Raw genomic sequence first — 69618 nt, 5'->3', positions numbered from 1 at the left:
TAAAGGTACCTCCAGCAGCTGAATCCAATAGGTTCCGCGAAGAAAAATTCAGTCCTGCATAAAAGGTTTGGATGATCATCCAAGTAGTCAGTCCATGGGTTGGGCAATTTTTAACCAAAGATTTCATTCTTTCCCATGCTTGTGCAACATGCTCATTATCCAATTGTTTAAAATTCATTATGCTACTCCTCAAAGATATAATTTTAGCAGGGGGATAATATCTACCAATAAAAGCATCCTTGCATTTAGTCCATGAATCAATACTATTCTTAGGCAGATATAGCAACCAATCTTTAGCTCTTCCTCTTAATGAGAAAGGGAACAATTTTAATTTTATAATGTCACCATCTACATCTTTATATTTTTGCATTTCACATAGTTCAACAAAATTATTGAGATGGGCAGCAGCATCATCAGAACTAACACCAGAAAATTGCTCTCGCATAACAAGATTCAGTAAAGCAGGTTTAATTTCAAAGAATTCTGCTGTAGTAGCAGGTGGAGCAATAGGTGTGCATAAGAAATCATTATTATTTGTGGTTGTGAAGTCACACAACTTAGTATTTTCAGGAGTACCCATTTTAGCAGTAGTAAATAAAGCAAACTAGATAAAGTAAATGCAAGTAGCTAATTTTTTTGTGTTTTTGATATAGCAAACAAGATAGCAAATAAAGTAAAACTAGTAACTAATTTTTTGTGTTTTGATTTAGTGCAGCAAACAAAGTAGTAAATAAAATAAAGCAAGACAAAAACAAAGTAAAGAGATTGGGATGTGGAGACTCCCCTTGCAGCGTGTCTTGATCTCCCCGGCAACGGCGCCAGAAATTTTTGCTTGATGCGCGTGATTGACGTATTGTCTTTCCGTTCGACACGCGTCCGTTGGGAACCCCAAGAGGAAGGTGTGATGCGCACAGCGGCAAGTTTCCCTCAGTAAGAAACCAAGGTTTATCGAACCAGTAGGAGTCAAGAAGCACGTGAAGGTTGATGGCGGCGAGATGTAGTGCGGCGCAACACCAGGGATTCCGGCGCCAACGTGGAACCTGCACAACACAAACCAAGTACTTTGCCCCAACGAAACAGCGAGGTTGTCAATCTCACCGGCTTGCTGTAACAAAGGATTAGATGTATAGTGTGGAAGATGATTGTTTGCAGAAAACAGTAGAACAGTATTGCAATATATTGTATTTCAGTATAGAGAATTGGACCGGGGTCCACAGTTCACTAGAGGTGTCTCTCCCATAAGATAAACAGCATGTTGGGTGAACAAATTACAGTTGGGCAATTGACAAATAGAGAGGGCGTGACCATGCACATACATATTATGATGAGTATTATGAGATTTAATTGGGCATTACGGCAAAGTACATAGACCGCTATCCAGCATGCATCTATGCCTAAAAAGTCCACCTTCAGGTTATCATCCGAACCCCTTCCAGTATTAAGTTGCTAACAACAGACAATTGCATTAAGTATTGCGCGTAATGTAATCAATAACTACATCCTCGGACATAGCATCAATGTTTTATCCCTAGTGGCAACAGCACATCCATAACCTTAGAGGTTTCTGTCACTCCCCCAGATTCACGGAGACATGAACCCACTATCGAGCATAAATACTCCCTCTTGGAGTTACTAGCATCAACTTGGCCAAAGCCTGTACTAATAACGGAGAGCATGCAAGATCATAAACAACACATAGATATAAATTGATAATCAACATAACATGGTATTCTCTATTCATCGGATCCCAACAAACACAACATATAGAATTACAGATAGATGATCTTGATCATGTTCGGCAGCTCACAAGACCCGACAATTAAGCACAATGGGGAGAAGACAACCATCTAGCTACTGCTATGGACCCATAGTCCAGGGGTAGACTACTCACACATCACTCCGGAGGCGACCATGGCGGTGTAGAGTCCTCCGGGAGATGATTCCCCTCTCCGGCAGGGTGCCGGAGGCGATCTCTTGAATCCCCCGAGATGGGATTGGCAGCGGCGGCGTCTCTGGAAGGTTTTCCGTATCGTGGCTCTCGGTACTGGGGGTTTCGCGACGAAGGCTATTTGTAGGCGGAAGGGCAGGTCAAGGGGCGTCACGAGGGGCCCAGACGCCAGGGCCGCGCGGCCAAGACCTGGGCCGCGCCGCCTTGTTGTCTGGCCACCTCGTGGCCCCACTTCGTTAGCTCTCCGGTCTTCTGGAAGCTTCGTGTGAAAATAGGCCCCTGGGCGTTGATTTCGTCCAATTCCGAGAATATTTCCTTACTAGGATTTCTGAAACCAAAAACAGCAGAAAACAGCAACTGGCTCTTCGGCATCTCGTTAATAGGTTAGTTCCAGAAAATGCATAAATATGACATAAAGTATGCATAAAACATGTAGATATCATCAATAATGTGGCATGGAACATAAGAAATTATCGATACGTCGGAGACGTATCAGGCCGTCGCGGTACATATCAGCCGCAAGGTCGAACGCCGCCTCCATTGCACGCGCCTGTCGGAGATCGTGGGTACCGAGGCCGGACCGGTGAGTCACCGGAGGAGGTCAGCCGCATCGGGCCGCGTAGCTGAGTCATAGGCGGAGGTCATGCGCACTGATACGTCTCCGACGTATCGATAATTTCTTATGTTCCATGCCACATTATTGATGATATCTACATGTTTTATGCATACTTTATGTCATATTTATGCGTTTTCCGGAACTAACCTATTGACGAGATGCCGAAGGGCCAGTTCCTGTTTTCTGCTGTTTTTGGTTTCAGAAATCCTAGTAAGGAAATATTCCCGGAATCGGACGAAATCAACGCCCAGCATCTTAGAATCCCCGGGAGCTTCCAGAACACCCGAGAGTCGTCAGAGAGGACCCACAGGGGGCCCACACATGGGGCTGGCGCGGCCCAGGCCCTGGCCGCACCGCCCTATTGTCTGGTGGCCCCAGACCCCATCTGACGCCGCCTCTTCGCCTATAAGAAGCCCCTCGACCTAAAACCTCGAGACGGAAAAGCCACGGTACGAGAAACCTTCCAGAGCCGCCGCCATCACGAAGCCAAGATCTGGGGGACAGGAGTCTCTGTTCCGGCACGCCGCCGGGACGGGGAAGTGCCCCCGGAAGGCTTCTCCATCGACACCGCTGCCATCACCACCGCCATCTTCATCACCGCTGCTGTCTCCCATGAGGAGGGAGTAGTTCTCCATCAAGGCTAAGGGCTGTACCGGTAGCTATGTGGTTAATCTCTCTCCTATGTACTTCAATACAATGATCTCATGAGCTGCCTTACATGATTGAGATTCATATGAGTTTTGTATCACAATTCATCTATGTGCTACTCTAGTGATGTTATTAAAGTAGTCTATTCCTCCTCCATGATGTAATGTTGGCAGTGTGTGCATCATGAAGTACTTGGTTTATGCTATGATTGTGATCTTTTGTAGATTATGAAGTTAACTATTACTATGATGGTATTGATGTGATCTATTCCTCCTTTCATAGTGTAATGGTCACAGTGTGCATGCTATGTTAGTACTTGGTTTGGTTGTGTTGATATGTCATGCACTCTAAGGTTATTTAAATATGAACATCGAATATTGTGGAGCTTGTTAACTCCGGCATTGAGGGTTCGTGTAATCCTACACAGTGGTGTTCATCATCCAACAAGAGAGTGTAGAGTCTAGCATCTATCTATTTATTCTGTTATGTGATCAATGTTGAGAGTGTCCACTAGTGAAAGTATGATCCCTAGGCCTTGTTCCTAAATACTGTTATCGCTGCTTGTTTACTGTTTTACTGCGTTTCTACTGCCTGCAATATTACCACCATCAACTACACGCCAGCAAGCACTTTTCTGGCGCCGTTGCTACTGCTCATATTTATTCATACCACCTATATTTCACTATCTCTTCGCCGAACTAGTGCACCTATTAGGTGTGTTGGGGACACAAGAGACTTCTTGCTTTGTGGTTGCAGGGTTGCATGAGAGGGATATCTTTGACCTCTTCCTCCCTGAGATCGATAAACCTTGGGTGATCCACTTAAGGGAAACTTGCTGCTGTTCTACAAACCTCTGCTCTTGGAGGCCCAACACTGTCTACAAGAATAGAAGCACCCGTAGACATCAAGCACTTTTCTGGCGCCGTTGCCGGGGAGGAAAGGTAAAAGGCACTCATACTCCGGTCCCAGGTAACTAAGTACTTTTCTGGCGCCATTGTGTGAGTGTTCGAAGCTATTTCCTTTAGATCCTGCAATTGCATCTTTTTGTTTCTTGTTTACACTAGTTAGGCATAATGGACAACAATGAGCTTCTTATTCTATTTTCTGAGTTAAGACATGGATGGTTTGATCCGAAAATTAAAAAACCCATGGAACATATTAGTATGAATACTTTGAACACCATTGTTGCTAATGATATGGAAAATTCTAAGCTTGGGGAAGCTGGTTTTGATGAGCATGACCTTTTTAGTCCCCCAAGCATTGAGGAGAAAATTTACTTTGATGATACTTTGCCTCCTATTTATGATGATTATAATGATAGTAGCCTTTTGGTGCCACCTGTTATGGAGGATAAATTTGATTATGATTACAATATGCCTCCTATATTTGATGATGAGAATAATAATGATAGCTACTTTGTTGAATTTGCTTCCACTACAACTAATAAAATTGATTATGCTTATGTGGAGAGTAATAATTTTATGCATGAGACTCATGATAAGAATGCTTTATGTGATACTTACATTGTTGAGTTTGCTCATGATGCTACTGAAAGTTATTATGAGAGAGGAAAATATGGTTGTAGAAATTTTCATGTTACTAAAACACCTCTCTATGTGCTGAAATTTTTGAAGCTATACTTGTTTTATCTTCCTATGCTATTCACCTTGCTCTTCATGAACTTATTTATTTACAAGATTCCTATGCATAGGAAGCATGTTAGACTTAAATTTGTTTTGAATTTGCCTCTTGATGCTCTCTTTTTTGCTTCAAATACTATTTCTTGCGAGTGCATCATTAAAACTGCTGAGCCCATCTTAATGGCTATAAAGAAAGAACTTCTTGGGAGATAACCCATGTGTTTATTTTGCTACAGTAACTTTGTTTTATATTTGAGTCTTGGAAGTTGTTACTGCTGTAGCAACCTCTCCTTTTGTTGTGCCAAGTAAAGTCTTTGATAGCAAGGTTGATACTAGATTTGGATTACTGCGCAGAAACAGATTTCTTGCTGTCACGAATCTGGGCCTAATTCTTTGTAGGTAACTCAGAAAATTATGCCAATTTACGTGAGTGATCCTCAGATATGTACGCAACTTTCATTCAATTTGAACATTTTCATTTGAGCAAGTCTGGTGCCTCTTTAAAATTCGTCTTTACAGACTGTTCTGTTTTGACAGATTCTGCCTTTTATTTCGCATTGCCTCTTTTGCTATGTGGGATGGATTTCTTTGTTCCATTGACTTCCAGTAGCTTTGAGAAATGTCCAGAAGTGTTAAGAATGATTGTGTCACCTCTGAACATGTGAGTTTTTGATTATGCACTAACCCTCTAATGAGTTTGTTTCGAGTTTGGTGTGGAGGAAGTTTTCAAGGGTCAAGAGAGGAGGATGATATACTACGATCAAGGAGAGTGAAATGGGGATGCCCCGGTGGTTCATCCCTGCATATTTCAAGAATACCCAAGCATCTAAGATTGGGGATGCCTGGGCATCCCCTTCTTCATCGACAAATTATCAGGTTCCTTCTCTTGAAACTACATTTTTATTCGGCCACATCTTATGTACTTTGCTTGGAGCGTCTGTGTGCTTTTGTTTTTGTTTTTGTTTGAATAAAAGCTTGTGTGGGAGAGAGACACGCTCCGCTGGTTCATATGAACACATGTGTTCTTAGCTCTTAATTTTCATGGCGAAGGTTGAAACTGCTTCGTTAATTGTTATATGGTTGGAAACGGAAAATGCTACATGTACTAATTGGTATGATGTCTTGAATAACTTGATACTTGGCAATTGTTGTGCTCATGTTTAAGCTCTTGCATCATATACTTTGCACCTATTAGTGAAGAAATACATAGAGCTTGTTAAAATTTGGTTTGCATGAGTGGTTTCTCTAGAGTCTAGATATTTTCTAGTAAGGGTTTGAACAACAAGGAAGACGGTGTAGAGTCTTATAATGCTTGCAATATGTCTTTTATGTGAGTTTTGCTGTACCGGTTCATACTTGTGTTTGCTCTAAACAACCTTGCTAGCCTAAACCTTGTATCGAGAGGGAATACTTCTCATGCATCCAAAATCCTTGAGCCAACCACTATGCCATTTGTGTCCACCATACCTACCTACTACATGGTATTTCTCCGCCATTCCAAAGTAAATTGCTTGAGTGCTACCTTTAAAATTTCTATCCTCTACCTTTGCAATATATAGCTCATGGGACAAATAGCATAAAAAACTATTGTGGTATTGAATATGTACTTATGCACTTTATCTCTTATTAAGTTGCTTGTTGTGCGATAACCATGTTCCTGGGGACGCCATCAACTACTCTTTGTTGAATATCATGTGAGTTGCTATGCATGTCCGTCTTGTCTGAAGTAAGGGAGATTTACCGCTAGAATGGTTAGAGCATGCATAATGTTAGAGAAGAACATTGGGCCGCTAACTAAAGCCATGATCCATGGTGGAAGTTTCAGTTTTGGACAAATATCCTCAATCTCATATGAGAAAATTAATTGTTGTTGAATGCTTATGCATAAAAGAGGAGTCCATTATCTGTTGTCTATGTTGTCCCGGTATGGATGTCTAAGTTGAGAATAATCAATAGCGAGAAATCCGATGCGAGCTTTCTCCTTAGACCTTTGTACAGGCGGCATAGAGGTACCCCTTTGTGACACTTGGTTAAAACATATGTATTGCGATGATAATCCAGGTAATTCGAGCTAATTAGGACAAGGTGCGGGCACTATTAGTATACTATGCATGAGGCTTGCAACTTGTAGGATATAATTTACATAATACATATGCTTTATTACTACCGTTGACAAAATTGTTTCTTGTTTTCAAAACCAAAGCTCTAGCACAAATATAGCAATCGATGCTTCCCTCTGCGAAGGGCCTTTCTTTTACTTTATGTTGAGTCAGTTCACCTATTTCTCTCCACCTCAAGAAGCAAACACTTGTGTAAACTGTGCATTGATTCCTACATACTTGTATATTGCATTTGTTATATTACTCTATGTTGACAATATCCATGAGATATACATGTTACAAGTTGAAAGCAACCGCTGAAACTTAATTTTCCTTTGTGTTGCTTCGATACCTATACTATGAAATTATTGCTTTGTGAGTTAACTCTTATGCAAGACTTATTGATGCTTGTCTTGAAAGTACTATTCATGAAAAGTCTTTGCTATATGATTCATTTGTTTACTCATGTTATTTACCATTGTTTTGATCGCTTCATTCATTACATATGCTTACAATAGTATGATCAAGGTTATGATGGCATGTCACTCCAGAAATTACCTGCTCGGGACGAGCAGAAACTAAGCTTGGGGATGCTGATACGTCTCCGACGTATCGATAATTTCTTATGTTCCATGCCACATTATTGATGATATCTACATGTTTTATGCATACTTTATGTCATATTTATGCGTTTTCCGGAACTAACCTATTGACGAGATGCCGAAGGGCCAGTTCCTGTTTTCGGCTGTTTTTGGTTTTAGAAATCCTAGTAAGGAAATATTCTTGGAATCGGACGAAATCAACGCCCAGCATCTTAGAATCCCCGGGAGCTTCCAGAACACCCGAGAGTCACCAGAGAGGACCCACAGGGGGCCCACACATGGGGCTGGCGCGCCTGTGCCCCGGCCGCGCCCCTATTGTCCGTGGCCCTGCACCCCTTCTGATGCCGCCTCTTCGCCTATAAGAAGCCCGTCGACCTAAAACCTCGAGACGGAAAAGCCACGGTACGAGAAACCTTCCAGAGCCGCCGCCATCGCGAAGCCAAGATCTGGGGGACAAGAGTCTCTGTTCCGGCACGCCGCCGGGACGGGGAAGTGCCCCCGGAAGGCTTCTCCATCGACACCGCTGCCATCACCACCGCCATCTTCATCACCGCTGCTGTCTCCCATGAGGAGGGAGTAGTTCTCCATCGAGGCTAAGGGCTGTACCGGTAGCTATGTGGTTAATCTCTCTCCTATGTACTTCAATACAATGATCTCATGAGCTGCCTTACATGATTGAGATTCATATGAGTTTTGTATCACAATTCATCTATGTGCTACTCTAGTGATGTTATTAAAGTAGTCTATTCCTCCTCCATGATGTAATGTTGGCAGTGTGTGCATCATGAAGTACTTGGTTTATGCTATGATTGTGATATCTTGTAGATTATGAAGTTAACTATTACTATGATGGTATTGATGTGATCTATTCCTCCTTTCATAGTGTGATGGTCACAGTGTGCATGCTATGTTAGTACTTGGTTTGGTTGTGTTGATCTGTCATGCACTCTAAGGTTATTTAAATATGAACATCGAATATTGTGGAGCTTGTTAACTCCGGCATTGAGGGTTCGTGTAATCCTACACAATGGTGTTCATCATCCAACAAGAGAGTGTAGAGTCTAGCATCTATCTATTTATTCTGTTATGTGATCAATGTTGAGAGTGTCCACTAGTGAAAGTATGATCTCTAGGCCTTGTTCCTAAATACTGCTATCGCTGCTTGTTTACTGTTTTACTACGTTTCTACTGCCTGCAATATTACCACCATCAACTACACGCCAGCAAGCACTTTTCTGGCGCCGTTGCTACTGCTCATATTTATTCATACCACCTGTATTTCACTATCTCTTCGCCGAACTAGTGCACCTATTAGGTGTGTTGGGAACACAAGAGACTTCTTGCTTTGTGGTTGCAGGGTTGCATGAGAGGGATATCTTTGACCTCTTCCTCCCTGAGATCGATAAACCTTGGGTGATCCACTTAAGGGAAACTTGCTGCTGTTCTACAAACCTCTGCTCTTGGTGGCCCAACACTGTCTACAAGAATAGAAGCACCCGTAGACCTCACGCACCGGGGCTAGATGGATGAGTCACCGAAGGAGATCGTGCGCGCTAGGGACGGGCGGCTGGGTCGCCGGCGGATGCGCACCACCACCGCTTCCGGTTCCTGGCGTTGGGGACAGACGGAAATTGCAAACGAAGACCACGTGAGACAAAAGACCAGAGGATTTATTACGTTACAGCTTGGCCACGTGCAGCGCGCAGCAGAGAGCACTATGAACCGATTCAGATGAACCGTTAGATGGAGATCCGACGGGTGCCAGCAGGGAGCACTGTGTAAGACAACATAGTGCCCTGGCAATAGTTAGAATTCGCGTACTATATATACCCTGTTTTGCAAAATGGCCGTCACGGAAAGTAGAACTACCCGACTCATATAAATAAATAATTTAATTGATATGGGTCTAATCTTCTTGTTTTGTGGCATTAGCTTGGATATGTAGGGACTCTTATATATACTTCAGTATCTCATGGTGCTCGTGTGCACACCTATTTGTGGAATTGGACATACTGGTTAGAATTTGTAACTTGCAATTGGTAATGTTTAGTTTTAATGTATTAATCTATAGTTTGAAATTCGTTTTATTTCCATTTCCTCATGCAAGTGTATTTAGCGTGCAACATGTTATCATATCCATTGGTGTCAACTATCTATGATGTGCTATTTTTTATGCATTTGGAAGCATTACTCTCTCATTCGTTTTATTTGAAATGTTTACTGTTTTCTAGTAATATGACATTGTGGGTGGCAAAAATTTAATTTGGCTTCTGGGTGCATATGCTCCCTCTACGAAAAGAGTATGTTTTCAAGTGTTAAAAAATTTTGAGAAAAAATTGTACATGTACATCTCCATAATATATGTGCATTCGTCAAGTTTCGCGCAAAACCTATATTTTTTGTGGTCCATGTAAAAAGGAGAAAAATTTAGCACCATTGTTTTCTTACATATGCCACACGACAAGTCGATTTTTCATGAAACGACTTTGTAAGCGCATGGAATACGAGCGAATTTTTTGTTTCAAATTCTTTATCATTTTAAAATGTGTTGAAGATGTATTTCAGAATAAAAGGAGCATATGCACTAGTAGAAAAAAAGGCTTCCATCCCAAACCATTAGTCCCCAAATATTTTGACCCGGGACTAATTGGGTCTTTAGTCCCGGTTCTGCTGCTGAACCGAGACTAATGCTCCAGCCCGGGACTAAAGGGTACCCTTTAGTCTCGGTTCGTAACACCAACCGGGACTAAAAGGCTATGGTGGGCTGCGGCCGGCGCAGGCCTCTTTAGTCCCGGTTGGTGTTACCCTTTAGTCTCGGTTCGTAACACCAACCGGGACTAAAGGTTATTTTTCTGGTTTTTACTCCCCACACACCCTTCACCCCCCCTGTGGATCGCCTTTTTAACTCTGTAAAATAGAAAAGAAAATGGTAGAAAATTCAAAAAAATAAAATCTTTTGAGATTCTTGTATGTTACGCAACCTACTATTATGGAAAATTAAGAAATTCGAATTTTCACTTATTTTGCAAAAATGCTTTGAAAAACGGTAAAACCGCATTAACTTTTGCATACGATGTCGGGAAAAAAACGTATAATATATTAAAATCATCGTGGGAAAAAGTTACATCCAAATTCACTCGGATTTACCCGGTTAGCCAATTTTTAGATTCTCAAAATTGTAAATGAAAATATGAAAGCAGGAAGATTTTAGTTTTTGCTATAAATTACGGATTTTATATTTTTTTTAAAAAATAAAATTAATAATTGCATCCTGCATAAAGATTACTATTACTTTTACCCAATTTTTAGGTTTTAGGTTCGGGAAAAAAATAAAAAAATTAATTTTTTTAAAAATTTTAAAAAATACAAATTAAAAGTTAATGTTTATTAATTTATTTAAATTCATTATTACATCATTACTTTTGTTTATTAAAAGAATTATTTGAAATTCAAACAATAAATAAATGTGACATCGACCAACATGTTAATAGGATTGATACTATATCACATACATGCGCGGGAAGCACTTGGATGCGGGACGGAATGAAACTCGGAAGTTAAGCGTGCTAGTGTGGGAGGATGGGTGACCGAGTGTGACCACGAGTAAGTAATTTGAGTAGAGATAAGTGTAGTTAGAGATATAGACTAAACTATGCAAATAACGAGAATAATAGAAATTTCGAAAAAATAGAAAAAAATGGAGTGAAAAAAATAAAAATAATTTTTTTTTACAAAATCTGGAGATATATTTTCGCCCGACGCGCGGAACCACGTGGATGGACCTTTAGTCCCGGTTCGTAAGGCCCCTTACGACATGAGACTAAAGGGTCTTTTTCTACTAGTGTATGGTGCAGCTCTTATTACTGCACATATACAGAGAGGGAAAGACAATATGCAACTTGACCTAATTTTTCTTTCTTTCTTTCTTTCTATCTTTTTTTCTTTCTTTCTTTCTTTGTATGTTGTATTTTTCCTTCTTAGCGAAGAACACCATAATTCTTTTGATAGTATTTTGTAGTTTAGAGTGAGATAACAACACGTAAACTTTCCAGTCCTTACTGTATTTTCCAATCATGTTTTTTCCAAGGATGTTAATGGAGCGGGTTTGGATGGATATACCGAAACCAGATACATGCCAAAATACCCACGCCGCACGAGTAGAGGTTGCAAGAGGGTCGAACCGAAATTAACTTTTTAGGGATCAACAACGCCGCTCGATCGATCTGACATGGAAGCGGAAGGAGGCAAGCACGTAGTAATAAGGAAATGAAGAGAGGCAAACATGCTAAAAACGGTAGGCACGCGGTGGTCGGAAAAGGACCGCCCCACACAGGGTTGGTCGCTAGCTAGTGTCCCTCGTCTGTAATAACTCAATAGTATTATCTCCGTTCTGAATATAAACTTTTTAGAAAACTGTATAATATGATTGATTTATATTTTGGAACGGAATAGCATTAACCTTTAAAAAAATCGTATTATGATTTTCTTACCTCCTCTTCAAGCAATATGCTCTGGATCAGAGTAAATGATAAAAAAAACTATCATAATTGTGCCATAGATGTTACGGAACTACCAAATAAAACGCGATTGTCACGTGACTATCAGGTTTGGGGCACGCTCGCGACGCGGAGCACTGATTCTACGAATCAGCCGTCTTAATCCAGTTTCTGGCAGCTAGGACCCACTGTCACGTCCCACATGACAAAAAAACAAATGAATTGTTTCTGTTAATTTTACAGAAGACCCCCTATCCCCTTTCCCAAAAGCTATCATGTCCCAAGTCAACGTCTTCCATCGATTCGATCTCACGCTCCCCATTTGGCTAGCCCGCCGCGCCAGCCTGCCGCCGGCCACGTTGTCTTCGTCCTCGCCCCTGGCGGCGCCCGCATGGCCTCCCTCCTCCGCGGGGGACGACTGGGTCCACCAACTCCCACCCCTCGACATGGCCGGCTGGGGGGAACCGCATGCCGCCACGATGCAGGACCACTGCCAGCCCCCGCCACCGCCCTCGCAGCAGGATAGCTCCTTCCTCCGCTGGATCATTGGCGTCGTGGACAACGATGCTGCGCCAGGGGACGACGAGGGCCACCCGGATCTTGACCTCGACCGTGTCATGCTCCCCCGCCGCCGCCGATGCTGATGGGTCCAGGCCACGACCTCCTGTTCACGCTGGCCGACGAGGACACCGCCACGCCTTTCCGTTCTCACCTGCACCAGCAGCACGCCCACGCACGTTCCATGGCGCCTTCCCCTCTTTCGATGCGCACCCGGCCAAGCGGCAACAGTAGCACCCGATGGCCGGCGCGTCGTCGCCGAAGCTGCCCCCTATCACCGGCCCGGCCAGGGCGCAAGAGGGTTCACCGTGTCCGCCCTCAAGCCCAAGGCGGAGGCGCCGGGCCTAGGCAACGACGGCGGGCACGGTGGCGTGGCTGGCAGCGCGGCATGCGCATTTGAGGAAGTTTATTTTCTTCATTTATCTATTTTTTTATTTTTTATGAGGGGAATTGGATCTATGTGTGACACAAAATATGTTCTGAGGTTATGTTTCTAAATTGGAACTACTAGTTAGGTTTTCATTTGCCACGTAGTCCTGACAGGTGGGCCGAATAGTCAGAAAATGGTTTAACACGGCTAAATAATGAAATCAGTGCTCTTCGTCACGAACATGTCTCAATAGTGGTAGTCAGGTGACAATCGCGTTCCATTTGGTAGTTCCGTGGCATCTATGGTGGTAGTTTTTTTTCATTTACTCTCTGGATCGGGTCATCACTGGGCCGCGTCCCGTCCTCAAGAGCCCGTCGTCTAGAAGCGGGCCTCCAGAGGGCCCACTCGCGACCCAACCTCTCCCTTCTTAATTCTTATACACCCGACCACGCTCCTGTGCTTGCGCTTCGCTTCGCGGAGAGGACTCGCGGCCGGGTGACAGACCACCGCCAACTTCCGCTGCCGCCACCGGCACCGGCACCGGCACCGGCGACGCCAGCGCCCCCTCCCTTCTCGGTTAGTCCCGACCCGCTCCTTCTCCCCCACCACCTCTTCCTCGTCCCTACCCACGGCGGCCAGAGCCGGATAACATTTCACCCCGCTCTCTCCTGCGCGCAGGAAGACGCGGAGACGCCCTCCTCCTACCTCCGCTCCGGCGACCGCTGAAGACGTGCGCCTCCCCCTCGCCCGCTGCTCCTCCGCCCTCCCGCCCGCGTCCGTAAGTGCACCCCTCCCTCCCTCCACGCGAACCACCGCCAAGCGCATCCCACATTTCCGGTATCGTGCGCGACGGATATATCGGTGCCCGAGTTTGGGATTCGGATCGGTTTCGCACGAATTTCTAGTTCAATCGCCTCGATTCACGAACCAGCCGTGCGTGCCGTGCACTGTCGTGGATTATCAGGCACGGATGGATGCTTGCGCGCGTGCGTGCTTTCGTCCATCGCTAAACTCTACTAGTTCATCCATCGTCGATGGTAAACTGTACTACTTCATGCATCGCTGAATGAGTATTCCTCCTGGCTACCTCCTGTTCCTTTGACATTTGCAACTGTCTGTGGCTTAACTTTTAATTTAGCGTGGTGATATTTGGAAACTTCCCATGTCAGTTTGCGTTGCAGCAAGTGTGTGTGGCCATCCATCGGTCGCTCTCGTTCAGCCTCCTCGAGCTACATTCTCGACTTTGACCCAATATTTTGGCCAGATGACATTCTACGGTGTAATGTAATGCACTAATGCTAGCCTGCTTCATGCATGGCCTATTTGATTTGTGCATCTTTTGCTTTCTGAACTAGTGCCTCACAGATTAGCTCAAACGCATTGTAGTAGCAAGGACCTGAATTGGAAACATTACTAGGACCTGAATTTCTCGTGTTAGTTTGCAATGCAGCAACTGTGGGCATGCATCAATAGACCGCTCTCCATCGTTCGCCTCCTCAAGTTACATATCTAGAGACTTTCTCCCAATTTATTTTGTGACATGACATTCTACCGCATATCGCTGGCCATATCACGCTTGGAAATTGGATGCATGTGCGTGTTGCCTCCTACACATAAGATTGTGGGTGCCCTCTGAAATGAATTGTAGTTCATTGTTGAGTAGATTCTTCTTCACCGTACTGAACGCTGAACTAACTACTCTGTCCAGCTCTAGGCTGTGTTGGTGGCTTGGTGCCACCCAAATTCTCTAGCTCAACATATTCCTCTCTTTTTATTTACCTATTTGATTTGTACTAGTTCTGTTTTCTGATCAAGATCCTACTGCTGATCGAATGTATGGACTGATTTATCTCCCCAGTCAGCAACTGGTCTTTTTTTTCTCTGTTAGTTGATTCCATAAGTTTGTTCAGATTCTTAGTTAGATCTTCCACAGTTTGATACTATTTACAACTGCGGATGGAAATTTGAAGTGTGATATCTGGAAACTTCATTCACTTGAACCTGTCTCATCTTGTGCATTGCAGCCATACCTCCTCATCGGTGTTCAGGATGTCAGGGACGCAGGAGGAGTGCTCCTGCCTCAATAACCACTGCCTCGGAGGGTAATATATATGCACAGACACGTGGAATGATCCCCATCCAATCCACTGCTTGTTCATTGGCAGCCTAAATATTCCAGTGGCATCTGACCTTGTTGCTTGTTAATACGTTATGTGCAGCAATTGCTTGTGTTTCAAGGCGAAACAGTTTTGCTCTCTGGGCTGCACGTGCATTGGTTGCCAGAACACCGAGGAAAACAAGGCTTTGGTCGATTCACAATACGAGGTGTACTTGAAGCGGAAGGCTCCCGTCGTTGATGAGAACCTGAGCGTGCCGCCGGTAACATAGGCTTCTTCTTACTTGAAGCGCACACCGCATTCATCAACACCATGCTGTTCTGACTCCAGTGGTTGTTCCACTTGTTGCGCCTAGGGCGGGTTTCCGGCACCTGAGGGTTTCGTTGGGTGCAGATGCAAGAAGACCAAATGCATGCGCCAATGTGGTTGCCTTAGGGTGTGTTTTCTAATTGCATGGTTTTCCCTTTCTTATATATGTACATTATTCTTGCTGCATCTATTGTTTCTAGAAAAAAAAACTAGACATGCTTCTTATTTGATCCTCCTGACCGATGCTGGCTGGTTCTTATTCTGAAGCGCTTTGCCAAGTGCACCTCCAAGTGCTCGTGCCAAGGTTGTGCTAACCGCGCGAGTGAGTGCACCGACCGCATTCTCCTCTTTCCGATTTCCTTGTATGATCGTACTCCTGTGACGCTCTGCGTGCACATAGCAGGCGACAAAAAAACTGAGCGAGAGCAGGTTGATGGTAACAGCAGCATAGCTGAGGAACCGGCGCAGATGCAAGAACAACCCACACAGTCTGGGGACAACAGCGGCTCCGGCCAGAACAAACGACCACGAACAGGGTGAGTTATCTTTACATTCCACAGGCGAAGTTGCTGTGGATTGATCATGTTCAAGAGTGTAATCCTGGAGTTTTGCTCCTCTTGTGCAGTGATTAATGATGACGGCCTTCAGTTCAGTTCAGTTCAGCCACCTTTTGTGCAATGATGATCATAGTCTTCAGTTCAGAGCATGTCACCTTTTGTGCAGTGAGGATGATGACAGTTTTTAGTTCAGAGTATGCCGCCTTACCACACCCTCAACATGACACCCATTCTCCGTTCAAATACGCCACTTCATGTCTGTAGAATATGCAATTGTAACCGCAAATGGGTTCAGGACTCCTTGTAATGATACTTTGGACCTCCACGCACCTCAGTGGTCCTAGATGTTTGATCAAACTGGTGTAGTTTCAGTAGACATTGCTCTCGATCAAACTGATATGGGAGTCCAGAACGTACAAGCTTAAGAATAGCTGACAGCATCGGTTATATAGTCTTGCAAAGGCTTTCTTGTAACGTTTCAGGAGGATTCTGATCATTTTTCAAACCCAGAAATTTCTGCAATTTTGAGAGCTGACTATGTTGCGTGGTAGCATAGTCTGAATATGTATGCATTACAAACATGCATATTTCTGCATCCAGCTGAGTACCATCGATTGACATCCATACTGCCTGTAAAGGTTTTCATCCTGACCAGTATATACTTTTTGCAAAGGTTTCCTCTTATATTTCTGTAGTGATCAGAGCACAGGTAGTAGCAATAGTAGCATGAAAAAGATTTAGACCAGTATCCGTCACGTTATTCCCGCATTACGAAAAAAGCACTACATTACATATTCTTCTCATGTACTCACTCCTTACACCATGTTACACAACACCAATACAACACCAGTGTCACAAGCTACAAAACCTACATTCACCCCCTCTATAGTTTTATACTCTTTGCTATATGCTACTGGGAAAGCCATTGCATGCGCACAGAGGGGCTGTTCAATTTAGCGAGGCCGGTCGACGCCGAGCCTCGAGCTGAGCCACTTACATACATCGTCCATTTCTTCGGGGATAGTGTAGTGCCCTAACCTGCACCATCAGAGAAAACCCTTGTTCAATGTTCATATAATCTGGGGAGAAAGGGGGTAAAGGGGACCTAGTTTGGATGCAAGATGTGTACCCGTTGTAGGCCTTGAAAGTCAGGCACGAGAACCCTGATGACCGCAGAAACTCAGTCGACCGCTCACCGTTCCTGTAGGACACGACCTCATCCGCTGCAAGAGTACATCGCAAGAATTCAGTAACAAGCAGTGTAATTCATCTTTTGAGTTACCCTACTTGATTCAACAGCCTTGTTGGTTTTGCTCTTACCTCTGCCATGGCAGAGCAGGATGGGCAGGGAGAGGGCTCTTCGTGCTGCCATGTGTGAGCTCTCCATCTTGCTCCTCAGGGTCCTGAACGCATCAAATTACCAAGACCATTAGGGTTCGTTACAATATAAGGAGCAAAGGTGCCAGGTGTTCTTAGTAGATGAGATTCTGCAGTGAGTGGGCAGAGTTGGACCACCTTGAGCACGGGAGCCAGCCACTCAGGCTGATGACCGCGCTGAGCGTGATCGGGTAGGGGATGCCGCTGCTGAATTTGCCGTGAGCATAACATGCTGCCGAGTGCAGCGCAGCTGCTGCACCCATACTGAAGCCGCCAATCCCAAGCTTCACTGCATCCACACAACCGTGACCATGAAGGGGGTGAATAATCAGTTAGATGCAACTACTAAACTGTCCATGTAATGGCATGGTTGATTCTGTGGTTAGTACCATCAGACGGCTCGGACGACAGTAGGTTTGCTATGTGTGCAGCCGAAGCATCCAGCCCCTCGGTGTCGTCGTGACCATCCACCGAAGTGTCATCCACATCGAACCCTGTTCCAGTGCAACAAAAGTTGTGTTCAGCCCGTTTTTCAAAATTTACCACTCAGAACTTGTGTAGAGCACATGAACTATTTCACAAAATAAAGTTGGTTCAAATCCATAGCATTGAAGGAAAGTTCCCAGGTTCCAAGGAAGAAGGAACCCACATGCAGTGCAGGGGAATCCGCCGAAAGATGTGACAGGCCGGGTTGCCGCGGTGGGGCATATCCACTTGATCTACATGAACAGTAAGCCTCAAGGTGAATAAACTTGGTTGGAGTAGAAGCGATCTGCACAAGCTACTGAACAATACAGGCTACACTACTGCACTTTGGTTATATTGTAATTAAAAGTGTTGGGAATATTATGTCTAGTGTGGCAATAAGAGTGCTTCAAGTAAGTATCGATGCTTACATTGGGCAAAGGTAGAGAATCCAGGAGCTGGGACCAGCTGAAAATTGCAGAAAAGACAAAAGAAGTTGGAACACTATCAGGAACAGTATTACAACAGCAGCAGCAACTGGTGAAGATATACCATTCCAGCATCTCGTAACAGATTATGTGAACAGCACGTGCTGCCTAAAACTACACTCATCCTATTCGGCTGGGCTCTTGTTAGAAAGACACCTAGATCCAAAAATGAAAAATGTGATCTCAAGTCTTACTTTTTTAGCTGCTTTGTTCCAGAAGCTAATGCTCTCTTCTACTACCTAATCATACGTTATGGCCAGAGAGGGGATAAGAAATTAGGAATCTTGCATGAGCAACCTACACTTGTGCAATATTTATATATCATTAGCCCACATCAAGGAAGTATTTGACATTCCTCTCCATTTACTACATGAAAAGTGAGAGCATATTGACGTCCTTGAGATGATTGTTAGGTGTGGTGCAGAACAAGGAAATCATTTACTTTGAGTAAAGCAATACTAGGAATATATGCATGCGAAAAGGGGGCCACTTCCATCATTTCAAGCAAAAAATGCAAGGGAATAAAGCGTTGTGTCAATATCGCAATGATCTTAACTTCGATCCTCTTTGGTCGACATGTGTTATTTCTTGCATCCCTATCACGTTTACACAACACATAGCATGCATGTTGCATGTAAAATGCCATCATTCATGATTTATTAAATTTTGCTAGGAGTATTCAGTTAAGAGAAGCGAGGTGTGTCAGGTCGATCCAAGGATCAAAACCAGAAGGGGCATCACCTGAGTAGGCGAAATTTAAGAAGTAATACCTTGCACCATTGTCACCTAGGCCATGGAGCCACACAATGGTGGCTAGGTGCCGCCCCTTTGGCCTCACCACATAGCTCCTCCCATACTCCACTCGATGGCTACCCCTGCCACCTGAATGGCCATTTGTGATGATCTCAGCATTGATCTTTCAGCGTCCATGGTGCATTAGAGCTTGATCGTATCTAGGAGAAGATGAAAATTACCAGAAGAGCTGCTTCCATAATAGCTCATGGCTTTTGTTGTCTTTTCTCTGCAACAAGAGTACTATGCACGTTATGCTTATGAGCTCTAGTAATAGTATGATCTCAGATGTAAGGAAGTGTGTGAAGTCCACATCCCCATTTGGCTATATTTATAGTGGAAGCCTGACGCTTTGAAGACAAGAATCTGGAACCTGGAAAGCTCTCGGTATCAGCAAGACAAAAAGATTTTGAAGGCTATTGCTCTAGAAGGAAGAAAATGGCACAATACTTACTGCCTTGACACAGACGGTGATGACCTACCATTTCCTGCAAAGGTTAAAAGGGTGCATCACGCACACAGGTTGATAAGACGCATCTTTGATAGTGGAGAGGGAACCAAAATACACAAATGTTGCTTCCTCTCCCTTTGATCTCATTTTGCATCCAACCAAGCATTTCTCTGCTCGTTGCATGGAGTACTAATGCCCACTGCCTTCGTCTGCACGAATTGGCGTGACTCCCATGCTATAGAGTTAACTAAATGTCAAGGAATATAAAGCATAAGCGAATTTATTTCCTAGACATGAAGCTTTCTTGCAGAACCTCTTACTTCAAGTATCATCAGTCCATGGACTTTCAGAAAATATATTTTGATGGTGGAATTTCAGTGCAGAATGAATTGCATACCGCAACTTGTTTCGCTATACCATCAGGCTATAGTGTCAAGAAAGAATGATTGTATTGCCAGGCGTACCTATCAAGTGCCGATACCAAATCAGCATGGATGAGGGAACCATATCGGGCTGAAATGCAAGTCAACTTGCAGCATAAACGTGGTGCACTGTTGATGAAGGTACATATTCTAAAGACACAAGTACAGCAACAGAACTGCTTAATATGTAATTATAGTGTCATACTTGTTTCTTCTTACTTTCAATAGCACAAATGGATTAAATATCATGCTGGAAGGAATCTAAGCTCAGTATATTTTGTCATAAAATGACAGTCAGTCATGCTTACATTATTTGATAATAGAAATACTCCCTCCGATTCATATTACTTGCCATTGATATGGATGTATTTAGAACTAAAATGTATCTAGATACATCTATATTAGAATCAACTAATATGGGTCGGAGGGAGTAAATTTTACTGAACAAGACAAGACAATCTTTTTCATTTACGTTGATGTGAACTTTCTCATAACTACTACAGTTTGCGGGAGCAAAGGTGGGAACCTTTGCAAGTATGCCAAGTTGATTTCACAGATGGTGCACAGTTGATCCCTTCTCAACGGTGGAAATTCAACTGGTGCTAAAAAAATACAAACATAAATTGACCTCAATGAAATTTTGGTAATATGATACCAGAGTGATGCAAAGGTTTCCATCTGGTTTCTCTGGTGTGCGAACCCACTACATACAGCAAGAATCATATACCATTCTCTGCATTTTTTAATGATTGGGATGGCCAATGTGGGGGGCAACTCAAGCAAAAATATGTGATATATATGCAATTGTTGTCCCTATGACCCTATCTAAGATTAGAGGTTTGAGGCTGCATCAAGCTAGGTGAAGCTATTTCGAGAGACAGATTCATCAGCTACCTGATCTGGCCTTTCTTACATTGTAAATCATAGGCTATGCTTGTGATATGCCTAGTAATAGAAGCTCACATGTTCCTCACTGTTGCATATTTTTCCTCACCTTATGCACATGCTGCTACCAAAGGTGAGGTTTCCATAAAGTCAAAAAAACATTCTCGAAAAGGCGCATGTATAGAATATCAGACTTCTCGTTTTCATAAGTAGTCAGTTAGGGAAGATATGATCACAACATAAAAAATACTCTTCTTAAGAGATTATCTACTTCATGCTTCATTCAGCTTTGCAAATCAACAAGATAACTACAACACTACTCCTGCCAAGAGGGGGATACAAAATAAGGGTGACAAAACATGTAGCCTACTTCCACTGTAACACTGATATTTTGCCAAGAAAGCAAGTTTCTAATTGAACATGCACTTAGATACATTTTTCAATTCAGCTCCCACTAAGGCCAAATCACTTTGTAGAGATTACTCACTGTAATAAGTCCACATCAAAGCTTGAGTCTTGACAAAAGTCAACTTCCAGAATGCGAGAAGGAATGTTGCAAAATGGAAGATTGTGGACACCTTTATCACAGGAATTATGCCTTCTAAAGTAACTGAGGCATTCTGCATTTCTGCATGCTCATTATTGTTTATGTCTCTTGAAATTAAGTACTCCCTACGTCCCAAAAAAAGCTTCTCAACTTTTTCTAGATACGGATGTATCTATAACTAAAATATGTCTATATACATCCGAATCTAGACAAAGTTGAGAGGGAGGGAGTACCATATATTTCCCTCTGTACTATTGGTCTTTGATGAACATTAACTTTATTTTCTGTGTTTTTTTGTGTAATGTTTGATTCTATGTTCAGTTTAGGCCTTTGAAAAGTATACTTGAAGAGAAAATTTAGAGATGCACAATGAAGTCAGCATGCTGCAGAATATATCGTAGGTAATGAAAAACAAAAGAAGACTTTGTTTGTCTCTCCTAAAATTTGGAGCTAGAATGTGCATTTTCTCGAAGGAAAAAACTGGAGCTCTACGGGCCTACAGGCTCAAAGAATTAAAATGTCATACTTGAACAAACTATAGTCCAACTTTATCAGAGCTGAAAGCTAGAGCGCTGCCCATAGATTAAATTGGGAAGTATTTTCATCCATTGATCAGGCCATTCAGTATGTGTATGTTTTGTTTTGGTATCGAACTTTATCAGAGCTCTCAGTTCTCACCAGAAAAGGAGAAGAGCAAACTATGGTGACTAGATCCAGACTCGGAAACAGAAAACTTCTAACCTATGAGTAACAAACTTACCGCATAGCACTGTTCTTACGTGCATCAAACTGACAAAGATCGAGATCAGAATAAAAGATATACTGTTCAGGAATTACGAGCTATTGCCATTATGTTTAAAGGGATGTACATACACATTTCTGGATTTATGCCAACTTCAGCATCCAACCAACAAGCGAAGTTATCATGCTACCGACTTAAATTCTCTTAAATAACATCATGTTTACAGCAAGGGGATGGATAGATCACATCACTCAAATCAATAAAGGAAGTTCGCAAGATGCTAAATGAATAATGTGTTCTAGACACTCAACTTCCCAGGCAGGAAATTCCAGCTATTTGTTATTATTCTGAAATCCTGAACGCAAAAACACGCTCAAGGTTGGTAGAGTGGAAGAATCAAAACATTATCTCCTTTGATGTGGCCTATAGATACAGGTGTGGTAGAGTTATTAGAGTGTGAGAATGTCAAGGGGTAGATGTCAAAGCACAGGGAAAGTCAGGTCTATGAAGGAGGAAGATCAAACAGCTAATATTTGGAAGAAAAAAAACAAATTCTTTCACAGGGAAACCTCAGAATTCACTATATGTGCATCATTGTAATCGTTGCCGGTAATTTGTGATTGCTGATTCACCATGATCTTGCACAGCCTATCTTTCACTTTAAGTTTTAACATGGATCTACACTCTGCTGTTTTACGTTTTCCCTTTTTTTTTATGAGAATCGTTCCTGAGTGGCTATTTCCAAACAAACCCCATGGCAAATATGTTACTTTTGATAAGTAACAGTAACATGACTAACTTTCTACATAACTAGCATTAACAGGATCAAGGTAGCGTGTTTTATGCGGTCTCCATATATAAAAAAATGTTGTCATGTTCAGCTTCTAGTGAAGAGCAGTGCTCAAAACTGAAATAACACGAAGAAGTTGCATGATTTATTAATCATACCCAGATTTAACTTTTATTTGTTTGTTTCTGCTTAACTTTAGCAGTCTAAACTATAAACTATTGAATAGCTACCAGAAAATAATTCAATTTGCACATTTAAGAACTCAATGCATGGTTTAGAATGCTACGTAGTAGCTAAGAAAATTCAGTAAGTTCAAATATGGATAAAAAAAATCTTATGATGCTTCAGAAATGGATTCAGTTGGACAACAACCTGGATTAAAAGTAAGAATATATGAAGGAATAACGGTCTAGTTTAGTCAGGAACTCAAGGCAGAACTATAATGGTCCTGGACAGTTTACTCAGAACAAGGATAAACAACAGACTATGGGGTGTAAGAGCTATGGTGATGAACGGCGAACCTTCATGGCATTACATGACCAGTCTGTACTACAAACATACCAGTGAATGAGTTGTGCTATTCTGTTCTCCTAGAAACAAATAAAATATAATTCTGTCTTGGTCTAGTACATGTTGTTTGACACCATACACGAAGATTTAACTGGAAGAATCACTGCCTATATGTACAACAACTCAGAACAGTTGATCCAAGATTCCAAGGTATTAAATTAGCACAAAAGAGATAACTATTTCAAATAACATATGAGAATACTACTTTCAAGCGTATCAATTCAGGGTGACATCGAAATTTTGCTGTGACGGATAACAAGTTGGACAGTAAAGGTGCCTGCTACATAAATGAATAGAAAGAGGTGAAAATGCCGATAATTTCAAACATATATAATGCCCAGTGTCTCACATAGAGCTAACAAGTGACGACAACAATCAGTGCTTAAAGCAAAGAGATTACCTGACAAGGTTCATTCATATAACTGGCATTACACATGGAAGGGTAGCTTAAAATTTGTTCCAGACTAGCCAGCGGTGTTCAAAGGCATGCCACTGAATATCCTGAATACCAACAGAAAACCAAATTGGGGTAGATTGTAGGACTTATCGAATCCACTGCCCCAAACTAGGATAATCTGGACTGTACCCAACATCTGGTTTTCATAAGCCACTGGAGTCATGCCAACTTAGCAAATGTTAAGCTGCTCGCGAGCATCTGACCGACTTTCCACAAAACAGGAAATGTAAGGCCGGAATCTCCACGGCCAGGATTCTCCAAGAGAACAGATAACTTGCGGTTTGCTGTTATCCATATCGTACGCCATAAGTGTTTCTTCCGGTGTCACCCTGCCTCTAAGGTAAATCAAGTTACATTCTGCATGGATCGCAGTCAACATGTAGAGTTCACCGGTTTTGAGGCGAGGCCATCCTAACAGCTCGAAAATGCTGGCAGTATGCTTCAAGGTCCACTGTCCACTAGCAGAATCCTCAAGAACCCAAACTGAAAGCTGGAAACCATTTTCATGAGGCATGAGCTATAAGCGCAGCACATAGTCGTCCCTGGGACTGCCCAATGAAACCAGAAAAATCAATGTCGGGTGGCATTTGAATTCTCCTCCAAGTTTCCCCCACTGTAACTATGGAGAGAGTACCAGTCTCGCCTCTTGGTCCAGCCTGAATGCAGAGCGGGAATGACGGGTAGCCAAATGCGGAGTGCCATCAAAGAAGATGGCATCTTGAAATCTCGCCAAGCACAACAGTCCCGGGACTCCATTCAACTCTGCATGGTAGAGGCAGCTCTTTTGGGTTGAGATGTGCCCTTCCTCGGACCGAAGGTTAGAAGAAGGAGAGGGGAGGGTAGAAAATCTCACACTTGAAGCGCGACGGGAATGCCGGTGACGCACTGGACGGCGGCGGCGGCGGAGGCGAGCTGCCGGAACCGAGAGGTGCGGGGAACCTGGAGACACGGGCCAGAGTGCGGGGTATCAGCCCATGGAGACACGGCCCAATTGGCGCGAAGGCCCATTCCCGAGCGGGCCCAGTCCCAGACTGCGTCTTCCCAACAGTAATGGCACGAATTCAAAAAAAAAAAAGTAGTGGGCACGCAGCACACAGACGCAGGACAGAGCAGCTATCCAGTCCAATCCACTCGGACGGACAGTTCATCGTCTCCCTCGCCTCAGGGCTCCGGCTGCCGCCTCCGGTGAGCTCCTCGCTCCCTCTCCTCCCCCGACCCAATCTACATCATCCAGCGCTGAACCCCCCACGCCCCCCTCCCCCGGCCCCAGGAAATCGCACATTGGCGCAGGGACCATGGCGGCCGCGGCCGGGCATTGCGCTAGGTTATGCTCCAGACGCTTAACTTTCTCGCTGATTCGATCTATTTCTACACTATTCAAGCTGTTTCATGCATATGCTTAGTTCTTAGTGCTGTCCGATTTCCATGGACACTAGCACAGTAGAACTGTAGATATCTTTGACACTTCAGACAGCAGGCTTGTGGTAGCACTAAACTTTTTTCACTGACAAAAGAGCTGAATGCTTACTGAATCAAAACCGTTCACGCAGGGCGAACATGTGTCCTATGACCTTCGAATGCGGCGCTATCACAGCCTCAAGAGTCAAGCTCGCCTGCCCGTCCGAGCCAACTCCACTACACACAAAAATCCGAGAGCTCGGTCGGTTAATTCGGTATCCTCGAGACTCTGTCCTTTCCCCACGGTCATCCTTCAAGGGAGTCCGAGCTTGCAGACGACTGTCCGATGGCAGGGGTGGACGATGGACCGCCCGCCACTGCTCTCCTGCATTTTCAAGCGCACATCCATCGACTATGGAGCGTGATACGGTGGACCAAGCAGTGGAAGGACATAGGCCTCGGCAGCCGTCGAGTCTAGAAGATGATGCTTATCGTGCTGGTTTGTCAGAGAAGGAAATCGAACGAAGGCGCAAGATTGGCGCTGCAAACAAGGGGAAGGCTCCCTGGACAAAAGGGAGGAAATTAAGCATAGGTATGGCCATACTCTTATTACCGAGAACTTGAAGTTTTACCATTGTACATTACAACGAGGTAGACCAGTAGTATGCCATTACAGTATAATGAGGAGTGGTACATTCTCTTGTAGAGCACAGGCAGCTCATCAAGCAGCGCACCATCGAGGCACTGAGTGATCCCAAGGTGATGACATGTAAGAAACCACTTTTGCATCTGCCGAAGGAGCTACTTGGTTATGGGTTGTGATCTGTCCTCGACAATCCAAGTCACTTTTTCCCCTTTTTGTTTTCTATTCCCAGGTTAAGAAGAAAATGCTAGGGCATCGCCAATTGCATAGGTATATCATAAATGCACATCTATGTTATGGAAGATGGTTGTATAAACAGTAAATAAATTAGGTATGAAACAAGTTGTGGTTGATCATACTCCAGGCAAGCGAGCAAAGACAAAATAAGTGCTGGACTGAGAAAGGTATGGGAGAGGCGAATTGTTTCTGTCAAGTCAAGACAGATGATCCTTCGGATATGGTCAAATAGTATCGCTGAAGCAGCAAAAGAAGGTGGCCACATGCAAGATGAGATGGACTGGGACAGCTATGACAAGATAAAGTCTGAGATGATATCTGTTTTCCTATGGAACAAAGAGAAGGGGCGGATAATCAAGAAGCTCAAGAGGGCAGTGAAAAAAATTGTAGCCAAGAAGCTTCAAGCAGCAGAGAAGATGGAAATGCAGACCAGAAGGGCAAAGAAGGCGAAACCTCCTGAGAAGCTGGTGCTACAAAAGCCAGATGCTCAGCCGAGGCGGGTGTTGGCTTCTACAAGATCAAAGCTCAAAGAGAGGCTAACCAAGGTAATCCACCTCTATTTGGTTGCATTGCATAGTGCTTGATTGAGCCTATATGTATAGAAATTTACATTCTAATACCTAAATGGTCGAGTCTGAAGCATTTAGGCTTATTCCTTTTTGCTTGTAGTACTCCCCGCTGGTTAGTGACATAATCTGAATTTCATTCTCAGAAAAAGGTTCATCAGTGTCATTTAATTCGGTTTCCTTATATGAGAATGTCCCAAAATATAGATCCCATTCACTGTTCAGCCGTGTTCCTTGCACCAATTGAGACATGATGCCACACACTTTAGAGTATTTTGTTTCCTTGTCCACTTCCATTCTGCCTTGACGCTAACTCCGACTTATTCTTATCGTGTCATCATGATTCAAGTGGCATGGTCGCAAAAAGGAACTCGAGATCATGATAAGCTCACGTGTAAGGAAAGGTGGAGGGCCGCGGAAGCCGGCGGCCGTGAGGCGGAGGCCGGTGGAGAGGCGAGCCGAGGTGGACCTGGTGAAAGAGCCTGTGGTTCCCTCAGGCCGGCTGCTGAAGGAGCTCCATTCGCCTTGCAAGGATGGGCTCCCCTGCGCCGACACCTGACCTGGACCGATTGAGCTAGCTCAGGGTAGCATGTGTGCATGGAGTTTTGTATTGAAGTTGACGGTGTCTTGCTTATCGACCTATGTGGACGAAGTGAAACAGATTTTGAACTTCTTCATTGTCATTCGGGATCTTTTGTACATTCTTTGTTAATGTAGGATGCGGCTTGTTGACTGGTGACTCTTGCTTTTTTCTGTACATTTTAATTTTGTTGGAATATTGGTCTCGAGAGGGATTTCTTTTCAGTACGTGCAAGGCTTTTAAACAAGACAAGAAGCAAGCAACACTAGACATTTTCTTTTAAATCCAGGAGGAGAACAATAGGCCGCCAAGATCATCCAAGTTGCTAAACCGCCATGAGTTATGAGACCACTTGCAGACTAGAAGGGCAAAGAAGGCGAAACCTGAGACGCTGGTGCCACAAAAATCAGATGATCAGCCGAGACGGGTGGTAGCATCTATAAGGTCAAAGCTGAAAGAGAGGCTAACCAAGATAATGGGACTTTTACTACATTTCGTTGCACTCACAGCGCATGACTGAGCATGTGTATAAACATTTGCATCCTAATACTTGGATCCTAAAGCATTTAGGTTTTTTTTTTTTTTTGCAATACTCCCTGCTTATGGAGATGGCTAAGTGACATAATCTGAATTCTTGTATCAGAAAAAGGTTCTTCAGTGTCATGATTATTAACTGAATTTTGTTTTATGAGAATGTCTCAAAACGTAGATCACATTGACAGTCGGTGTTGTTTTTTGCACCTATTTGAAACATGATGCTATGCGCTATGCAGTTTTCCACGCATTCTCTATTCCTGGCACTAACCCGGCTTCTTCTTCTTGTGTCTTCGTACCGGAGTGTGAAGCAGAGGAGGCGGGGACCCATCAAATCCCGGTCGTAGATGACGAGGATGAGGAAACCCTAGCCGCCGCCTCTATTTGTTTCGTGCCAAGAAGAAACTTTTAACTATTCACATGTGGTGCTATGATGTGGTTTTCATATACAGTTGAGAAACATTTTTATCAGATCGCTGAGAAACTGCATGAACATTTTTATGCCGTGGCGTGAGGTCGATACGGACCGGTGATCAACTTGGGCGAGAAAAAACAGCGGTAGCGAGGAGAGACTGCTGTCACGTTTCTTCAGACTGGTTCTCTTCTGTTAAAACACTTTCCAACTTAACCGCTCCAGGCGAGATCGCATCTGACCAACGCCTCCTGCCGGCGGTGCCGCCCGATCTGCCCCGCCTCTGTGGCCTTCGGGCCATGGGGGTGCGGTGGATCGCGGCCCTTGTCGGCGGGAGGGCTCCACTCCCTGTTTTGTGGGTTCCGTTCTTCGTTTGTAGGGTCAAAGTTTGTAGGGGCGGCGCTCAGGTGGTGGTGGCGCCGCCTCATGCAATAAAGTCTCCCCGGCTTCAACCCCATCTCGGCGGCAACGTTGAGAGGCTTGTGGGAGTGGTGTCGTCTTCGAGGTTTTCGTCTGGCTGTGGGGATCTTCGGATCGTCAAGGAGCTTCAGCGGCAGTTCATCCTTCTTCTTCGTCTTCGGAATGGATGTGGTCTTCTTGACTCGTTCGACGACTTCCCGTCCGCAATCAATAACGTCAAGCCGTCTCAGGGAGGAGCGGCGGCGGCGGCGCGCCGTCGACACGGTCTGGAGGTTGAAGTTGAAGGGCTTCTCAAGAATCTCGTTGTACTTTTCGTTTTTCTTGGGGTGTTTTGTACTGTTCGTTGTTTCTTTTAATGCCAGTGTCCAATACGCAAAAAAAAAACACTTTCCAACTCGCGGCACCTAATTCACCGCTTTCCACCGCTAGTGGCGCCCAAGCCTGTTTACGTCTTGCCCACCTACTCACGCCCTCGTGTGCCGATATCGACGCCGCCGGCCTCGTCCGCCCCGACCGACTCGCCGCCGTCCTCGACCTCCGCCGCCCGGCTCCCCCTGGACCACCACCTCGGCACGCCGCCCAGCTCCAACCCCACCACCGCCGGATCCCCGTCCCGCGCTGGTCACCTCTGCCGTTACCACCCACCACCGGCGTCGCCCCTCCAGCCCGCCCCAGCAAGAGCAGGGACGCACGGTGAGTACGCCCCGACTCCCTGCACTTCCACAGCTTCCTCTTCACCCCACGTTCCTCCGCGGTTGCCTCTGATCGTTAGCCTCCGCTAATCGAGTTCGAGTCTCCCCACTCGGCACGCTGATTGCTCGCGAATTCCGCAGGGTTCGTCTGGGGCCGCTCCCGCGAGAGAAGGCCAGTTCAGCATCCGCTTCCGCTGACCGGCGATGTCGATGCAGATGGACGTGGACGGGCAGCCGAGCGAATTGCAGGGGGAGGTTGATGAGCCGGTACTGCACCCCTCCTCTTGTGCTGCTGTGCTAAAATCTAACCGAACAAGTACTTGCTAGGGTTACTAAACGGGTTGAATGGAAGGGTTCAAGGAGACGATACCTACTTTTCATATGTAGATTTCTAACTATTATCCGATGCATTGATCGGAGCAATGAACTTGTTGAGTTATGGGAGATGCTCTCCATTTCTGAGCTGGAAATGGTTACTGGGATAGGAGAAAATTGAGGATCCACACTAATTATAACAAAGTATAATCAGTTAGTACTAGTTCTGTGTGTTTCCCATTACAGACAGAGATATCTCCTGCCTGTACATCTAATTCTTGTTTCCTAGCATAATTATGGTTCCTGCCTTAATCGTCTGTCCAAACTGTTCCTTGCAGGAAAATTCTACATCGGAGAACGAAATCTGCGGCATTTGTAGAGATATTGTCATCGATAGAGGACTTTTGGATGGTTGCCAACACTGGTAGGGGCTCATTCACGCTTCTATTGCTATTCCTAATATTTGTGCGTATTTGCATATTTACCATTAAGGTCTTGACTGTCAAAATTGTGCAACTAGGGAGCTTTGTAGGTTACAGTCTATATATTTTTAGTATGTTGGCTATATATTTTTAAGTATGTTGGCTAAACCTGTGAAGTGTCAGTGCATATAGATGTTATGCACCGTCCAAGTCATCCTCATTTGATAACTTTGTACCGTCCATCATTACTTGCTTACTCAAATGCTTTGCCTTACCCATGTCTTTTTGAGTTAAAGTTCTTACTTCCAAATTTTAATTTGGCATTGACATCGTTGACCAAATTTTTGTAGCCCCTCAAATGTGCTGCTCATCCTAATATCTTATGAATTATCTTTTGTATATCAGGAAGTGTAGAAAATATGATTTGTAGCCACATAAGCACTGCTATTGTATTAGTTTTTATTGAGTGGTATGTGTGAATTTTGACGGAGTGCTGCGTTATTTACTTAAACTTTAATATGGTAAATAAATAACCTGATTTCATATGACAGGTTCTGCTATACATGCATAGACAACTGGTCTGCCATCATAAACCGCTGCCCCCTCTGCAAAGTTGAATTTCAGCATATAACATCCACTCCAGTAAGTAAAACATATCCTCAGTGCTGGCAATCTTCCTTGGAAAATATGCTATCACCACTCTGGAAATTCAATGCAAAAAACTTGGCTATTGCCTCGAGAGGTAGAACTGCGTTGGCATATAATAGTTTATTTTATTGAAGGTATATGATAGTACTGGAGCTGGTGTTGAAGACAATCAACCTTTAACAAGGTAAGGTCACAAGGACTTGTACTGTCAGTTTGAACATATCTTAGTTCAAACTTGTTTGGTTAATTTTTGTGTTGTTTACCCTGTCACCTGATAAGAGATATTATATTCCTGCTGCCATTTTGGGGGGCCTTTCATCTTCTGAGTTGTGTATCCATTATTAGCTTTAGTAGAGAAATACTCTTATTCACTAAACCTTAGTGCTACTGAAAGCTCTTCGTTCGCCAGATATGCTAGCCATAAGCTGGCGCTTGAGTCACCTGACCATTTAGGCAGAAAACGTTGCTGGTGTACTTTCATATGCTTGTGTCTGTACTAATTTATTTGCCTCAAATAAATAACATAAAGTTACTTCTGCTATTTGTTTTCCTTATTCTGCAGTGAGGATGATGATTGGTATGTGCAAGGCGAAAGTAGCACACTTTCTTTCCCATCATACTATATTGATGCAACCGTAATAATATTCACATAACCCTCATCATTTCATTTTCAACCACCATATTCACTTTCTTCCAAAGTTGATATGTGGCTTGCTATTTTTCCCCATTTCCAGGCAGTTATTTGTTTGGATGGTGATGATTGCATCATTAGGAGTGGACTTGTGGCAGCTGAGGATGATTCAACTTTAGATACATCAATTGCTTGTGATTCTTGTGATCTGTGGTATATATAACTGTATTACTATCATTATCCTATATATGTCCATTTATTAGTTAACCAGTTCAGTTTTCTAATTACTTTGATCCTTAAGCCAGGTATCATGCGATATGTGTGGGCTTTAATCCAGAAACTACATCTGAAGATTCGTGGTTGTGCCCAAGGTAATTATATACTTTGTTACTTTCTGAGTTTTCTCTTTTATCACTCTTTTTCTGGTAGGAGTATCTGTTTTGCTTTTGGTTGAGTAATATGGTAATAATGAAATTATCAATCGCATTTTGTAGGTGCGTAGTTACTGACGCGAAAAACAAGTCAGATGTTATCCTGAAGCAAACCATCAGTGATGTTTCTGATAGAACATCTACTGATGCATTATTTTCTGGGAAGGTGTCGGTATCTGTTGCCGATGATGGTGAAACTGCTCTTGTTGTCTCAATGGTTGGTGTAAATTCTGGAAGTGAGAGTGCTTTATTAGAAGGTTCACTCAGCTCGAAGACGGTGCAAGAAGCATTTCCTAGCAATTCGTATCCAAGCTATTCCCAAGATCATTTATCACCTGATGCTGTTGTGAATGGCTGTATCCTGAGGAACAAAGATAGTTCATGTAGATCTCAGGATAAATCTTTGGAAATTAATCTTGCTGCCATGGTTTCTTCTGATCCAACAAAAAGATCATCAGAACTTTCGCCAATACATGAGTCAGCATTTAGCTTATCTGGCGCAAAGCATGGTAATCTTTTGAATGAAGGATCAGAAATACCACAACATGTGCCATCTTATTCATTATTATGTGGAAATAAGGAGGCTGAAAGTACAGGAGAGGATATTGCGCTACCTACAAGCAGTAATGAAAAATCTCCTGTCATCAAATCTGCACAACTTTCTTCAGCAGGTATGTTTGGTAATTTGCATGTACCAGCACAATACTTGAGGGCCTCATACTTCAAGCTCATGAGACATTAATATGCTTCAACATGTGCCAACTTGTCATTCAATCACTATATGTGGATATTTCAGTACACCGTCTGTTGCTTAGTTGTATCTTCAGAAGTTGGTTAATTTCTATTGTAGTATAACTTTGTTGATTCTTTTTGGTAGTAGAAATTTGTTGATTTCATAGTGTGAAAGGAAATTATAGCATTACTACAGACCATGTGTACTTGATAACTTAATTTACATGCCTATCAATGATTATTACAATTGTCACACCAATGAAAAGTAATTCTTATAACTTGCGAAATTAGTCCATTCTTCTTCGATTGTACTGCATTGTTTTCTGTTCAAGGGGTCATGTGGCAAACTGTGCATCCAACATAATATCTTCCCCTTTTACCAATGCAGCTAGTAAGGTGGCAATATCGACTGACATTGATATGATCAACACAGACACAGATCAGCAGGTGAAAAGTGACCAGGACACCCAGTTGCAACCCATGTAAGAATCTTTCACTTTGCACTCACTTGCAAGAGCTACTGATTGTCACACTCACGTGAGAGTTTCATAGATCTACACAAATTCATTTTAGCAATTTTTTTTTCTCCAGGCGGGATATACATAATACCAGTGACATGGAATCAGGAAGTGAAATTAGCCATCCTGCGAAGAAGGCAAGATTGGAAGTGCCAGATCAGGAAATGCATCTCATTGCGAACTCCAGCATTTCTTCAACTGACTGTCACACTACTTCTACCGCAGCCAAAGCTGTTACCAGTGATACGTCAAATATTGTCACACAGGATAAATATGTCCCGGTCCCTGATATAATGAGTATAGTTGAAGGAAATAGCTACATGAGAGATCCTGGGAGGGAGCTGGCAAAGCCTGTAGGCAGAAGGGCAGGAGATAAGCCTGGTCTTAGAATGAAGAAGATTTTCCATAAGGAAGGAAAAGAATCATATGTTGCAGTTCAAAAGCTACAACAAGAGATAAGGGAAGTAGTTAGAGATAATGGTATTGGTATACTCGAGAAGGATAATGGTTTTGATGAAAAACTTTTGACTGCATTCCGTGCAGCAATTGGGAAGTCAATGGATGGACCAGACAAAAGACCCAATGCTTCGCTCTTAAGGAAGTCTTTGCTTCAAAAGGGAAAGATACGTGAGAATCTGACCAAAAAGTTATATGCAACATCCACAGGGAGGAGAAGAAGTGCATGGCACCGTGACAGGGAAGTTGACTTCTGGAAACATCGCTGCTCCCCAGGGATAAATCCCGAAAAGATTGAGACACTGCAATCAGTACTTCAGCTACTCAAGAAATCCTCAGAGACTACTGGCCCACGCAAAGAAAGTGCTGAAGAGAAGAAAGCTTTTTTGTCCAGGTTATATCTGGCTGATGCATCAATTGTTCCCAGGAAGAGTGACATAAAACCTCTCTCTGCCCTTGAAGGATGCCCACCATTGGATAAAAATAGCCAAATCAAAGCTATCGATGGTAAATCAACAAATAAACCTTCACCAGTAACTGCAACTACAAAAGTAAATGCACCCAACAACACAGAGAAAGTACCGAGTTCTTTGACCCTGAAAAAAGAAGCATCGAGCAGAAGAGAAAACAAAAATGGTCAGGCAGCACAGATTCAACAAAACCAGTCTGCTGGTGATGTGAAGGATGACAAAAGAAAATGGGCTCTTGAGGTCCTGGCAAGAAAAAATGCCAGCTCTATTGCTAGCAAAGATCAAACAGAAGGCACTGATGATCTCAACAAGAACTACCCTCAACTAGTGCGTGTTAGCTTATACAAATAAAATCAAAATAAGTTCATTGATGACTCCTAGAAGCACTAACCTGTTCGGTTTTTGTAGGCAAAACTTCCGCTGGATATGAGGCCGCAGCTCACAATGGGCCGCCAAAAGAAAGTTCCTACAGCGGTTAGACAGGTAAATCATTCAGGAAGTCCTTTATTGTGCTTACACATAGCTGGCTTTATCATTTTCTCCCACTGCATTCCATTTCAGTTAAATTCCGATTAAATTGCTAGTGCATTTATATTTTTCTTCTCTAGTGATCACACTGTTAACCAAACTTATGTATTTCAGGCACAACTTTACCGCATCGCTGAGCATTATCTGCAGAGAGCGAATTTGGATGTTATTCGAAGATGTGCAGATACTGAATTAGCTATTGCTGATGCTGTCAATATAGAATATGATATTTACGGAAGGTCCAGTAGCAAATCAGTTTATGTGAATCTTTGCTCTCAGGCCACTCGCCAGTCTGCCGAGGCAAAACCCGAGAATGATGCTTTGACTCTAACCGAAAAGACTGAAATTAGCAGCGATCTGTTATCGCCGCAGATTAGAACTGAAAGCACCAGCATTGGTAGCAGTGATGTGGAAGAAGCAATGGGCAGAGCAGGCCTTTTGGATCTTCCTGCTACTGACAGACAAGCTGATGAGAGTGAATTAGGTGGTGTGCCTGAACAAAATGCGCGTGAACATACTGTTAGTTTCAACAGCGTGGAAGAAGCACTAAAAAGAGCAGGCCTCTTTGATTCCCCTCCTAACAGTCCTGAGAGAAAAATGAGCACAGCTGAAGGTAATTCCACTGCAGTTTCTGGTTGTCCAAATATTGCACAACAAAAGGATACAAGTGCAGAGGATACTTCCGTGGTGAATTTGGACTCTGGACTGAGCAAAAGGGTGAGGGATGCACCCCCACATAAAGGTGACGACGATTCGTCAGTGCAGGTTCTGGCTGACGCAAATTGTCAAAGCCTCGATGCAGTGATGTCCTGTCAGCAACCAAAATGTAATTCCGAGGAGGATCAGAAATCGATGCCCATCAGAGAAACTACAGATGCAACAACAGCAAATAAAACATGTTCAGTGAACCTGGCGGAGGCTGATAGATGTAATGCAGTATGCGAAGAAACAAGTCAAACAGATAAGGGAACTGTAGTTGAGACGCCCGATGGAGGTACCGCCGGGCAGGAGGAGAAGTTGAAAGAGATGGATGTAGCAGAGAACGACTCGCATAGTCAATCTCGCGTTGGGAATAATTCGCCGAAAGAAGGTGAAGCAACCAGCCAGCCAACGAAATTGGAGTCCAGCAGTAAAGAGAGACCTCGCAGCGATAGCCAAGAGTCGAACAGTAAACGTTCCAAGGGAGACAAGCCATCCACCCGCCCAGCACCTGATCCAGGCAATGGCAACAAAGCGTCACATTCATCTAGTTCTGTGTATAAGAAGGTATGGCCGGCAACACACTTCAATGTTCCACTGGACATGTATTTCTAGATCCTAAATATTTCGAGTAAGGTTCTGAACATTCTAAGACTCTGAATATTTGTAACCACTGAGATGGATTCTGAATGCTTGTTTGTAGGTTGAAATGTTTGTGAAAGAGAACATCAGGCCGCTTTGCAAGAGCGGTGTGATTACTGTGGAGCAGTACAGGTGGGCTGTTGGCAAGACGGCAGAGAAGGTCATGAAGCACCACTCGGAGGCTCAAAATGCCAACTTCCTGATCAAGGAGGGAGACAAGGTGAAGAAGCTCGCGCTGCAGTATGTGGAGGCGGCTCAGCAGCAGATCAGTTGATCGGTTGACCACCCTGGGCTATGAGTGGAATGTAATGAGGAAGAGCAGTTGCCGTGGTTTTGTAATTCGTGAACTCCACACACCGTTTCAAAAGAGCATTTACCTCTACAACATTTAGTATGGATCACAAAGTAGAAAACAACTTTATCCTGGGGAGTGAGTTTAGGTACTTAATTATACTCGAGTTTTGCGTCGATCAAATGGGAAGAGAAGGGGAAGAAGTTGGGGTAGACGTGGTAGACCATGCAAAGTAACGAGTGCAATTGTTAAGGAAGTTTTTTTTTGCGAATGCAATTGTTAAGGAAGTTGAGTGGTTGCAGAGGATCGTGAAGTTCTCCACAAACGGTCAGGTTGACTGACTGGCCTGACCATTTGAAAAGAGCTTTTACTTTTATAACTTGGATTATGGATCGGGTTTTGCCAACTTTATCCCACGGATTGTATGTACACTTGCATTCAAGATGTGGGTTGAATGGGTGATCGAAACCTGACGAAGCTGGGATATACCATTGCATATCTATGAGTGAAACTTGAGATGTGTCACCTGAAACAACAATGTATGGCTGGCAGTGTACACTCATCAGATGTGTTGCTCACTTGCTCTTAGACTTGGTCAATGAAATTTTAACGACCATTTTGCCACGAACCCGGCTCGCTCTTCTGGACGTCAGACACGGCCTTGCAAATTCGAGGCGCTCTGTTTTTATTTCCCAAAAAAAACATTTTTCCCCTTTTCTTTTGAGCTTTTTTTTTTTTTGAGAACTCCTTTTCTTTTGAGCTAAGCGTGGCAACGCCAGGGGAATCCCAGCCCATCCCAATATGGGCCGAAACCCCACCAGCCGCAGTCTCTTCGTCCACTCACTAACTCGAGGGCCCATATCCACTCGCCCTTCCCCACTCTCGCCCGGCGGCGGCGGCGCATCCACGCCCCACGGCGATCGGCGGGGCAGCTCCAAGGCGGCCGGGACGCGAGGGCGGCGGGCGACCGACCGACCGAACAACGCACTGGTGAGCCGACCCTCGCCTCACCTGGCAACTCCCTCAGATCCGCAGTCCGCGGGCAGGTTCTGATCGGGACTGGCGAGCTGGTGCCTGGGACGCCATTAGCGTCCACCGTTGATAGTACCAGTGGCGACCGCGACTAGTTTGCGCCGTTAGGGTTTTGTACACCGTGGGGGTGGTGCCAATGCTGCGATCCTTAGAGGCTTACAGGAGCTAGCTTCCACTGTTGATTCCCTAGCCTCCGTGTATGCATTATTATTATGATGTGGTGATATGAAGCGGGTAACGTAATTGAGATACTATACTGAAGTGAAATGTGCCTTGTTGTTCATAGTGCAGCACTGTGGCTTCCTCCATTTCATGTGCCTGTTTTTAAGACCATGCTGATTGTGCCTTCTTCACTAGGCTACACCAGTGGTTCTGTTTGTTCAAGATCTTGTCGTGTCGTCGCTATGTTAGCTAGCGCCGATGCTGCCTGTCTAAGGGAAGGTCTGGGGCTGTGACGTCCTTTTCATTTCCGAGGACTGCTTGCGACTATCAGTTTCGTTCACGATGCATGAAATGGCAGGGGAGCCCCCCCCCCCCCCCCCCCTCCCCCTACCTTATTCGGAAAGAACCGCTTAGTGTTTCTGTTAGTTCAAGATCTTGCGGTGTCGTCGCTATGTTAGCTGGCGCCGATGCTGTCTGTTTCGACATTTGTTTTGGTTCTAGTTTTCCTTCTAAGGGAAGGCCTGGGACTGTAACGTCCTTTAAATCTCCGAGGGCTGCTTATGACTATCAGTTTCGTTCACGGTGCATGAGATTGCAGGGGAGCCCCCTCCCTTATTCGGAAAGAACCGCTCAGTGTTTCTTGATTTCCTGTTTGTCCTTCCAAAGTGAGATGCTTCTGTGTTATTTTGTTTCCTACAGCAAAAATGGCTTTTGCTGCTGCATAATCTCATTTTACACGTGTTTTTTTCCTGTACTCAATCACATCGGAAACATGGTGTTTAATGCATCGTCGTCATGCAGGTCTGTCTAGGTCGACCTGTTAACCTGCGTACGCTCGGCTGAAGGAACTGATCGTTCTTAGGATGAGGTCTTCCAAGACTAATAACGGGAGCATACAGAAGGCGGGCAGGGCTAGCCATGGCCAGGGAGAAGGAGCAAGCTGGGTTCTTGTCGCAGGTGGTGTTCTGCTGAGCACACTTTCAGTCAGACTCGGATGCAAGCTCAAGCAAATGTTTGATATGAAGAAACAAAACAGTAGCACCTCTAAAGGTATGATCTCTGATGCTGCTTTTGCGATTGTAGCCCTTACTTGCTGCTGTCATGTGCGCTGTCTGGTCAGTGCTGACTATCTTAATTTGCAGCCAAAAGAAGATCTGGAGCATGTGGACTGCACTCAAACCTGTACCGGTTTAATGACCAGACCAATTGCCACTGTTGTGTTTCAGGTACTGTTACTGCAGCTTGATTCATGTTCTGTCGCCGAGTATTCGTCACATTGCAGCAGAATTTGAAGTCTACAGTGTTGAACACAGTTAATGTCGTAGCTGTCATTGGATTCTCAAATTGCGCTTCTGTAATCTGAATACTATAATTCATGCATACTAACCATGAGGCAAAAGATTAAGCCACATGCTGGCAGTGTTCTGATAATTGGCAACATATCCATAGTGGGTTTAGGATTGTTATATTGAATTGTTTCACTCTGGACATTGGGTTTAGACTGGATGCTTTTCTTGCTTTATTTATAAATTCAAAGTTGTCTCAAAAGATGGAAGCAATGTTAAGTGTTGGTTGTTGCATGCAGGAATTGCAGATGGTGGAGTGGAATTCAAGCATGCACGTGCAAGTTCCTTATCAAAACCAGATGAATCCTCCCTTCCTCTTGCAAAGATACCAGGGCCAGAATCAAGCAAAGAGAACAGTGGCGTCATGTGGACATCATCACCTGACCGGCTTGAAGATCCTCGTAGACCATTCCAGTACTCAAACAGTTCTGGCTCTCCCTGTGTTTCAGAATCAGGATCTGACATTTATAGCAAGCGAGAGGTCATACAGAAGTTGAGACAGCACCTCAAGAGACGTGATGAGATGATCATGGAGATGCAAGCACAAATAGCTGATCTTAAGAATTCTCTCAGCATCCAGGAGACGCAGACCGCCAACTTGCAGTCTCAGCTGGATGGTGCTAACCGGGATCTGTTCGAATCTGAGAGAGAGATTCAACAGTTAAGGAAGATCATTGCAGATCACTGTGTCGCAGAAGCACTCTCTCACGACAAGCCTTTGCAAGCTGGACATTGGCAATCAGATGCCACCAATGGGCATGCTAATGGCTATGCTGATAGCAGTATCGATGACCCTGAGCTGCACTGCATTGGTATTGAGAAGAGAAACGGCGAGGTAGAGAGGATGGAGATGCTCAAGAGAGAGGTTGGTGAGCTGAAGGAAGTCATAGAAGGGAAGGACTTCCTGCTTCAGAGTTACAAGGAGCAGAAGGTGGAACTCTGCTCAAAGATGAGAGAATTGCAGGAAAGGCTCTCAGCACAAGTGCCGAACATCTTGTAGGGTCTACTCAACAACCTTGCTACAAGTTACAAATGGCGCAGATATACTTCATGTGGGCAGAGGGTTTTGCAGGACAAGATTTCGTCATAAATGCCGACCATCTTGCTATCTTCTTCGCAGAATGTTAGGATGATTTGTTTTCTTCCGTTTTAGTTTTTGCCCTTTGGTTGCTTGGTGTTAAAAGGGCTTAGTTTTTGTAGTTGCTAGGCCTAGGTAGCTCAGCATCATGAACTTGGATGCTTAAAGTGTTGTACAGGCTTTTCGGGGTTTTCGATTGTGTAATGTGCCTCCTCTTTTAGCTCAGTGTGGTTTTGATTAGAAGAATATGTGGATGATGACATCTCTGAAGTTTGTTTCAGTACACCCATATACATATGGCTTTTTTCTTTTCTTTTCGGATGCCTTATGTTTTGAAAGGAGGATTACTCCAGAAATTCAACTTGATTGATGGATTGAGCAGCCAATAACTAAGGGCCCCATATATATGGGCCTCACTACTGTAACAGTCCACTCTCTGTAGCATGAAGTTCATCTGTTCAGATTCCAGACAAAGCTGTGTAATTGTTCAATCTGTTTGGTTCTCTCTACTCATCATTAGGTTCTTAAGTCATTCTTTCTGCTTACATATAAGAATGTTTACTTCATTCCAATGATCATCTTGATTATGTTGCTTGTTTGCCACTGCCCTGAAGGGGAAAAAGCAGCTATATGGCAGCAACATTTGTTGTGGCTTATGCACTGGAGCACATGACCAAGAAATGACACTTCCCTTTTGTGGTGGCAGGAGCTGGAGTTTTCATTCAATTTGATGCCAGTTCTGATGAGCACCAAGAGGAATGGGTTTGCAGAGAAGATCCTCACTCTACTCTGCTCCAGTCCATTATCATGCGAGGCCAAGGTGCCCATGTTGTTGCTGCTGCAAGTGCATGCAGCCAGCTTCTTCTTCACTTGGATAGTCAACTCCTGCAAGTCCTTCAACTTGACCATGACAGTCCAGGTGAGTCATCCATTCATTGATTGAGAAATTGGCTTTCAGTTGCAACTAGGCAGGCATCCATGCATATTTCCCAGTATCAATATGCGGTAAACAAACAACATAAATAAATTCTCTTAGAATTCAAGGAAAATTCTCGCCCTTTGAACAGGACCTTCAATTGCATCGTCCCTAGGATTATTCTTCCAATATCTGAAATAGGATGTCATGCGTGCAATGCAGGACTGGCAAGAGCAAAGATTTTGCAAATGTATGATGAATAGGAACAAACAAAAGACTGGATAAGCTATCTAGGAGGAGCACCGTTTCTTCTCCTGACACAGGTCTTCTCCAACCGTATTAGCATTTCGGCCTCGGCCGATCAGGGCCGTCCCCCCGGTCTCCAATGGTCCAGATCGTCAGAAACCGCCGTGGCGATGGTCCCACATACATATTGAGCTGGAAAGAAGCAGGTAGCCGGCTAGCAGCAGTGCCCTTACGGCCAGGGCACAGGGAGATGGGATGATTGATCCATCCAACGGACAGATCGTACGCCGGCCGGTCAGCCAACCAGCCAGCCATCCATTTGTCACAGGTCGCATTGCGGCTTAATTGGAACAAGAGAGAGACAGGGACAGAGAGATGCATGAGATGGCCCTCACATGCATGATGCATTGCATGCTGGCTAGAGACATGAGAATGTGAGGCGAAATAATGCATATGGGCTTGGAGTTTTGGACAATGCTCCAGCAGGGCCACTGTGCTGGAGAATCGTTTGCTTCTGCGTGCAGGACATTGACCATGCTATAGTCCCCAGTTATATTAGTCTATGACGCCACTGTAGCAGACTCTCATATGAGCCTACCTGTGTTTGCAATTGATTTCCTGTGATGACGACAAGAGCTGATCAACGCAACAGCAGCTAGCAAATGACCAGTGTAGATCGCCCAGTAGAAATGCTGTTTGCATGAGCTGCTTCCTCCAAATCATCAGGTATATATGGACATGATCTCTTCAAGCCAGATTAACCAACTGGAAAATGTTGCTGGGCTCTACTTGGTTCATATTTTTCAGAATTAGCAAACAAATGCAGCATATATATACAGTTTGGAGCTTAGCACATCAATGTCCATGGACGCACGCATGCACATATCTACATAAGTTTCATCACAGCTCCTGCAGCAGCAGCAGCATCATGAGTAGTTTTGAGTGAGTGTCTGTCTGCCAGGGATAAAGAAGTAGGAATGGGCAAAGATGGAAGAGGGGTGGATAGGGGGGTAGGGGATCCCATGAAAAGGGAAAGCCCCCCTTGTCTTCTTCCTCTTCTTCTCTCTTGACCATATCCATATAGGAGTATATCTCTCATTGATTAACTTCTCTTGCTCACCACTGCAGTTTCAATCCTCAATGACAAGCAGTGGTGATGAAGAAACGCTGGGAGAAAACATGCATGTGGAGCGAGCACGTGCTGTGGTGGCGAGCCCCACTCACGTGCCACTGGCCATTGCTTGCTTGCTTGCATAATTAACCTTCAACTCCGAGTGCTCCAACACATGACTAGGCGCAAAGCAACCTAGCTAGCTATCTATCTGCCCAGGAATTGAATCTGAATTTTAAGGTGATGTGATGCTATACAAAATGAAGCGTGCGTGCTTGAGAAAACACAAGAAAAAAACAATGCGTTGCTCTGTTTTTTTAGCAGTTTAGGTAACTGTAACTCTGTAAGGTTTCTTGATCAAAGTTTGTCACCTTTTCCAAGAATACATTCTGCTGATCTTCTGTTTGAGTTGAGTTTTTGTTTTGTTTCTTCTCTGCCGTCCATTTTTGGTTTCTGTGTTGCCACCGAGCACTGCACTGTCTTGTTTGTTCCTCCTTGTACATTACTGACTCTCTTTTTTTGTGAGGGAAATCTGGAGGAGAAGAAAGCACGTAGAAAAGTAGAGAAAAGAACATGTCATGTCGACCATTCTTAGATCTAGGAAAAGCCAAGCTTCCAACTTTCAGTGAGTCACTTTACAATGCACATGTCAAGCCAATGGAGTAGTTGCCCTGATAGAGCATTTTTATTCTAGTGCTTGCAAGTCATGTCAATATGATTATATAGCCCATGTCTTTCCATGATAGGTACTACATACATATACGAGATGCGGACCAAAAAGTTGCAATGGTAATTAGCACAGATCTGTTTGTTATTTTTAGCTAGTCTGCTAATGGTATATATTCTTCTACTCGCTCCATCCGACAAGGATGCCGGTAGATTTGTCTAAATCCGGCTAATGTATCGCCATAGCTAGTGTTCTATAATGTATAGATACACCGAAATTTAGAAAAATCTGTGAAATCCTTTTCGGGACATTTAGTTTCTCCTGGTCATCTACTACCGCAATAGCAAGATTGGCCCTCCTATCACAGCAGTGTATAATATAAAATCTAGTAACTGAGCAAGGACTGAACCTGCACATGCATGCAGCTTTTAATCTGATCCTGGTGTAGCCAATGATCTTGTTGGTGTTCCATTGGATCCCCTTCCCTTGCACAGTCCTTGAGACCCAATCTACTGACAGTGACAACAAATCAAAGGATAACCATAGCAAAATCCTTGTTTTGTGATCTTGAGGGCTCACTGCATGGTAGATTAAGAACCAATTGACCCTTCATCTTGAGGCAACCGGCCATGTTAGTTTATAATTTGATGCTGGTGTCATATGAGGTCAGCATGCATGCAGGGGTGGCTATACAATATGGGTTGTTGGAGCATCACAGGTTACAAAGTACAACCAGGTCTTGAGTTGGAAGCAATGTGGATGGGTGTTGTGTGCATGCTAATTATTTTACTTATATTTATGCTTGTGGTGGCTCCCAAAGCTGTGAAGCATCTGAGGAGAATAAATAATGGTGGCATCACAAGTGGAGAGTGATCTGCATTAAGTAGGACAGGTGTGCATTCATCTGCTTTTCTCCACTCTTTAGAGGGTTCAGAATTGTTCCCCCAATACTCACATTTATGATTTGGGTGTCAAGCTCACATGCTTCTTCTGCGGCCACTAATCCAATAACTTGCCTCCCATGCCATTGCTTGACAGCTCCTCCCCCTGGTGGGGTGTATCTTGAGGCTAGATTTTCCTGGACTAAAACACAAACAGCCTGTCATATTTTTGTTGTGAGCAGCAGGACAACTCAATCATTTTATTTTCTTACCTGCTCTAAATCCAGAACGGATAAACATCCTCCCATGTTTAGTTAGACTGCAAGCCCTGAACTAGATCTGAACCTGCTGCAATCAGTTAAGCCATGATTTGTCTCGTGAACTGCTGAATTTTCCTTTTGCAGTATGAAAAAACTTCAGGTTCTATATAGCTTCATCAATGGACAGAAGGGGAAAAGGGGCTTCATCATTCAGTGCCTTCATCGGTGAAAAAAAAAAGCCATGCTCTGACCAGAGCTTGATCATGCATCCACTCGAGACTGAACCTTGGCATCAGAGAGAAGTGTAAGAAAGGTAAGTTTTCTTGAGTTCTCATTGTCCTCTCGAACCACTATAAACTACCCACTTACGTACCAGATTAATCTGGTTTCTTACTACACACATATGCACCACGTTTAATCACTTGCTAATCAAGCATGAGTTGCTCCAACAGTGGGAAAGAATATGTGGATCTCATCATCAGCCGTGGCAAAGTGTATATGTCTCGTTGGACCTGACCTGACCTGGCAGGCATCGCCCACATGGCCTCCTCTGCTAAGTGCTAACTAAGCCCAGATCAAATCCGATTGTTTAAGCGCAGCAAATCTTGGAAGAAACATGGCTGTCTCGCGACACAATGCTGGTACGTTGCTTTGCACCCAGAGTAGTACTAATCTCTCTCTCTCTTAATTAGTTAATTTCTCCATTGGGGCTTGTGAGGTTTGCAAAACACTAGTGAATTAATCACATGCATCAGAGGCAGTTTGGTTAGGTGGCTGTATGTATCATGTATGGAGGGCATGCACATGTTGGTAGCTTGTTGAGCCTGGCTGATTGGACCAGGATTAAGACCGGTCAAATCACGATGAAATCTCTCTAACATGTTAACAATAGTAGGTAGGAGATCTCATGCATGCATGCATGGACAAACGAGTTCAGACCACATCCACTGTTTTCTGATCGGCAGTCAGCGAGACTACTGTTGAACACTTGCTACGCACTGTATATATGCATACATGACAGAGTACATGTACAGACAGTTAATTTTTTGCAGGGGTAGTCATATTTAACAATCAATCATCTGTGCCTGCACTGTCACTGCATCTGCATATGCATTATTGACTGACCCATGGAACAAACAAAAAACTTGCATCGCTTTTTATTACTCCCTCCATCTACATATTTTATGGAACTGAGAGAGTATTATCAATTCCTCTAGATCCCCAAATCTGAAAGGATATGTGGTTCTCCTGTTGGTTAATCAAGGCATCTATCACTGCAGTGCAAGTCAAGTCCAAGGTAATTAAGCGGCTCCATGAGTTTTGTATAACGAGGAGTGAGGGGTGCTTAGATGTGCTGTAAGAACCGACCAAATTCAGAGGATTTTAACCTGGCTCCTGACGACAAAAACATATACGCACAGCTAGCAATGCCTGGGATGTGAGGGACAGCCGGCCGCGTGCAGCCTGTAAATACTGTAATGCCGTACAAACAATTTATACATGGGTGGTTAGCTGACCCAGAATATGTATGCACATTTTTGTTGCAAAAACTGAGAATGTTTGCAGTGTTCTGGCATGAGAGGGAGAGAGTATTCGTTTTGATGCTAGTGTACTTCGTCGGTTGTTTATTTGCGTAGTACTAATATACGTGCCTGCTATTCTTACGCACCGAAAATTCTTCGAGATTGTACTTTTGCTGATTTCTTTGGAAAGGGCATATTCTGCCGTGTGGTGTTGCTATGGCAACAAGGCGTTTTGTTTTCCCGCGAGGAAATAAAAACATTCTGGCGACATTTGAGAGATTTTAGAAACTGCGAAAATTAACAGTTGTGTGGAGACTCAGAGGATAGGATTCCTTTCCCGTTGATCCTGCACGTCAGTGAAATGGCATGCACCTGGCCCTACATTGACGGGGGAACCTGGCATAAGCCTTTTACAAGTTATATATTGTTTTGATAAAGCTAAACTAATTTCTTGTCTTACCTCTCTCGCAAAACCAGTTTGAAATCTAACTCCTAAATTTAACGTCATCGAGAGTAGACCCAAATTAATTAGTGTAGGTTGGTGCTCAGGAAACATGATGCTGAAGCAGGTGGCGCTAGTCCACATGACATTCCTTGGCACTCGACTTGCACAACTTCGACTTCATTCTCAATAAAGTGGAACTTGGAGATTTCAAAATAGTTTTGCAAAAAGCCAGGTAAGGAAATAGTCTTGCCTGGTGAACAACTTGGACGACTGCCCTAGTTCGGCGGGTAGGGAGGGCAATGTGCATCTTTACGGACGAAAGTCTGGCGATGATGACACCCTGTCGTTCCCTTCCTTGGAGGTGTTGTCGAGGTGCGTCGATACTTCACTCGCTTTCTCACCAGTTTGGTAGATGTCTCTGGGCTTCGCGATGGTGGCGTCCTCAACATCATCACTCTGTTGGAAGCATCGCATTTGGAGACACGGCATGGAGGATCTAGGTTGCCCTCCTACAGTGCTTGTCGCTATCTATGGCTGATTTTCACGTGTGCAATGAACGTCATGGTCGGCAAGTCCAAGACGATTACTTCTCGAGGCCAACCAAGTCCCGCCATCTACCTCCTTTAGATGGTGCGTCGACAAGGAGAATCCTTTTGAAGCGGTTGTTCTTTGGAGATGCCGCGCGGCGGTCGACGCGGCTTTGGTGTCTAGCTTAGAATATGCTCTTTATTATCGTGTTGTTTCATCGATGGTGGCTCTTGTGCAATTGTTGCTACGCTTGTTACTCGCAACGAATGGTGGTGTTCTTGTACTCAAGTATCTGCTATCTATATACCTACTTTTGCATACTCTTGCAAGAAAAAATGTTTGTCTAAAAAAAAACTTTTGCAACTCGCCTTTCCCGTCTCAGGCCATCCAACTGGTCGGTACGCCGTCATCAGCATCATCACTGATCTCAGTTGCGTATCTAACGGCCACTGCGAGCACGAAACGTGCCGGCCATAACATGCGTGTAACTTGTTATACAAGTACCCTGTACGCACGTGTACGTAGCTATGATGCTTCCCCTGAAAACGTGTCGAACGTACGTACGGTCTAATGATCATGCGAGAGGATTTTGCTTCCTTGCTCTAATTAAACCTAGCTACTAGCCTACTACCCACTAGTACGTAGCTAACAGGCGATAATTAGGCTAGCTTGCTACAAAGTGCGTAATTAGTTGCAATCTGATCGGAGGTAGTGCTTGATATACCGTGCATGATACTACGTACGTATTCCGTAGATCCGGGAGTGTATGAATTTCACGTGCACGCACGCATCGTATAGAGTAATAATAATTCACCTTTTTTTTATACTCCGTCGATCTAGACATCTTAGCGTACGTGCCGTCGATCCATCTCTATTTATACGTGCTGTCGCCTACTCTCGCGCGCAAGCCATCAATAGACACACACGTGCACGCGCTGTATATTAACTGTATGTACGTATACGTGTTTATCGTCTTTGCTGAGCGTATACCAGCTACAACTCCGTAGCTAGAATCCTCAAAGAGGAAAATAAGATCTAGTCATCCTCTCCCATAACGTTGATGATCTATATATCGATCAGTAGTACTCGATCCGTAGCAGGAACGATATTCATCCGGACAATTGCAAATACGGTGCACGCACGTGACGTTGTGGAGATTAAACCGCCACGTACGATAACCACCTAGCTAGTGTGGTCCGTGTATATATCTATCCATCCATATATGTACTGATCTAGTCTGATAGAGACGAGCCGCCGATCGAGGATGATACTGAGTATCGGTTAGAAATGGAATGGGAGCAAATTTACGGGCTATATATATATATGGAAACCTAGCTAGGTACGTAGGACACTGACACGGTGCATGCATATTTGTCGGTGGTAGGTGCTAGGGCATGAGTAATGGTTGATAAGACCATTTTCTCTTAATCCTGTCATCTAATTTAGATATAACAGTAAATAGGTTATACATTGGTTATTTTATAGTGTAGTTTACATCCTAAATATGTGGTGACAGAGATTGTGTTACGAGATCATCTTGTAATTAAAAGAAGGCAAAACCCTTTTTTAAACTTTTTTTCTCTACTTAGCATCTATCCTACGTGGCACCACTAAAACTATCTTTATTGTACATGCACTTAGAAGCGCCAAAATCCTACTAGTGGTTTATTTTGTCAATCCTAGTCTAAATTTTTGGACCAAATTTATATTCTCTGTGTCCCAAATTAATTACTAGCATATCTCAGTAATACACTTGTATATTGTACTGAGAACCAACCTGTGGTTGGATGGTTAAGTGGGCAGTGGCACCACAGCCCACTAGAGTTCAAACTTCAGGTTTGACATTTTGGTGCCTTATGAAAGGCAGAATATTTTTCAGTGGGAGGCGATATTTCCGTCGACAGCGAGGCGTCTGTGGTGACTTCGTCAATTTTAAGTTCGTCGAATGAAGTTTCTTGGATGCGGTTTTTCGGAGTTGCTCATAGGAGTAGGGTGTGCGTGTGTGCGTTCATATGGGTGAGTGTATGTGCGTATATATGAGCGTCTACGTTTGTACCGTGTTTCGCAAAAAAAAAAACACTTGTATATTGTACTGATTATGGTATGATATATTCTGCCTCAGTTAATTCAGATCGAATGGAGGACTAGAAGTTATAAAATAAATTATAAGTAAGATTTTGGCGGACGCGGTTTGGGTGCCTAGTCGGGGTTCATCAGTCACTCACCCCAACTGGATAAGATCTTTCTTTTATGCCAAATGATTCACTGGTGGAAAAAGGGCCTTTGGTCGCGGTTCGCAACTGCCATTAGTCGCGGTTGCGCAACCGCGACCAAATTAGCGCGACTAAAGCCCCCCCTTTAGTCGCGGTTGCTTACGAACCGCGACTAAAAGCCCGTCCACGTGGGCGCCAGGCGACCGTCGGGGCGGAGGACCTTTAGTCGCGGTTCTTCTGGCCAACCGCGACTAAAGGCCGCCGCAGGTTTAGGGTTTTAGGCCCCACCTAAACCTGCCCCCCCCCCCCCTAAACATGTTTTCTGTTTAATTTGTATTGTTTTATTTCTTTTGTGCTTTATTGTAATTTTGAAGGAGTTTCACATATTCTACGGTACTACATATATACATGCATATGAATGTACAATTTCAAACAAATTTGAAATTAGAACCAAAAAGAATTCAAGAGGAATATACAATATATATTCAATATCATCGGATGACCATATACAAGTTTGAACAAGTTTACATACATAATTTAATGCATGTATAGTTCTACGTCCTCGCAATGATGTTCTCCTTTAGGATCGAGGACTTCCCTCCTGAACCATCCAGTTAGTTCCTCTTGAAGTGGTCGGAAGCGAGTTTCTGGACTAAGCATCATCCGGAGGTTATTCCTCTGAGCATTGAGATCACTCGGAACGCGCTCAGAGGTGTATCTCCGGATCATCTCACAGACATAGTATCCACACAGATTGGTTCCCGGTGGCTGAATATCGCCACCATTCTTAGCCTTTGACCGCATGAAGTGTAGCTCTTTTTTGAATTCACCGACCTTTTTATCTGAGGAACCGTCTCCAAACCCTACGAGGCAAAGAAAATTAAATGAATAAGAGAGTTATTAGTTAATTACTTGAAGCTTAATTAGGAAATGAACGAAATAGGCCGATCGATATAGAGCGCAAATGAATGAAAACAATTACTTTTGAATTATTTGTCTCATGTCGGCCCAAAGCGCCTTATCCATATTCAGAGAGTCGTGGACGAGACATTCAGATTTGTCAACTTTAATTACTAGCAGAATCCAGTGGAACCTGCGGACACGATACATGCACAGTACGTCATGCATAACTCATCGATTAGCCGGCCACATACCATGCATGGAGTAAACAAAAGAGAATGTGCTCAAGACATAAACACTCACCCAAAATGGTAAGGAAATAGAATATCACTTTTGAGTTCCTGCTTATCAAGAAACCGCCACAGGTCTTCCTCCACGTCGGCGGGGTGATGCTGTAACGTATATCCATTAACGATGTGTGGGTCAATGAACCCAACATCATGGATGTTCCTTACTCTGCATTCCTTAATCTTCAATCTGCATGTATAATAGCGGACACAACAATATAGTTAGGACATATATATATATATATATATATAGTGCAGGCAATATGAACGAGATGGGGTAGAAATAAATCACTTACAGAACGTAGCAACTGATGATAGATTTGTCGAGCTCGCGCAGATTGAAAAGCTGGAACAATTCACTCAGATGAATTTGTACAGAGTAATGTTTGAAGTGATGCTCATATCCAACTTCCGCATAAATATAATCTTTGGCGTTTTTATGTTTTATGTAACCCTTGTACCAGTTCAGCAGACCTTTCATTTGTGAAGGTAGATCCTCTTCCTGCGCAGGCTCGACGAGACGCCCATTCTTCACATATGTAAGTACTACCTCCTTCACTGGCGCCTCATCAAGGCCTAACAGTTCACGAAGAGTAATACCTAAGTTGGCCGCTTGTTCTCTGGCACTCGTTACAGTCAATCCCTGTGCTGCCGCAGCTTCTATGATATCGGGGGCATCCGGACCGGCGGCTGTCACTATAAGCGGGGCAATCGATTGTTTACTTTGTTCCCCGAGCTGGGCAACTCGTTTCCCGCTTTGTGCACTTTGTAATTCCGCTTTCTCGGCCTCCTCTTTCTTCTCCTTCAATATGCGTGCCTGCTTCTTTAGTTCACGTGCATAGTCGTCGACATTCTTCGCGGCTTGGGACGGTGTGTTCAAAAATGACTTAGCCCACTTCTTTTGCTCATCAGAAAATACTGGCTTGGGCTCGGGCTCTCTTTTCTTCTTGCAGTCCACCTTCTATTTCTCATATTCAGCAGTCGCGGCCGCCTCGACTTCCTCGGCACTACGTTCCCAAGGCCTCGTGGGGAGAAGCTTCAGTGATGGCTCCGGTACCTTTGTTTTCTTAGGTACATAAGGGTCCGGCTTAATAATCCAGGATCGTCGCCGCTTCTTCACCGGAGGTGGATTGGGGGCGGCGTCGCTTACCCGCCGGGGCGGACTAGGGCGGCGGCCTTACCCGCCGGAGGTGAATTGGGGGCGGCGTCGGGCGACGTGAAGGAGGTGTAGGTGAAGCACCACCACCACCACCGCCACCGCCACCGCCGCCACCACCACCACCGTAGGGGTGGACTTGTTGGCGCCTCGCCCGGAAAATTGATAAACTTCTTCTGCCATAGAATGAACTGGCGCTTGACATCTCCAAGTCTTGTCGCCCCTTCAGGTGTAGCAATGTCAATGTCCAGGTCCTCAAACCCTTGGACTATGTCCTCCACCGTGACACGAGCATAGCCATCTTAAATGGGGTTGTTGTGGTGGAGTGCTCCAGGTGGTAAAGCACTGCCGATGGCTACCTTCATGGACATGTTCCCGATAGGATAATACAGATGACATGCTTTCATCTCCTTTATATCGTCCACGGGGTAGCGAGGAGGCTCCGGTGCAGTAATTTTGACCACCAGAGGCTCCGGTGCAGTAATTTCGATCGTCGGTGCACCAGCCGGTGGGGCCTCCATGGAAGCCACACTGCTTCTCCGCTGCTGGCTTCCGAGATCCAATGGATGATCTTCATGCTGCGCCCGAGCTGCATCTCTTTCGGCTACTAGTACACTCACGGTTTTCTTCATCACATCCATTTCCGATGCCAACCGCGCCACAACATCTGCTTCCCGATCCATATTTCTCTTACGGCTTCTGTAACCGTACGGGTCATCGTTCTGGGGGAACCCTACTTTCCACGGAATGTGCCCCATGCCTCGTACACGTCCTCCGTGTTCAGGATTCCCGAGGGCTTTTGTCAGGGCGTCGTTCTCTCTGTTGAACTTGATCCTCCCCTCTTGAGCATCCCTCATTGCCTCAATAAGCTTTTGGGTGGGTTTAATTATTTTGCCCTGGTAAACACACTCCCCTGTCTCCGGGTTCAGCGATCCCCCATGCCCGTACCACCAGCTTTTGGCCCTTGGGTCCCATCCCTCCGTACCTGGACGGATTCCTCGCGCCCTCAGCTCGTTCTCCATCTTCTCCCACCTAGGCATCCAAAGGCGATACCCTCCTGGCCCCATAATATGATTGTACTCCTTCTTAGCCGCATTTTCCTTATTTTTTTCGATAATTTAAGGAACTGCTCTGATTTCTTTTGCTTCACAAATTCTGGCCAATCATGTTGCAGTTTCTCATATTGTCCTTTGAAATCCGGAGTCTTGTTCTGCTTGACAAAGTCATGGGCTAGATTTTGCTTGTATTTCCGGAATGCGTCGGACATCTTATGAAGAGCGAACTGTTTGACTAGCTTGCACCTCTCCTTGTTTTCCTCAATCTTGTTACCCTCCTCATCGTATTTGTGGTATTCCGGAGGTAGAACGAAATGTTCCATAAGCTTGTTGAAGCAATCTTTTTTTGTTCTCTTATCGACAAAAGTGAAACCAAGACGTGCCTTCTTTGGCTGATTCCACTCCTGGACGGTGATCGAGACGTTGTCTCTAACAACGGCTCCGCATTGGCTGATAAACTTGGTGGCGTTCTTGCGGGGCTCCAGCGGCCTGCCAGTTGCTTCCTCGATAACCTCGATGGCGCATGTTTCTCCTGGTTTCATCGTCTTGGTTGCGCCACGCTTTGACGACGTACTCGATTGTTTCGACGATCCGTCCGAGGGCTAAAATAAGAAAGAGAGTCGCGCGCGTTAGTACACACATATTTATTCAAATCAGTTAGTTTGTATCACCAGAGCTCAATGTATATATATACCTCGGCGCCAGAGGTGGTTGCTACTTCCAATTGAAGATCGTCGTTTATCGACGTTTCTTCGGCATCATCTTGCTGACGGCGCCCTTCATCTTCACCCTCAAGGTTCAGATAAGAAGAGATATCATCTTCTTCTTGTCCGGTCGGCACATATAGAATATCGCCTTTTATGATGCCGAAAATATGGTCTTCAGCGTCCGGATCATAGTTGTCCATAATTGGGTCAGCTCTATCGTCCGCCATATGTCAGTCCTGAAAACATGTAGTCAAAACAAATTAATTGTGTATATGCATTATCACATCTCTTCTACATATAAAGAGAGAGGGCGACGAGGGAGGCGAGAGGGGGGACGCAGTGAACGCGTGACCGAGAGACCGGTGGCGGTGGCGAAAGGGCGGTGGCGAAAGGGCGGTAGCGGTGCCGAGGACACATAACCCTCGCCGCCCCCTCTCGATCCAAAAAAAAACACCGCGCGTATACGGAGGGGGCGACGAGCGCTGCCCCCTCCGTATACGCGCGGTGGTTAAGTTATTTTTGTTATTTTAAAAGTGACAAACTTTTGTTAAGTTATTTTAAAGTGACCGAGAGACCGGTGGCGGTGGTGAAATAGCGGTGGCAAAAGGAGGGTGCGAGGAAGGGGTGGGAGAGGGTGTCGCGGAAGAGGGAGGCGAGGACGAGCGCGTTGGCGTTGGCGCATTGACGGCGTTGGCGTTGGCGCGTTGAATAGAGGTAGCGTTGGCGTTGGCGCGTTGAATAGAGGTAGCGTTGACGGCGTTACATTTTTATGAATAGAGGTAGCGTTGGCGCGTTGACGGCGTTGGCGACGGTACGGCGTTACAATTTTAGTTCATTTTTTATTAAGTCAAAATTTTAATTCATTTTTTATTAAGTCAATTTTTATTAAGTCAGAATTTTAGTTCATTTTTATTAAGTCAAAATTTTAGTTCTTTTTTTAGACAAAGTTTTTAATTAAGTCAAAGTTTTTAATTAAGACAAAGTTTTTAATTAAGTCAAAATTTTAGTTCTTTTTTAGTACCCATTTTAGTTCAATTTTTATTAAGTCAAAGTTGTAGTTGCATTTTTACTAGTTTTTAATTAAAAAAACTTATAGTTACACAAAGTAAAAAACAAAAAAACTAAAAAAAGAAAAAAAAAAAGGCAGACCGGGGCTCTCGTCTGCGCGCGCTCCTCCCCTCTCTCTCTCATGCGCGCACACGCGGCGGCCGCCGGCGAGCAGAGCGCCGCCGGGGCGAGCAGAGCGGCGGCGGCGGCAGCCCGGCGCCTCTCCTCTCTTTCTCTCGCGCCGGTGATGACGAGGCGGCCGGCGACGCGCGCGCTGGGACGTTAGTACGGATCGACACGGCGCGGTACACGCGAGGGCGGCGGCGACGTACAGGGTGGCGGCGACGGCGTCTGCGCGGCGACGGCATCTGCGGCGACGGCGAGGCTCGGCGACGGCGAGGCGCAGTGACGGTGAGGCGCGGTGCGGCGAGCTCTCGATCGGCAGAGAGACGGAGCGAGCGGCGAAGAAGACGATGTGTGGAGCGACGGTTCGGGAAAACTATTTATAGCCCCCCCTTTAGTCGCGGTTCGGGAGGAGAGCCGCGACTAAAGGGTACCCTTTAGTCGCGGTTGGCCAGCCCAACCGCGACTAAAGGCTTTTTTCGCCGGTTTTTCGTTCCCGCGCGCGCACAGACCTTTAGTCGCGGTTGGCGATTACTTTTTGTTTTTCAAAATGTTAAAAATACAGAAAACCTCAGAAAAATAAAACTAATTCAATTCAAAATTTTAAAAATACAAATAATATATCAAAAAATTCAGAAAAATAAAACTAATTCAATTCAAAATTTTAAAAATACAAATAATATATCAAAAAATTCATAAAAATAAAACTAATTCAATTCAAAATTTTAAAAATACAAATAATATATCAAAAAATTCAGAAAAATAAAACTAATTCAATTAAAAAAATTTAAAATACAAATAATATATCAAAAAATTCATAAAAATAAAACTAATTCAATTCAAAATTTTAAAAATACAAATAATACATCAATAAATTCATAAAAATAAAACTAATTCAATTCAAAATTTCTTCCCGGCCGCCTCTGTCTTCTCATTGGCCCCCTCTTCCCGCCTCTGTCTTTCCGCCGACCCCCTCCTCCCGCCTCGTCTTCCCGCCATTTCTTCCCTGTCTTCCCGCCTCTTTCTTCCCGCCAATTTCTTCCCGCCAATTTCTTCCCGCCACTTTCTTCCCGCCTCCTGTCTTCCCGCTATTTTTCCCGCCATTTGTCACTACATATATGTAGCCCGGCTTGGCCAGCATTATCACATCTCTACAATCTCTCATCACTCTCTCATGGCTTCCACCGCATCCACTCTAACCTACCAGCATGTGGAGGAGCTTTGCGCCTCGAACTACCCTTGCCCACCGGGCTACCGCGTCCCCGCCGGCTGGAGCCTAAGCGCCGGCGGCGTGCCGGTCCCTCCTGTCCCTCAGGGTACTGCGCGCCGGGCGGCCATCACGAACCACTACTACCTCGACCTCACGCCGGAGCAGCGGATGAATCCCCGCTGGCATCCCGATAACCAGCATACTTGGGACGCCTTCTTCATCAATCGGTGTGAGAGGGCGCTCGCCAGGTATGAGGAGGACGGTCTGCCTCCTGGGAACTTCCACGAGGCCGGCCGTCGGCTATGGTGGTACGGCCGGACTCTGCAGAGCGTCATGGACTACATCACGGCCGGCGATATCCCCCGCCTGCGCTACCCTCAGTTCGAGCCACGAGCGCCGCCCGATGACAGCGACGGCAGCGACGACGACGGCGGCAACTTAGAAGGCGACGACTACCAGTACAACGGCGGCGGCTATGAAGACTACGAGTATGCATATTATACGCCTAGGCAGGAGTATGACTGAATCACTCCAAATTTCATGTATCATCAGTGCTATCTCGAGTCAATTGAATCATTCGAAAATGGACACCAAACACATCACGGGTAATATAATTCACATGATCCATTCAACAAAGTTTGGTACAATAAATTATTACACATCATTTCTTTCCTTGTGTCCCTGCTTGCTTACGATTGTGCCGTATCCATGGAGCATCCTCATCATTTAACTTAATGCTTGGGTCGGTGTTCACTTTGAAGGGCAGAATTTCAGCAAACATATTATAATCTTCTGACATGTCTGTCTTGTCCTCCACTCCCACGATGTTTCTTTTCCCTGAAAGAACAATGTGGCGCTTTGGATCATCGCATGATGTACTGATCGTTTTCTTATCTTTCCGTTTCCTCGGTTTGCTACTCATGTCCTTCACATAGAAAACCTGAGCGACATCTTTCGCTAGGAGGAATGGTTCGTCAAGGTAACCAAGATTGTTGAAATCCACCATTGTCATTCCGTATTGCTGGTCCACCTTTACCCCACCTCCTGTTAGCTTGAACCATTTGCACCGGAACAAAGGGACCCTAAAGGAGGGTCCATAGTCAAGTTCCCATATCTCCTCTATGTAACCATAATATGTGACCTTTTGCCCATTCTTGGTTGCTGCATCAAAGCGGACACCACTGTTTTGGTTGGTGCTCTTTTTATCTTGGGCGATCGTGTAAAATGTATTCCCATTTATCTCGTACCCTTGGAAAGTCGTTATAGTCGAAGATGGTGTCTTTGCCAACATGTACAGCTGATCTACAACATGATCGTCATTCATTAAATGTTTTCTCAACCAACTGCCGAAAGTCTCCATGTGGGCCTTCCTAATCCAGGATTCAGGCTTCCCAGGGTTGTCTGAGCGTAAAATAGTCTTGTGTGTCTCAAAGTACGGAGCCACCAAGCTGGAATTGGTCGAAGCGTGTGGTGTGCTTGATCGAGAGAATGGCCGTCCATACATATCGTTGATTTCCTTCCGATCGTGCCTTTTCCACTTAGTCTCCCCTCGTGCCGCGATCGAGGAAGACCAATCGGCTTAAGGTCAGGAACAAAGTCAACACAAAACTCAATTACCTCCTCATTTCCATAGCCCTTGGCGATGCTTCCTTCTGGCCTAGCACGGTTACGAACATATTTCTTTAATACTCCCATGAACCTCTCGAAGGGGAACATATTGTGTAGAAATACAGGACCGAGAATGAAAATCTCATCGACTAGGTGAACCAGGAGGTGCGTCATAATATTGAAGAATGATGGCGGGAACACCAACTCGAAACTGACAAGACATTGGATCACATCGTTCTGTAACCGTGGTAGAACTTCTGGATTGATTACCTTCTGAGAGATTGCATTGAGGAATGCACATAGCTTCACAATGGCTACTCGAACATTTTCCGGCAGGAGCCCCCTCAAAGCAATCGGAAGCAATTGCGTCATAATCACGTGGCAGTCGTGAGACTTCAGATTTTGGAACTTTTTCTCCGCCATGTTTATTATTCCCTTTATATTGGACGAGAATCCAGACGGGACCTTCATACTGCTCAGGCATTCAAAAAAGATGACCTTCTCTTCTTTGGTCAGAGCGTAGCTGGCACGACCTTGAAACCGTTCCGGATGCCGGTCATCAGGGTCTTTCAAACGTTGCTGGTCCTGCCGTGCTTCCTTTGTATCATTTGTCTTCCCATACACGCCCAAGAAGCTTAGGAGGTTCACGCAAATATTCTCCGTAACGTGCATCACGTCGATTGCAGAGCGGACTTCTAGGACTTTCCAATATTCTAGCTCCCAGAATATAGATTTCTTCTTCCACATGGCTGCGTGCCCGTCAGCTCCCTTCGGAACTGATTGTCCGCCAGGACCCTTTCCAAAGATGACTTTCAAATCCTTGACCATATCAAATACCTCAGCACCAGTGTGTTCCGCAGGCTTCGGCCGGTGATCTGCCTTGCCGTTGTAATGCTTGCCTTTCTTTCTTACTGGATGAATTTTCGGAAGAAATAGATGATGCCCAAGGTACACGTTCTTCTTACAATTTAGCAAATGTACACTTTCAGTCTCATGTAAGCAGTGCGTGCATGCATTGTATCCCTTATTTGACAGTCCCGAAAGGTTACTAAGAGCAGGCCAATCGTTGATGGTTACGAAAAGCAACGCTCGTAGGTCAAATTCCTCTTCTTTGTGCTCATCCCACACACGGACACCAGGTCTGCCCCACAGCTGTAAAAGTTCATCAACTAATGGCCTTAGGTACACATCGATGTCGTTGCCGGGTTGCTTCGGACCTTGGATGAGCACTGGCATCATAATGAACTTCCGCTTCATGCACAACCAAGGAGGAAGGTTGTAGATGCATAGAATCACGGGCCAGGTGCTATGGCTGGAGCTCTGCTCGCCAAAAGGATTCATGCCATCTGTACTTAGACCAAATCTTATGTTCCTTGCGTCAGCTGCAAAATCTTTGAACTCTCTGTCGATCTTTCTCCATTGCGTTCCATCTGCGGGGTGTCTCAACTCCCCGTCCGACTTACGGTCCTCTTTGTGCCATCGCAACAACTTGGCATGCTCTTTGTTCCTGAACAGACGTTTCAACCGTGGTATTATAGGAGCATACCACATCACCTTGGCGGGAACCCTCTTCCTGGGTTTCTGGCTCTCAACATCGTCACCAGGGTCATCGCCTCTGATCTTATAACGCAATGCAGTGCATACCGGGCATTCATTCAAATTCTCGTATTCACCGCGGTAGAGGATGCGATCGTTGATGCATGCATGTATCTTCGTAACCTCTAAACCTAGAGGGCGGACAACCTTCTTTGCTTCGTACGCATGGCGGGCAACTCGTTATTCTTTGGAAACATATTCTTCAACATTTTCAGCAAGTTTTCAAATGCCGAGTCAGCTACACTGCTCGTGCCTTCCATTTCAGCAAATCCAGTGTGCAGCCCAGCTTTTTCAGACCATCATCGCATCCGGGGTACAGCGCCTTTCTGTGATCCTCTAACATGCGATCCAAATTCTCCCTCTCCTTTTCAGTTTCGCAGCGTCTCCGTGCATCAGCAATGGTCCGACCAAGATCATCAACGGGATCATCACATGCCTCTTCTTCACCTTCCCCTTCACCTTCCCCTTCACCTTCAACATCCTCCATGAAAGTATCACCGAAATGAGCAAGATAGATTTCATCAATGAAATCATCCCCTTCTTCATCTTCTTCCATTATAACCCCTCTTTCTCCATGCTTGGTCCAACAATTATAGCTTGGCATGAAACCGTGCCGAAGCAGGTGCATGTGAACATCTCTTGAGGAAGAGTAACCCTTCTGATTCTTACAGTTAACACATGGACAAATAACAAAACCCCCCTGCTTGTTCGCATTAGCCACTACGAGGAAATCTTTCAAACCCGTAGTGAACTCGCCGGAGAGTCGGTTACCGTACATCCATTGCCGATTCATCTGCATTATTATAATATATAATTAACCATCATGCATTTGTTAAACTAACTAGCTACAAACAATATAAATTAAACAATGAACTACACACATGCATATTTTATCAATGACACATCAAAGGTTCAAGTTGCTAACCGCGATCGAGGAGGAAAAAATAAATGAGAAAGCTCAAGTGTGGCTCCAACACTTCATATCATGTTTGTTTCATGCTCTTGGGGCATTTCATCAAACACCTTATGTGCATAAGAGGAACCAAAAGCAAACCTAACACCCACTTGTGAAGTTTGTGAAGAGAATGGCTCCAAATGGCTAAGTGTTGGCTGCTGGATGGGTATTTTCATTTCCATTTCCATTCAAATAGAATCACTGGTAGAAAAACAGCCAACCGCGACTAAAGCCCCCCACGTGCACCAGCTGGCCACCGAGCGCCCTGGGCCCAGGCCTTTGGTCGCGGTTCGCCTCCCGAACCGCGACTAAAGGTCCCATTAGTCACGGTTCCTTTAGCTTCGCGACTTATGGTGTTGGACGGAAGCCTGTTTTTCTACCAGTGATTCTATTTGAATGGAAATGGAAATGAAAATATATACATGAAATTTTGATCGCAGTGATCCAAATATCATGCGTGTTTGGTGCCAACAGCTAGGAACAATCTAGCGTGATTACATGTATAGAAATGGCAAGTCAGGATTTTCCTCAACCAATTTGAACAGTTGGTAAGTACACTCTATTTTCTGCTAGGCTGGACCAGAGGAATCAGGAGGTGTGTGTGTTTCCTTCCCTTCCCAGGGAAAATCCCCCCACAGGCCAGCGTGGCACCAGCGAGGCTGCCAGCTCGATCGCGCACGTATACGGATATACTCCGTATAAGACTCAAAACGAGATTTTGGCTTCTACTAACAAACTGCTTGACAAAAACGTGAAGCTCAAGAGGCCGATTTTCGAATAACAACGCAGAGATCACACGAGCATGCATGCGTGCGTGCATACACTGTCCACGGGTTTGAATTTTGGCGCTCACCACGTTTATTTTTGAAGACCTTTTCTTCGCATGGCCGTTAGTTCTAACGTCTAAGTGTGTGACAAGTGGATTTCTCGGAAGAGTGTTCGTGCATGGAGAAACCAAAAACAAGTTTCAAAGCTTTCATATTTTTCCAAGAATAGGAACGTTAGAGAGTAGTTCAAACTATATCTAGTGTGTAGATACATTTAAATTTATATAAATCCAAGACAAATTTCATAGGATGGAGAGAGTAGTATTCATCTTGGAGTACTTTTGGTCTATGTTCAAATGTTGAAACTCATTTTCCCATACCTCCAGAATTAATTTCTTTTTCTTAAATCCAAGATTTTACTTGTTTGTTGAAACATCGCGTCAGAATTTCTACATATATCCAAGTTTAAAAAAATTCGAATTGGTTTTCTAAGTAAAAAATTTGCAATGTCTCAGTAGACCAAAAATTTCTTAAGTCTAAATCACCCCAAAAAAATGCAACTGCAGTTAAAAAAAGAGCGCAACTGATTTTGAGTTGCTGCGCACTTTTCTATGGCAGAAAATTACTACTAGAACGAGTTACACTTTACTCCAAACTGAAGTTGCACTTTTCTTGGACCAATGAAATAGTAGTATATATTTAAAAAAATTAAACGCCGATACAAATACACTCATACACCCACCAGCCACCCTATAATTATATGAACGCACTCGCAAACCATATTGTATCCCCTAGGTAGAATGTACCTATAGATAGTCATCGTGGTCCGGTTATTCAGTGCATACCCCGATTGAGTAGTACGCCCGATGATACTGCGTATAGGCCAGAAATGGAATGGAAGCAAATTTATCGTGCCACATATGGAAAGCCAGCTTGGCCAGAGTGGACGCACATATCGTTACCGTATTTGCTGGCTGTCAACAGTAGCTGACACGTGTACGGATTAGAGAGGAAAAATGGATCATCCGACGCGGAAAATTGTAATGGACCGTGGAAATGGCAAGGCCGGATTCTCCTTAATCAAATATTGAGCTTGCAAGGTAAGTACACTCTGTTTTTCGTGCTAGATAGTCGATACGTAGGCTGGACCAGAGGAATCAGGGGACCTTGCCGGCGACATCCTCCCTAGACCCACTGTCCAGCGTGGAACTAGCCGGCCAGCCCGATTGAAGAAAATGCAATTCAAGAAAATGTAAAGTAAGAGAGATCAGAAACACCATTTCAAAGTTCACAAACGTTTCAGAAGAAAATTGTCAAAAAAATAAAACGTTTCAGGAAAAAGGAAGTATGATTAAAAAAGATGTCATTTTCCAAGTATGAACTACCTCCTATTGTATTTAATCGGCGCCGTGCTGCACGCTAGCTTTGCCTATCATAACACGCTTGTTGCGTCCATCTTTTCAGATCGAAGGGAGCATAAGTTTGTATTATGCAGCAATGGTATGATCTGGAAGGAGTTGCTTCTAGCATTTCTTTTTCACGGGATTGTGATGCCCTCATCTCACAATATGAGAGCTCTCAATGCTCCACCAATTCTCTTTATGCTATCATTAACTTTGGCAGGGGTGTCACTCCTACCTATATCCCTGTTGTTTGGCAATTAGCACATAACAAGCTCATGACTAGGGATAACTTGCTAAAGAGGAACATGAACAAACCTTCCTGTTGCATTTTCTGCAATGATAATGAAAGTATTGATCTTTTTTTTTCCAATGCATCATAGCTAAGGAAAATCTGGCATGTTGTCTCTATTTTCTTTAATCTCCAATTGGGGATGGATTATTTATCAATTGCTAGGTTTTGGGTTGCAAATAGAAAACACTCAGTTCTTGACTCTGTTTGTGCTGCTACCATTTGGTGCATTTGGAAATTTCGTAAAATTTCGTAATAAGACGATCCTTAATGGATAACCTTGGTTGAATTTGCACCAGATATTGCGGATGAATCTGCTCTTACGAGGTGGAGTATTATCTTCAAGGAACAAATGCAGACCCTCCTCGATCGTTTCTGCGAGCATGTATCGACAAAACTGTCGAAAGTCTTCGAGATCCAAGGTGGCTGACGGACGTGCTTCCTCATCCTAGATCCTGCCTATTCTCTCTAGTGGTGAGGAAGATGGTGATGCAAGGACCTGGTCTACTCCCACTTCAACGTTGGATGCCACGTTCTTCATCTCGCCGGTTTGGAGTGGCCTAGAGTCCAATGTCTATGCCATTTTGTTTACCAATTTGTCCCCTGCAGTTGGAAGGCTGCTTGTTTTAGTCTCATGTGTGAACGTTTTGGTTGATATGATCAATGAAACTGGAGATGTCCTCCCTCATTAGTTTAAACGACATTCCTTTAGGAGTTCAGAAAAAAATTATGCATGACTAGTATTTTGCACTTTTTGTCACTACTCAAGGCTTTCTTGCTTTAGTTCAACCCACCTGCTGCTAGCGACCTACGACCATTAGAGAAACTCCAGAAGTCGCGCTATATCATGCAGCACTGTAAAAATCGTCGATATAGCGCGTTGTTCGCCTTTATTCGCGCTTGTAATTTAGGGCGCGCTGTAAAAAAAATTGCCGCTCGCTTTATTTTGCCCTGGAGAAAGCGCATTTTTTGCGGGGTTAAAGGGATCGTATTGATCAAAATATAGTGTTGTTACAATCCCTTAGAAGGGCATCCAGAAGACTATCTGGCCCAGACCCAGTATGGTTATTCAGTCTACCATAATTAGCTAAACTATGACTAGCACTATTCTGAGATCGATTAACCTTCGAAAAACTATCGATACACATGGATTCCTTCGGGGTTTTAGCTTCAGCGGAGATGTCCCAGAATAGATTTATCTTGCATCTGGCATTGTATCATCTGAAGGACTTCAGTGCTATCTGTCTCTATCAGGAGCGGTTCCGTGCCCCATTCCTTGGAAAGTGCCATGCCCACCATCAGCGCACACAACTCCGCCTCCAAAGGAGACGCACACTGTTTCAAGGATCTGCATGCTGTGAGGATAATCGACCCATCATGCCTGCGTAGAATAATTCCCGCTCATGTTGATCCATCCTGGTGGGTATATGAGCCATCAACATTCAATTTCACATGCATACCCATGACTTGGTGCTCTGCATTCTTGAGGTAACTATAGTATTCAAAGGTTGAGCTAGCTGCTTCCCTTTAATAATCTCAAACGTTAGAGAAACCATGTAGCCACACAAAAACCTTCTCGAACCCTCAATCGATGGCATTGGCTTCTCATGGGTAATCTCGTTTCGAACAAACCAAATTCTCCATATGATCATGAGGACTTTATCACAGGTATCCTTCGGCAAAGTGAGCAGAAACTCCTCCAGCCAATTATCTTGTGGGCATTGAAGGTATTCATATGGTGGAATTGACCACACCTCTCTCATAGCTTTCCACAGGTTAACTGCATGGGGGCAGTGAAAAATCATATGAGTTGTGCCCTCCATTTCCATCCCACAGACCTAGCATATACCCGTAACACGCATGTTTCTTCTTTTCTTGCTCATTTCCGTAGCAAGGGCTCCATGGATAGCCCTCCAAGCAAAAATGTGAACCTTCTCTGGCACTTGACTTCTCCAAATAGATGTCCAAATATGTTTCTCACCAGCCGGAGCATTACTCGATGCCCTCCAACCATGCTCCTCTTGTGATATTGCAAGGCCCAGCTTATATGCGCTCCGCACAGTAAACACTCCCGACTCTTCTCTGGCTGCCATGCCAGAAAGTCTGGTTCATTCCGCGGTGACGTTTTTAACTTCAGAATAATGTTCGCATCAATGAGCGGTAAAAGTTTCCTAACCAAATCCTCTTTTCACACGTCATTTGCATCCAACAAGCAAGATACCCTCTTCAGCCTAGATCGACCATGGTGACCCAAGGTTTTGAGGTAAAACTCTCTAGGTACCCAATTATCTCGCCATATCCGTACTGATGTCTCATTCCCAATGCACCATATTAGGCCTTTCTTCAGTAATTCCAGTCCATGAGCTATAGCTGCCCATGTTGATGATGGATTACCCGTGAAAACCGTGTCTATGATATTCCCCGGGGGGTAATACTTTGCTTTTAGCACACGTGCACATAGATTATCAAGCCTTTCTATCAAGCGCCATGCTTGTCTTGCAAGGAGGGCTTGATTAAAAATTCGCATATCTTGAAACCCAATCCATCCTTCATGCTTTGGCCGCACCATTTGATCCCAACTCAACCAATGGGTTTTCCTCTTTCTATGATCAGCACCCCACCAAAAATTTCAGATCAGTTTTGTTAAATCATTACACACCGACATAGATAGCTTAAATACACCCATTATATAGGTCGGTAAAGCTTGAGCCACGGCCTTGATCATAACCTCTTTTCCTCCCTGGGAGAGGTCTCCCCATAACAGTATTCTTTTACCTAGTTTAGCTTGTAGATTCTAAAACTTCCCGCGGTTCATTCTTCCCTCTGGGGTTGGTAACCCCGAATATTTGTCTTCAAACTGTTCTCTCTGGATATGAAGAGTGGAACATACAACATCATGTGTATCCTCAGAGCATGACTTCCAGTATAGCGCGCTGCATTGCTCGGGATCACGCGCGAATTTGCAGCCTCCGGTGAAGGACACGCCTACACTCCGCACTAAATCAGGTTGCAGCGGGCTACATACGCGATTTACAGCGTCCGATTTTAGCGTGACTGTTGGAGTTGATCTTAGTAGTAGTAGCTAGCTACTCAGTGTTCAATTATCACGTTTATGTATTTCTGAATTGTAAGTTATTTTAGGTAATTTATCCAAATGTCTTTTAATGTTTCTAAATTAGTGCATCTACCACCCGAAAAAACTATTTTGAAATTTAAAAAATTATGATTAAAAAAATCATCTTAACATCTCTACATCCTACGTGCACACCAAGTTTCACGAAAAAACGACATTATTTGTGTTTTGTGAGAAAAGACAAAAAAAAATCACGTAAACATCTCTTTTTAACACCAAGTTTTGTCTTTTTTACACATGGCACGAAACATGTCGAAATTCCGTGAAACAACTTTGTGAGGACAAAGAAAGTCGAGACTTGCGTGTTAAATTTGTGTTCTGATTTTTCAACATTTTAAAAATATTCAAAACGAAATTCCAAAATCGGGAGCATATGCTCTCTCGGGTGCTAAAACATTACTCCTATGTTAACTTATTTTGATTCTTAGGTTGTCTACACCGAAACATCTCAAACTTCTTATAATCCGAAACGGAGGAAGTATGCCGTGGTATAGTACTCCGTATAGCCAGGCGGTAGGCAGACACATCTTTCAAGCTTCACGTGTACGTAGGATGATATACAATAATACAATCACCTTTCCTGCGTACAAAAGACTAAGTCACTAGCTAGTGTAGTAGTGTAGTAGTGTACGTGCATGCCCACGACCAATCACCATTTGTACGAGTACATCAGTGCGGTGGATAATGCATGCACGCACGCATGCCTAGTACTCTACTCTACTCGATCTCTCAAGTTCATGCGTATGCGTACGTGTACCTGTGTAAGTGCGTCCACGAAATAACACGTGCACGTATGCTGTATATATAACTATTTTCATGAAGGAAAAATCTACTAGTTCTGATTCCTGAAGTACGTACGTTCGCTACTCGATACTACTCGTACGTGAATGTGACGTGGATGCTAATGCGCCACGTACGCAGACACGTAGCTGCTAGCGTGGTCCGTGACTCGGCCCGTCATCATCGATCCGTGTATACGTATCCATATATAAACCGAGGATCTACTGCCACATATGGAAAGCCAGCAAGGCCACAGCGTGTACGCACATATCGTTACCGTATTTGTCGGCGGTCAACCGTCACTGCCACGTGTGCTGCAGAGTGGAAATGGAAATGCTGCATATTTGATTTTTGTCGGTGCCAGCAGCAGCAGGGAGGAAGATTCTACTCTAATGGGATTGTTTATGGAAATGGCAAGGCCTGAATTTCCTTGAGCAAATTAAACAAGGTGCTGGTTTCCTGCGTGTTTGCTAGGCTGGATCAGAGGAGGAATCAGGGGGATGTGTTCCCTTTCCCCCGTGAAAACGAAATCGCCTCCATCCTCTAGCCAGCGTGGCACCAGCCAGCCAGCTCGATCGTGAGGCCAGCAATCACGGGTACGGATACATAGCTCAAAGGAAAAAAAATGATGTTGTAGAAAATTATTTAGGAAAATGTTGAGCGAGAGAGGTGATGAGCTTTGCCCGGCTCTAGTGATGTAGGAGGCAAGGACGGCGACGTGTTTTTGGTTCACGCTACTATCTCTAGTCATCGCTAGGTGATCTGGTGACATATTTATAATTTTAGTACTTTTAAAGCTGCTTGTAAATTATTTATAGATCGGTGAAATTTTTGTAAAAAAGATAATAATAAAAGATTGCACAAACATCAGCATGATGAAGTCAGATGGAAACCATGTTAGGATAAAATGAAATCCGTAGGAACCACGTTTGAAAGCTCTTGTAGGCTGCCGAGAAACTTGTTTGTTGGAAATGTCTTGCTCTATAAACATGAGGAATTTTATAACTCAAACTCAGTAGTTGACTCACATTTCAAAAACTAGTAGATAAATAATGCATGAAAAATGGTAATGTGCCATTTGTGACTATTCGGTGGTGCTCTTCTTCTTCTTCTTCTTCTTGAACGAATGAACTTTTTACAACTTCACATCCTAGCACATTATAACTTTTATAAACACCGAAGAAATTATTGATTTGTATTTTCCAGTGGTTGATGATTCCCTCCATAATAACTTTGTTTCCGCCCGAAATATATGCTTGTACTAGGCTGGAAAATGGAACGGATTATTTCCGACCGGCCGGAGACTTATTGAAGGCGAAAACGGAAACCGTCAGATAGTTGACGGATGCGATCACAGATAGAACTAGTAGCTAACGGATATGGAAAAGGATATGATTTTGTTGATATCCGTTTGTATCCGAAGATATATCGTATTTGGCGGTTATATCAGCCAATATCCAACAAAAAATCTTGCAACTAATACATCAAGGGTAATGTTATGGCCACTACTAATATATAAAATTGCAGCTCCATCCTAAAGATATATACCCTAACATTGTAACCCTACCCTCCGTCAATTCACGTAGCTCGTACCATTTGATTTACATCTTGATTCACGTTAGTCATGAGTTGTAAAATAAGTTGCAACGGAAATTTGATGACACCATCGAACAGTCAACCGAGAAATAATCACACCCTTAATATGTAACACGTATGTAGACGAATTTTAAAAGCTAATTCAACTCTAATAGTAATTTTTATATTTAATTTTAAAGAGATATCTAAATCATATTCGGTCCGTATTCGTAACCGAAAGACCCTCGTTCCGTATTTGTATCTGCACACTATCTGCTCCCATTCTAAATATGAAAAAATGGTTTCAGTACTATTTGACTGTATCTACTCCATTTTCACCCCAGCTCGTAGTGACGCGTGCACGCGTGTGAATTCTTATCTTGATTCTACTACGAAAAAATAAATAAGTTTTCGAGTATTTTCCAGGAAGGAAATACAGTTCATACTTTACTAATGGAGCACCGAAATTAAGCGGCGTGGTTAATATAAATCGGCCCCGTAACATGGCGCCACCCACCCTCCCATTCTTCCTTCTCCTTCTCCTGCGCCTTCCTTCTATTCCTTTCCTCCCACATCACTTCTCCTTCCTCCTTCCTTCTTCTCTTCTCCATGACTCCTCCACCCCACCACCGGCCTTGACTTTGCTTGGACTCGCACGCAAGCTTCCTTCACTCGTCGCTGCTCCCGCACTTGCATGCCTGTTTGCTTTGCAAGTGACGGGAGTGGTGGCACTAGTGACCTCGCGGCCCGGCTATGTCGTTCTTGGCGGAGGCGGACCGGGTGCGGCTGCGCGCGGCGGCGTTGAGGCTCGACGCGGGCGGGGACAGGGACAAGCCGGACTCGAAGCGGGACGTGTTCGCGGATCTCAGCTCGCCCGTGTCGCCGCTGCGGATGCGGGCCACGCCCACGTCCTCCTCCTCCTCCGCCGGCTCCGCCAAGTCGCCCGCCCTCTGCAATGCGGCGCCGGCGTCCAGGGGCAGCGGCGGCGGCAGGGGCAGCAGCCACTCGGGCGAGCTGCTGCTGCCCGAGACGGCCTGCAGCAGCACCAACAACAACAACCCGCCCAGGCCGCCCGGCCACCGCCGCTCCGGATCTGGCCCGCTCATCTTCTCCGGCGGCAGCAGCGGCGGCTCGGGCTCGGGCGGGTGCGGCGGCGTCGGGAGCACCGCCACCAGCTCTCCGCTCGCCAATGCGCTGCCCGCCGGCAACATCTGCTCGTCCGGCCGCGTGGCCGCGTCCGCCGCGCCCAGGCCGCGCGCCCGCCCGGACGTGCTCGGATCCGGCACGGGCCACTACGGCCACGGCAGCATCATGCGCGGCGCCGGAATGGCGCCCGCCAGAGGCAGCATTGACACTGGCAGCTCCTCCGCGAGGTCTCCGGCCCCGGACACCCTGCAGGAGGTGACCCGGGCCGGGAACGAGTGGTACAAAAAGGGCCGCTACGGCGACGCGCTGCGGCACTACGACCGGGCCCTGGCGCTCTGCCCGGACAGCGCCGCGTGCCGCGGCAACCGCGCCGCCGCGCTCGCCGGGCTCGGCCGGCTCGCCGAGGCGCTCCGGGAGTGCGAGGAGGCCGTCCGGCTCGACCCGGCCAGCGGCCGCGCGCACGCCCGCCTCGCCGCGCTCTGCCTCCGGTGAGATTCCCTTCCGCCTCTCCAATCTCCCATGCATATATCTTGCTGAATTGCATTCTGGAATAATCGTAAGCCGGATCTTGTTTCTTGCTCTGCTTGTTACTGTGGCACGTGTGCCACTTGCTTTGCTTACAGATAGACCATGTGATCGTTAGCATTTTGTTTATATTTGATCTTCCAGCTAGCAATCTACTACAAGAGTATTATCATATAAATTCTCACATTAATTGCTTGCTGCAAAGGATGAAGGTATCTGTATCTTTGGTTGGTTTATTTCAGTGAATTAATGTGTTATCGCATAATTCTTCTTATCTGCATTGTCTGTTTAAACCATTAACTCGCAAAAATTGGCCCTAGTCTACAGCGTTATCATGGGTACTGTCAATGTCCGGTAGTTGCGCGCTTAAACTGTGACTGAAAATGACATGGTGATGGCCACATTGCAGGTTTGGGATGGTTGAGAAGGCAAGGAGGCAGCTTACGCTGGCCGGGAATGTGAATCTGGCCGACCCTGCTGAGTGGCAGAAGCTAAATGAGGTGGAGAGCCATTTGGGTAAGTGCATCGATGCGAGGAGGGTCGGAGACTGGAAGAGCGCACTGCGGGAAGCTGACGCCGCCATTACCAACGGAGCGGACGCTTCTCAGTTGGTAATCAACCTCTCTGGCCTTATAGCAAATGGCATTGTTCACCCTAAAGATATACAGTCGTTTTGCAGTTTGCATTAGAGTTCAGCCAGTCACAATCGAGTCATGTTTTTTTCCTGCAGCTCCTC

At 44.6% G+C, this 69618-nt stretch overlaps 6 protein-coding genes and 1 long non-coding RNA gene across 11 annotated transcripts in view; 6 read left to right on the top strand and 1 right to left on the bottom strand.

Annotated features, from left to right (window-relative positions):
* Positions 1-13453: 13453 nt before the first annotated feature.
* LOC127327835 (uncharacterized) lies at positions 13454-16465 on the top strand. Its single transcript, XM_051354638.1, has 8 exons — positions 13454-13553; positions 13656-13755; positions 15002-15079; positions 15197-15356; positions 15450-15530; positions 15671-15725; positions 15807-15939; positions 16029-16465. The coding sequence occupies exons 3-8, from the start codon at positions 15027-15029 to the stop codon at positions 16033-16035; spliced, it is 489 nt and encodes a 162-aa protein (XP_051210598.1). The 5' UTR covers positions 13454-13553; positions 13656-13755; positions 15002-15026; the 3' UTR covers positions 16036-16465.
* Positions 16466-16704: 239 nt separating this feature from the next.
* On the bottom strand, positions 16705-24905 carry LOC127327833 (uncharacterized). Of its 2 annotated transcripts, XM_051354637.2 has the most exons (13): positions 24800-24905; positions 23890-24708; positions 19931-19997; positions 19537-19768; positions 19265-19455; positions 19061-19172; positions 18234-18270; positions 17987-18056; positions 17727-17831; positions 17476-17626; positions 17281-17363; positions 17090-17183; positions 16705-16998 (listed from the first exon to the last, which is right to left on the bottom strand). In XM_051354637.2, exons 5-13 carry the CDS (start codon positions 19290-19292, stop codon positions 16914-16916), a joined length of 765 nt encoding a protein of 254 aa, XP_051210597.1. In that variant the 5' UTR covers positions 19293-19455; positions 19537-19768; positions 19931-19997; positions 23890-24708; positions 24800-24905; the 3' UTR covers positions 16705-16913. The 2 variants fall into 2 exon arrangements, with proteins under 2 accessions (XP_051210597.1, XP_051210596.1); XM_051354636.2 differs by having other exon boundaries at positions 19565-24708.
* A 125-nt stretch (positions 24906-25030) lies between these two features.
* LOC127327832 (uncharacterized) lies at positions 25031-27531 on the top strand. 2 transcript variants are annotated; one of them, XM_051354634.2, is made up of 7 exons: positions 25032-25131; positions 25217-25270; positions 25497-25936; positions 26051-26103; positions 26220-26257; positions 26352-26769; positions 27140-27531. In XM_051354634.2, the coding sequence occupies exons 2-7, from the start codon at positions 25242-25244 to the stop codon at positions 27347-27349; spliced, it is 1188 nt and encodes a 395-aa protein (XP_051210594.1). In that variant the 5' UTR covers positions 25032-25131; positions 25217-25241; the 3' UTR covers positions 27350-27531. The 2 variants fall into 2 exon arrangements, with proteins under 2 accessions (XP_051210595.1, XP_051210594.1); XM_051354635.2 differs by lacking the exon at positions 25217-25270 and having other exon boundaries at positions 25031-25131.
* A 1649-nt stretch (positions 27532-29180) lies between these two features.
* On the top strand, positions 29181-36513 carry LOC127327831 (uncharacterized protein At4g10930). The gene is made up of 14 exons (XM_051354633.2): positions 29181-29429; positions 29570-29695; positions 30082-30167; positions 30717-30807; positions 30948-30997; positions 31376-31448; positions 31548-31657; positions 31750-31815; positions 31939-32546; positions 32996-33089; positions 33199-34378; positions 34460-34534; positions 34694-35845; positions 35982-36513. The coding sequence occupies exons 2-14, from the start codon at positions 29633-29635 to the stop codon at positions 36192-36194; spliced, it is 3861 nt and encodes a 1286-aa protein (XP_051210593.1). The 5' UTR covers positions 29181-29429; positions 29570-29632; the 3' UTR covers positions 36195-36513.
* Positions 36514-37057: 544 nt separating this feature from the next.
* Positions 37058-40151, top strand: LOC127327830 (uncharacterized). Of its 2 annotated transcripts, none has more exons than XM_051354631.2 (4): positions 37058-37202; positions 38208-38456; positions 38549-38632; positions 39001-40151. In XM_051354631.2, exons 2-4 carry the CDS (start codon positions 38270-38272, stop codon positions 39750-39752), a joined length of 1023 nt encoding a protein of 340 aa, XP_051210591.1. In that variant the 5' UTR covers positions 37058-37202; positions 38208-38269; the 3' UTR covers positions 39753-40151. The 2 variants fall into 2 exon arrangements, with proteins under 2 accessions (XP_051210591.1, XP_051210590.1); XM_051354630.2 differs by having other exon boundaries at positions 38992-40151.
* Positions 40152-42949: 2798 nt separating this feature from the next.
* LOC127327861 (uncharacterized) lies at positions 42950-45493 on the top strand. 2 transcript variants are annotated; one of them, XR_007868815.2, is made up of 3 exons: positions 42950-44224; positions 44364-44552; positions 45192-45493. It is a non-coding gene; the product is annotated as an uncharacterized lncRNA (long non-coding RNA). The 2 variants fall into 2 exon arrangements; XR_007868811.2 differs by having other exon boundaries at positions 45129-45493.
* Positions 45494-67794: 22301 nt separating this feature from the next.
* LOC127327829 (TPR repeat-containing thioredoxin TTL1) overlaps positions 67795-69618 on the top strand; it is a 3378-nt gene continuing 1554 nt past the window's right edge. Inside the window, exons 1-3 of the mRNA XM_051354629.2 lie at positions 67795-68845; positions 69292-69493; positions 69613-69618. The exon at positions 69613-69618 is cut by the window's right edge and continues 179 nt beyond it. Coding sequence (XP_051210589.1) covers positions 67965-68845; positions 69292-69493; positions 69613-69618 — 1089 coding nt within the window. The 5' untranslated portion in view covers positions 67795-67964. The remainder of the gene's footprint in view (positions 68846-69291; positions 69494-69612) is intronic.

Source organism: Lolium perenne, chromosome 1 (assembly GCF_019359855.2).
Source record: "Lolium perenne isolate Kyuss_39 chromosome 1, Kyuss_2.0, whole genome shotgun sequence".
Classification (NCBI taxonomy): domain Eukaryota; kingdom Viridiplantae; phylum Streptophyta; class Magnoliopsida; order Poales; family Poaceae; genus Lolium; species Lolium perenne.
The sequence above is the reverse complement of the archived record's forward strand: the minus strand, read 5'-3'. Positions and strand labels throughout refer to the sequence as shown.

Excerpts from the sequence above, each read along its gene's own strand:
- LOC127327832 (XM_051354634.2), top strand. The coding sequence starts at position 25,242 with ATGGCGGCCGCGGCCGGGCATTGCGCTAG. Across the intron at positions 25,937-26,050 it reads AGGGAGGAAATTAAGCATAG|AGCACAGGCAGCTCATCAAG; the intron begins GTATGGCCATAC and ends ATTCTCTTGTAG. Across the intron at positions 26,104-26,219 it reads AGGCACTGAGTGATCCCAAG|GTTAAGAAGAAAATGCTAGG; the intron begins GTGATGACATGT and ends TTCTATTCCCAG.
- LOC127327830 (XM_051354630.2), top strand. The coding sequence starts at position 38,270 with ATGAGGTCTTCCAAGACTAATAACGGGAGCATACAGAAGGCGGGCAGG. Across the intron at positions 38,457-38,548 it reads AAACAGTAGCACCTCTAAAG|CCAAAAGAAGATCTGGAGCA; the intron begins GTATGATCTCTG and ends CTTAATTTGCAG. Across the intron at positions 38,633-38,991 it reads TTGCCACTGTTGTGTTTCAG|GAATTGCAGATGGTGGAGTG; the intron begins GTACTGTTACTG and ends TGTTGCATGCAG.
- LOC127327833 (XM_051354636.2), bottom strand. The coding sequence starts at position 19,292 with ATGAGCTATTATGGAAGCAGCTCTTCTG. Across the intron at positions 18,057-18,233 it reads ATTCTCTACCTTTGCCCAAT|ATCAAGTGGATATGCCCCAC; the intron begins GTAAGCATCGAT and ends CTGTTCATGTAG. Across the intron at positions 17,832-17,986 it reads CGGATTCCCCTGCACTGCAT|GGTTCGATGTGGATGACACT; the intron begins GTGGGTTCCTTC and ends GCACTGGAACAG.
- LOC127327835 (XM_051354638.1), top strand. The coding sequence starts at position 15,027 with ATGTCAGGGACGCAGGAGGAGTGCTCCTGCCTCAATAACCACTGCCTC. Across the intron at positions 15,080-15,196 it reads AATAACCACTGCCTCGGAGG|CAATTGCTTGTGTTTCAAGG; the intron begins GTAATATATATG and ends CGTTATGTGCAG. Across the intron at positions 15,531-15,670 it reads GCCAATGTGGTTGCCTTAGG|CGCTTTGCCAAGTGCACCTC; the intron begins GTGTGTTTTCTA and ends CTTATTCTGAAG.
- LOC127327831 (XM_051354633.2), top strand. The coding sequence starts at position 29,633 with ATGTCGATGCAGATGGACGTGGACGGGCAGCCGAGCGAATTGCAGGGG. Across the intron at positions 31,449-31,547 it reads CATACTATATTGATGCAACC|GCAGTTATTTGTTTGGATGG; the intron begins GTAATAATATTC and ends CCCCATTTCCAG. Across the intron at positions 34,379-34,459 it reads ACAAGAACTACCCTCAACTA|GCAAAACTTCCGCTGGATAT; the intron begins GTGCGTGTTAGC and ends CGGTTTTTGTAG.